The 72,089-nt window shown below is 33.3% G+C and overlaps 5 protein-coding genes across 6 annotated transcripts; 1 reads left to right on the plus strand and 4 right to left on the minus strand.

Moving 5' to 3' along the window:
* Window positions 1-437: 437 nt before the first annotated feature.
* Window positions 438-8,241, minus strand: LOC139485396 (uncharacterized). Of its 2 annotated transcripts, none has more exons than XR_011655309.1 (2): window positions 1,037-8,241; window positions 438-501 (listed from the first exon to the last, which is right to left on the minus strand). XR_011655309.1 is itself a non-coding variant. In XM_071269854.1 (2 exons), the coding sequence occupies exon 2, from the start codon at window positions 7,440-7,442 to the stop codon at window positions 1,377-1,379; it is 6,066 nt and encodes a 2,021-aa protein (XP_071125955.1). In that variant the 5' UTR covers window positions 7,443-7,573; window positions 8,109-8,240; the 3' UTR covers window positions 438-1,376. The 2 variants fall into 2 exon arrangements, 1 of the variants encoding a protein (XP_071125955.1); XM_071269854.1 differs by having other exon boundaries at window positions 438-7,573; window positions 8,109-8,240.
* A 5,137-nt stretch (window positions 8,242-13,378) lies between these two features.
* Window positions 13,379-34,856, minus strand: LOC139486740 (periodic tryptophan protein 2 homolog). Its single transcript, XM_071271672.1, has 19 exons — window positions 34,744-34,856; window positions 31,505-31,617; window positions 30,651-30,745; window positions 29,654-29,753; window positions 29,001-29,144; window positions 28,057-28,192; window positions 27,336-27,447; window positions 26,997-27,060; window positions 25,878-26,033; window positions 25,297-25,504; window positions 24,121-24,269; window positions 22,838-22,985; window positions 21,353-21,503; window positions 19,658-19,838; window positions 18,601-18,748; window positions 17,564-17,738; window positions 15,047-15,265; window positions 13,914-14,139; window positions 13,379-13,587 (listed from the first exon to the last, which is right to left on the minus strand). The coding sequence occupies exons 1-19, from the start codon at window positions 34,759-34,761 to the stop codon at window positions 13,392-13,394; spliced, it is 2,739 nt and encodes a 912-aa protein (XP_071127773.1). The 5' UTR covers window positions 34,762-34,856; the 3' UTR covers window positions 13,379-13,391.
* A 17,888-nt stretch (window positions 34,857-52,744) lies between these two features.
* LOC139486742 (V-type proton ATPase 16 kDa proteolipid subunit c-like) lies at window positions 52,745-61,505 on the plus strand. The gene is made up of 3 exons (XM_071271674.1): window positions 52,745-52,964; window positions 58,860-59,043; window positions 59,591-61,505. The coding sequence occupies exons 1-3, from the start codon at window positions 52,895-52,897 to the stop codon at window positions 59,799-59,801; spliced, it is 465 nt and encodes a 154-aa protein (XP_071127775.1). The 5' UTR covers window positions 52,745-52,894; the 3' UTR covers window positions 59,802-61,505.
* A 6,599-nt stretch (window positions 61,506-68,104) lies between these two features.
* LOC139484032 (uncharacterized) lies at window positions 68,105-68,575 on the minus strand. The gene has a single exon (XM_071267757.1). It carries the CDS (start codon window positions 68,573-68,575, stop codon window positions 68,105-68,107), a length of 471 nt encoding a protein of 156 aa, XP_071123858.1.
* Window positions 68,576-68,731: 156 nt separating this feature from the next.
* LOC139484033 (E3 ubiquitin-protein ligase TRIM33-like) lies at window positions 68,732-69,790 on the minus strand. Its single transcript, XM_071267758.1, has one exon. The coding sequence runs from the start codon at window positions 69,788-69,790 to the stop codon at window positions 68,732-68,734; it is 1,059 nt and encodes a 352-aa protein (XP_071123859.1).
* Between the last annotated feature and the right edge of the window lie 2,299 nt (window positions 69,791-72,089).

Raw genomic sequence — 72,089 nt, forward strand, 5'->3', positions numbered from 1 at the left:
TGTCACAACAGGTCATCTTCCGACCGGCAGTAAAACCCTTGTCAAAGTGAGGCGTCCGTTTGGCTTTGAGGGATGTATCAAGTACGCAGCCACGACCGGTCAAAATAGAGATGTTAGATCCGTTGCCTCTTGTAAAAAACCCTTGCAAAAACTGATTCTCCGTTTAAAAGGCTAAATTTCTGTCCCTATCCAATATACTCTCATTTTCTCGTGGCATTCCAAATTTCCTCGACCTGCTACCGAGATGACCTCTTTTACCGGACCTATACAGTCATATTGTATTTATTGCTAATTAGTTCTCGTCATGAACATGCATAAATATTTGCCACTGAATGTTAAGTAACAATTAACTAATCAATCAATCGTGCAATACCTAGAATAATATAAAACCGACAAAATCAAAATTGCTTTTGTGCTGTCTCACAAGTAAACACAGCTAACCATGGTATATCTTTATTGTTAATTGTTGTACAATTGTCATATACTGAATGCGGTGAAAAGCTACAATATAAAAATAAAACAATACTGTAGAAATTTGTTACAGAAAAAATACCTTAATAAAAATAGCAACATGCTAAGAACATAATTAGATGAAAATGTCTGAATTAGCAATTTATATAGCACATAGCAAGTGTGCATTGTTCCAGTATCACATAGAAATATTAAAAGACAGTACAAATTCACAAAATTGTAACTGCATGTTTATATACCTGGTGTACCATGAAAATATCTCAAAGTAGAAAAATATGGCTTATCAGTAGAAATTACCTAAATCTACACTTTAATTACACAATTAAATGTAAATAATAAATGAAATTATTTCTAAATTTCAAATACATGTTAAAAAATATCATAATTCTCAAAAACAATCATAATATAATAACGCGGATGGCGTTCCATACATAAAAAATCTCGCAACTTGACCCTTTGACAAAATAATCTGAAAATGCCGTTATCGCGCAGCATACAAAAACTACAATTAATATGCATTAAGAACTATTTAAATGTGCACTAAAGACATGAAAAATTTACTTACATTGTGCTTGGATTAACAGATTATTACTTTTAGATGATAGAATTAAAACGTGATAGTTTCAAGGAAGTTATCGTAATTCAATAATAAAAAAATCAAATCGGAAAAAGCTTTACAAAATTCCGGAAATCGTTCCAGCATACTCCTCGCCTGATATTGAAAATTTCACCTTAAACTCAACAATATCAAAAATAAAAACAAAAAAGAAACTTGCAACGTACATATTTACAAGTGTTTATAAGACATTGATTCATATTTAGAAGACTAAACATTTTTTCATTAATAATGTCAAAATATATGCAAAAATACCAAAGTTCAAAGTTCACATGTACTTTAACACTGATTATTGTTCTACAAGCAGAACCACTTCACTGATAGGACGCAAGAATGTTTTTGGGTTGCCATCTATAATCATTCTGAGTTCTACCTTTCGGACTAGTCCATCATCACTGGGCATGACTTTTGTAACAATACCCAAAGGCCAAGAATTTCGAGAGAGTTCCTTGTCACGAACGAGTACAACGTCACCTAGTGAAACATTCTTTTCTACAGAAGTCCATTTCCTTCGATTTTGTAGTGTATTGAGGTATTCAACTTTCCAACGCTTCCAGAAGATTGCAGCGAGATTTTGAACCCTTTTCCACTGTTTACGGAGAAGATCCTTTTTGTCAACAGTTTCAAAATCTATGATGTTAGATTGCAATACATTAGATTTCTGAGTGAGTAATGTCAACGGTGAGAGAATAAATGGATTGTTAGGATCTGTTGATGTTTCAACGAGTGGTCTAGAGTTTATGATATAACTAGCCTCGGCTAAGAATGTTGTGAGTACTTCATGAGTCAAACTACGAGATCCATATTCAAGCAGCATGGCATCCAAAATACGACGAGTCACACCAATCATCCTTTCCCACACTCCTCCCATGTGTGAAGAGTGTGGTGAATTGAAGATCCATGAAATTCCATGTTTTTGTAAGAAATTCTTAATCGGTCCATTTTCCACTTCTATGACATTTATATTCATTTCATTCACGGTACCTACAAAATTTGTGCCTCTATCTGAACGAAATATTCTGACGGGACCACGTATTGCTTGAAATCTGAGTAACGCATTAATGAATGATGAAGCTGACATCTCCTCCACGACTTCGATGTGGACGGCTCGTGTTACAAGACATGTGAAGAGAGCAGCCCATCGTTTACTGTTTGCTGCACCGCCTCTGGTTTTCCTTGTTAACACCTCCCACGGACCAAACATATCAACGCCGACAGACGAAAAAGGTGGTTGTTCAGGCTCAATGCGATCAACAGGTAAGTTTGACATTTTTTGACATTGGAATTCTTTCCTGAGTTTTCTGCAAGTAACACACTTGTGCAGAATGGATGAAACAAGTCTTTTGCAACCTACTACCCAGTATCCTGCTGAACGAATTCGGCCTTCAGTAAAATGGCGTCCCTGATGTTTCACATCTTCATGGTATTTACGGACGATAAGAGTTGTAACATGATGTTTTGCAGGTAAGATGATAGGATTCTTGAAGGAAGAATCAAATTTAATATGTTTCAAGCGTCCACCTACACGTAGGAGCCCATCATTGCCGATAAATGGATCCAGTTGTACGATAGAACTGTGTTTGTTTAGAGGCTTTGAGTCACGAATATCATTTAATTCACTTTCATAAAATTGCTGCTGTACCTCTCTTAGAACAAGCTGCTCTGTGTTGTGCAGCAATTCAACATTGTCCATGTTCTTTGAGCCATCTGATCGCTTCAAATTTAAATGACGCCGAATGAATTTTCGAACTGTAGCTAAGGCAAAATTCAATCTATTCCAATCAGAGAATTTCTCAAATACACTGTTGCCAAGACCATTCGGTTTAACATTCTCAATATCAACTTTGTTCGAACGGATTTCCACATCAACATCTGGCTGAATGAGTGAGAAGTCGGAATCTTTATCCAAAGATACATTAGGTGCTTCGATTCTGCTTGGCCCATGTAGCCAGAGACTATTCTGTAAGTCTGCGGGATGAATACCTCTAGTTCCTATATCTGCAGGGTTCTTTTCAGAACGAACATAGAGCCATTGAGTAGGTTCGCTATAACTTCTGATCCTTGCAACACGGTTGGCTACGTAAACAAAAAAGCGTCTCTTTTCATTGTTAATATAGCCTAAGACTACTCGACTATCACTGAAATATTTGATGTTATCAATATTGATCTGCAAGTGGTCCACTGCAATCTGAGCAATTTCAACCCCTAGCACTGCAGAACAGAGTTCTAGTCTTGGAATGGTGGTACATTTCGCTGGAGCAACCTTGGCTTTACCTAGCACGAATCCAGTAGAAGTAGAACCATCCGAATAACTAACATGAAGGTAACACACAGCTGCAATGGCAAGTTCTGACGCATCACAGTAAATAAATAGTTCCTTGTTTACAGCATTGCTAAGATTTGGCACGATAATACGGGGTATGCGCAAATCCTCTAAGTCAGGTAAGTTTTGACTCCATTTATTCCATTCAGTCAACAAATGTTCAGGCAATGGATCATCCCAATCAAATGTTGAAGACACTATTTTTCGAAGTATGATTTTGCCTTGCACAGTTATTGGGGAGATAAATCCCATTGGGTCGTAAAGACTATTAACAACTGAGAGTATGCCTCTACGCGTTGCTGATTTCGTTTCATTAGAGATGCTGAATTTAAAGGTATCGGATCCTAAATCCCACAGCAGACCTAGGCTACGCTGAGTAGGTGAGTCTTTCTCAAAGTCCATATCCACGAGTCCCTTTGCTAAGTCTCCGGGTTCCAACGCATTCATAACAACTTTGCTATTGGACGCAAATTTATGAAGTCGCAGATTTCCATGCATTTTCATGGCTTCTTGGGTTTTAAGAATCAAGTCTATAGCATCTTGGCTTGACGGGCAAGACTTCAAGCCATCATCAACATAGAAATCATTGTTTATAAAATTCTTCACATCGTCACCATGAGATTCAGTGGCTAATTCTCCTATTCGACGTAATCCATACATAGCTATTGAGGGCGAAGGTCGATTCCCAAAGACATGTACACGCATACGGTAAGTAACAAGTGGGTTTTCAATCACATTATCTTTGTGCCATAGAAATCTGAGGAAATCTCTATGTTCTTCCTGTACCAGGAACGAATGGAACATTTGCTGGATATCAGCGACTACTCCTACCATCTCTTTTCTAAATCGAATAAGTATTCCGAGAAGACTGTTGATGAGATCAGGACCTTGAAGCAGCTGGTCATTCAGTGAAACATTGTTGAATTTTGCAGATGCGTCAAAGACGCCGCGAATTTGCTCTGGCTTGCGAGGGTGATATACCCCGAATAATGGAAGGTACCAACGTTCTCTATCAGGAGGTAGATACGGGGCAATTTCAGCATGGTGATTGTCAATAATTTTCTGCATGAATTCGAGTAGATGCTGCTTCTTTGTTTCATTCCTATGCAGTGAAGCATCTAGAGATTTGGCACGATTAAGCGCAAGCAGATAATTGTCTGGCATAGTATAATGTGGTGAACCAAAAGGTAAAGGCGCTACCCATTTACCATCAAAGTCTAGGCGAAATTCTTTGTCCATTATGTCTAGAAATTTACGATCTTCAATTGACAGTCCGGGCTTATTGTCGTGACTAGTTGTTTCGAAAATGTTATATTTTGTCAATTGGGGTTGTTCACTTCTGATGAATGTTTTTCGAACGTTAATAATTTGTTCACATGGTTTCAAACTCGTAGGGCGCCCATTATCTATGATGAAATTCTGATCACACTCCGCTGATGAAGGACAATGTTGTCCAAAGAGACAAACATCACCAATGATAGTCCAGCCTAGTGGTGAACGTTGTGCAAAAGGTGACCGTGGAGGTCCTAACTTTTGTTCAAGAACGTGGTGAGCACTTGAAAGGTCACGGCCTATCAGTAACATTATTTTCATAGAAGCGTCGTGTTCATGTAATTGATGAGCAATGTCATGCAAGTGTGGGTAATGGCGAGCAACATCCGGTGTCGGAATTTCAGTTTGATTGTCTGGAATATTGTCACATTCTATAACAGGTGGTAATTTCATTTGCAGATTGTTACTGACGCTTTCAACTACCAGTCCTCCTACAATCCGTCCACTACTTGTCGACCTTCCGGAACATGATTCCATCTTGTATTCGATTGTTTCAGATTCAACAGATAAGCTATCAAACAAACAAGTTTTTCCTAGAGTCCTATTGCTTTGGTCATCAAGCATTGCATATGCGAGTACAGCTTTGTCCGATTGTCCTTCCGGAAATATTCGCACTGGAAGAATTTTTGCGCATGATTTGCCTGTAAAGCTGGGAATACCACAAATCTCGGTACAACGAGAGCTTACTTCTGCTGGTGTCTCCTCGCCATGCTTTGGTGCAGCATTACCAGTTCTTTGATTTGAGTTATTGTTAATGTCTGCATTATTATTGTTAAAGTCTATATGAAGAGCAGTGCAATGAGTTGACGCTTTGCATATGTCACACTGTATCTGAGCCCGACAACGGTTTGCAAAATGGTCTGAAGTATCGCAACAACGTAAACAAATGTTATGACTTCGAAGCAGAGTCTTTCTGTTTTCTAAACTTTTGCTCCGGAAAGCTTTACACTCATTAATGGTGTGTTTGGCTCCAATGTGAATCAAACAGGCATGTGTTGAGTTTGAGTTTGACTTTGTTACAGGAGTAGAATTTACCTCCATCTTATTTGCCGTTATAAGATGCTGATCTTTTTGTTTGTACATAGTGTTTTGTGGTTTACTGTAACTTGGTTTTCTTGTTGACTGATTCATAGGTGTTTCAAAAAGGAGACTTGGGTCATTTCGAATAACACTTATTTCACCAATGAATTTTAAGAACTCGCTAAAAGGCGGGAAAATCACTTGGTTCTGCTTCTTATAATTCACCACTCGTGTGATCCATTTATCTTGAATAAACTTTGGCAGTTTTTGAACTATTGGTCTAATGCCTAGTGAGGAGTCTAAGTATGAAAATATCACACTATATTCTCGGAGTGTTTTCACAGCCTGAATTTCATTTAGCAAATCGTGTAGGTCATAAAGAACTTTACGGTCAATCATATTTGGCAAATTTGAAAGTTTTGTTTTCAAAGCAGATTCTAATAACTCTGCTGAACCGAAACGTTGGTCTAGTCTATTCCAAATATTGGTTAAACACAAGTCTGGACTGTCGGCACATGAAGCCCTGGTGCTCATGATCAGACGATAAGCATCGGAATCCTTTTTTACACAATTTGTCAACAGAGTGATTTCTTCTAATGCAGAACATTGAATGTCAGCAGCCATAACTTTGAATTGTTTTTTCCACACGATGTAACGGTCTGGCTTGTCGTCAAATCTTTGTTGTTGAAAACTTTCTAATAATAAGTTTTTCTTAATAAGAAACGTTGTAAATTGTGTTTCTGCAGCAGCGCTATTGTGTGAAGCTGAGATTAAAGTGGTTGGCCCTTGGACTGGCATTGTTGGTTTTGCAGTAGTTGTTTGTTTAGGAATAGTGTGAACAATGTTCTGTACTATTGGTGTAGAAGCAGTAATATCTTTTTGAAAATAGTCTGGCGAGACTGCAGGTACAAACAATTTTGCTTCAGCTGATAGAGGTTTGTCTTGTGGAGAAGTAGAGCCCAATCCATCTAGATAGTTTAAAGTTCTTTCGAACGCACCAATTTCCTCTTTAGGTAATATATCAGACCCATCATGTTCAGATCCGCCTTGAGAATGTCTCTCTAGATAAGTTGCTTCTACATCAGCCGCTGCTGCATTTTTTTGTTGTTCAAGAATTTCTAGCTGTAAGGATTTTTCAAATTGTTCTTTTTTCAATGCCACTTCTTTTTCAACATATTTGAGCTTTATTTTTTCGGATTCTGCTTTGGCTCTTAGCCCAACTGTACGACTCCCAGATGCTGACGAACGAGTTCTGTCTGATCTTTGTGACGTGTGCGATTTAACTGATTTTGTTTCTATGGATTCCTTTGCAAACTGAATTTTGTCCATTAACATACTGTATTTGTTTTTAACATCAGTCATTATCACCCAGTATGATTCCAATTCGTTTTGGGCTTCTGAATCTCTTGAACGTGACAGAAAATCAATGTACTCATTTGCATTTTTGTCATATCTTTTGTACACAGTGTCTAAATCTGTTTCTGCACTTTGTAATGCTGACAAAGACTTTGGTAGTGTATTAAGATTGTTCATACAATTTGATAACATGAAACTTGACGCTTTTGCCCTTTTTATGTGAGTGTCCTTTTGTTCCTGGTGGAACAGAGTTCCCTTTTCAGTCATCTGACTAGTTCGTTGATCTGTGTCTCCTTCACGACTGTCTGTAAACATGGCGGACATGTACCAGTGTGTTGTAAGGATCCTTCAAGTAATCTTTTCACTGTGCTGTCTCACAAGTAAACACAGCTAACCATGGTATATCTTTATTGTTAATTGTTGTACAATTGTCATATACTGAATGCGGTGAAAAGCTACAATATAAAAATAAAACAATACTGTAGAAATTTGTTACAGAAAAAATACCTTAATAAAAATAGCAACATGCTAAGAACATAATTAGATGAAAATGTCTGAATTAGCAATTTATATAGCACATAGCAAGTGTGCATTGTTCCAGTATCACATAGAAATATTAAAAGACAGTACAAATTCACAAAATTGTAACTGCATGTTTATATACCTGGTGTACCATGAAAATATCTCAAAGTAGAAAAATATGGCTTATCAGTAGAAATTACCTAAATCTACACTTTAATTACACAATTAAATGTAAATAATAAATGAAATTATTTCTAAATTTCAAATACATGTTAAAAAATATCATAATTCTCAAAAACAATCATAATATAATAACGCGGATGGCGTTCCATACATAAAAAATCTCGCAACTTGACCCTTTGACAAAATAATCTGAAAATGCCGTTATCGCGCAGCATACAAAAACTACAATTAATATGCATTAAGAACTATTTAAATGTGCACTAAAGACATGAAAAATTTACTTACATTGTGCTTGGATTAACAGATTATTACTTTTAGATGATAGAATTAAAACGTGATAGTTTCAAGGAAGTTATCGTAATTCAATAATAAAAAAATCAAATCGGAAAAAGCTTTACAAAATTCCGGAAATCGTTCCAGCATAGCTTTATTACTTGGTTTAGATTAAAAAAATATATATATTGTTTAAAACAAGACTTATTCGTTAATGTCTGTGTCATTTTGGTCTCTTGTGGACAGTTGTCTCATTGGCAATCATACCACATCTTCTTTTTATGCCCCACCTACGATAGTAGAGGGGCATTATGTTTTCTGGTCTGTGCGTCCGTTCGTTCGTCCGTTCGTCCGTCCGTCCGTCCGTCTGTCCCGCTTCAGGTTAAAGTTTTTGGTCAAGGTAGTTTTTGATGAAGTTGAAGTCCAATCAACTTCAAACTTAGTATACATGTTCCCTATGATATGATCTTTTTAATTTTAATGCCAAATTAGAGGGTTTACCCCAACTTCACGGTCCACTGAACATAGAAAATGATAGTGCGAGTGGGGCATTCGTGTACTGGGGACACATTCTTGTTTTATAATTATTCTGCACAGTTCTCATAAAAAATGATTTAATATTAAATTTGTCAATAATTGTGAGAGTTATACATTCTTTACAGTCACTTCCATAATATTAGAAATGTATAACCTTACTCTTCCTTATAGAGTTGTACCCCATTATTCTCTTTTTCTCTATAACATTTTGGTCAGTTTTCTTTAATCTAAAAACTGCTGCGTGATGACAATTGTCAAAAAAAAAATCAGAACATTTTTCGACCTATTGTCTTGTCTTGTATGAATATCCTGCCTTTGAAAGACACACCTCTGGTTTCAGAATAGGAAAAATGGTATATATAACACCCACAAATGTTTCTCACACTTTTTTTTCTTTTTAAATCTAAAACAGAACAATTTAGATTTTAAATATTCACGCCTTTGACTGAGTGGTAGCAAGTAACCCTTTCTTTTTATTCGTCGGTAATGTTAATAATAGTGTATTACGTCTAATATGCAACGCAAAGCAAAGTTTTCTACTAATGTTCTCTACAAGATGAAGAAAGTCAGTACATCCACATTTACATTGACAATTACAGAGCAAGGCACTAGCATCCAATATTAGTTGAGTACTAATCTCTAGCTTTTCTAATGATCTACACTTGACGCAGAGCTCGCTATTATTGAGAATATGTGAAAGTTCAAGCATGTGATAATTTCTAGCAAAAGCTAAAGCAGGACATGAATGAATGAAATGATATAATGTTTCAGAGCCCTCCTCACACAAAAGACATGTTGGGTTGATGTCAATCTGGTTAAAAGCTGCCCTGTTGCATTGGAGAATATATGTACCAGTAAGGAGTCGTAGTTTGATGGGGAGACGTTGGATGTCTTTTGCAGAAGTCTGTATACTTGCCAGAGCATTGTGAAGATGACCAGTACTATAATTAGCTGTAGAGATATATGAAATACTTTTATAATAGACAGACATGGTCACCACATGATCAACCCAGTAGGTGTCAATTGCTTTCCTGATAGGTTATTCCATTTTAATTTCGAGGGTGGTTCATCTAAAATGTTAAAAATTGATGGTAGGCTGTATTTAATTAATAAGGATCTAATTTTTGTGAACCAACTGTCCTTAACGGCTGTTGAGATAAGAATTTGTCTTTCTGCAACTTGTCTTTCGATAGAGTTCTCCTGTCTTGAAATGTTTGCAAAGGTTCCTAAAGCTAGTTTATGCATTTTACTGATTATTGGAATGGTACTCGACAGTATATATACAGCCATGTCTGTTGTGTTATTGGGGATAGATAAAATTTGTTTGCTACTTTTCCGATAGAAGACTTCAATTGGTTCCATTTGAGTAGAATTTGGTAATAGTATTTCTAGACCATAAATGAGTACTGGTAACACATAAACTTGGAATAATTGCAGGCATGCTACGGGATTAAGACCATTCTTGCCATGCATGCCTGTTCCCATCAAGCTGTACATTGTTCTCCTTGCTTTGTTGATGTTTTCCTGGACATGGATTGGAATGGTTTGCCGCGGGTTACTACTATGGGTAATTCCTAAATGTACAGCTGTTTCAACATTTTGAATGGGTGTATCGTTTAATATGAAATAAAAATTATCCTCTATTTTTGGTTTCCCAGTTTTAATAATTTTACATTTTGTAGGCTGTAATGAATACTTCTCCTGTTGACTGTAATTCTCCACAGTTGACAAAAGGGTTTGCATATTGGTAGGGTCATTCACTACCAGAGTGTATGTATGTATGTACTGGTAAATGCCTCCGCCGGATATCCGAAGAACCCCTCGAAAGCTGCGAGGGTACAGTGGCATCCATGTACACTCCCTAACGGGATTAATGGAGATGTGTCACTAACGTATGTTTATACGACAATTATTTTTACAAGGACAATCAATCCCCACCCAACACAAAGGGAGTGCTAGGACACCGGGCAGTCTGTTATTATGGTGGAGGAAGCCGAAGTACTCCGGGAGAGAACCACAGGGCAACTCGGTGGAAACAGACAAACCAGAGAGATATCAGAAGATTGATCTCCAACCGAGGCACCCAAAGTACCCATTCTAGTTTAAACTCCGGTCTGGGTACCAGAGATGTGTGTGAGAGGGTGAAAATTACCCTTCTGATGTGCTGATATTTTTAGCACCCCGAGTGAGAATCGAACTCGGGACCTTCAGCACTGTAGCCATCGGTCTTAACCACTAGACCACGAACTCGTGACATCGTCTGCACAGGTCGGTATAGGACAGTGGATGTGACCAATATAGGATCCCAGATAGGATTTCGTATTCAACCGGATGTGACGTGCCATGATTTGGTGGTATTACACCTAAAACGTTTTTGACGGTTGTCTTATCAAAGACACAGGAAATTTGTATATATATAGTCTGCTACCTCGGGGAAATCAGATATTAACATGTAATGCACTCTTCTCTAATAAATCTTTATTTCAGTTATTTTTATTAATTCAATGTATTTAGACATTTAAAAATATAATATAAATCAACGATCTTGCACTCATGTAGACTTTGCTTTGTTTTTGGTTATATTTAGTAATATTTTGACATTTGAAACTGAAATAAATAAATGAAAATACAATAATACGTATATGAAAAGTTTTAAAGTTGCCATATAGTAGAGAATCTTCTAATGGTATGTTCTGACATGAATCCGGGTCCGTCCGCCCTGATTCTGGTTCGCCCTAGTTTCTGTTCGCCCTAATACCTGTTCGCCTCGAGTCCGTTCGCCCTGGTTTTATTTTTTTGTATAGTGTTGCGTTGTTTGTATATAATTGAATGTGTTGAAGTCAGTCTACAATTTGGACGAATATTTACGATGTATTATGCTGTTTATAGCTAGCTCAGTGCTACTAGGATTAGGTTATAAGTTTCTGTACATTTCAGGACTACAAGATATTGTGACTTCAAGGTATTGCCTTGAGGACTAAGTTTGTGTCTGTATGTTATTACGTTTACCTTACTAGGAAATTTAAATTTCTGTGAATTTCAGCACTACATTGTATTTTTAAATGTAAAACAACTGAAGACTAAATTATTTGTATGTAATTGAATAAATGTTATTTTCATTATTAATCCATCAAAGACAATCCATATAACAATCAGTGATATCAAAGATTTCAAATGATACCTTATTAGCAATCAAAATTCAATCAACAGTAATTAAAAGTAATTATAAAATAAAGTGTAACAATGCAGCCAATAATTTTATTTAATTAATATAAATTTGGCCAATATTCTGTATTTAATAGATATAGAATCTACATAAATTTCAATATATATATATATATATATATATATTTCGTTCGTTAATGTAATATATACATATCATAAATGAATATAGGGCGAACGAACCCAGGGCGAACGGACTATCAGGGCGAACAAACTCAGTGCGAACGAACCTAGGGCGAACATGTAATCAGGGCGAACGATCCCGATACCATCAATACCTTCTGACATCACTTCCACAGCTTAGGCGGAGGATTTAGTGCTCAATACCATATATTCTCAGTGTGTCTGTCCTAACCAATACCAATCACTTGCCGTTAATGTTGTGCCCTTACACCATTCTCCCAGGTTGATTACTTTCTGTGTGCCTGTCCTAACCAAGTACTTGTTATTGATGTTGTGTACTAACTCCTCTCTCACAATAAAGGGGAGTTTGAGTACTCAAAGCATATATTGTCCGTATTCCTGTCATAAACAACCATATGTAAATGATGTTTTGCTCTTATACAACTCTCACGGGTAAGGGGGTGGTTGAGTGCTCAAAGCCATTAATTATCTGTGTTCCTGTCCTAAACAATCATATGTCGATGATGTTGTGCTCTTACACTTCTCACTCACAGGTAAGGGCGGTTGAGTGCTCAAAACCATATATTCTCTGTGTTCCCGTCCTAAACAATCATATGTCAATGATGTTTTGCTCTTACACAACTCTCACAGGTTACATGTAATTGGGAGGTTGAGTGCTCAAAGCCATAAAAGCTTGCTTGTGAGTTTGATTGTGCCAAATACCAAATTGAAGTGTCAATAAAAAGTGAAAATGACACAACTTAAATTCAAATTAGATCTGTGTTGTGTCACAATGGTAGTCCCAAGTAATATTAGCTTTGTGTATAACATGTTTAAGTTTCATTACATTTGATTGAGGCAAGCTAAAGATAATAGTGCTTTCCATTTGTAAAGGGAAATAACTCGAGAATAGTGAAGGTAACACCAACAAAATTCAATCTTGCTCTTTGTTTGATGTTAATAAGCATTGTGTATAAGTCTCATAATATTTGGTTGAGGCAAGCTAAAATTAGAGTGCAGAAACAATTCAGCAATTTATCTGTCAGATCAGTGAAAGGGACACCACTCAAATTCATACCGGATCAGTGTTTGCTGGCAATTTCAGTAAATGGTCCATTTTTGAAGGGACATAACTTGTTCCCTTTAAAATCCTGTGAGATTTGTTTATGCATGTTGTTACTAGAGATTGCTTGAGCTTTGAGTGTGTAAAACAGAAATTTTTACAATTTTTCATTTGTAAATGGCCATGGCAAAGGCAAGAACTGTAAAACTGACACAACCCAGTTTGGAAATTGATCTTGTGTTGGGTGGTAATAAGCAATGTGTCTTATTTAAAATAGGACTGAAGAAACTCCCAGCTTATGTTTGGAGGCATACCTCACATAATACAAACACAAAAATTGATGTTTTCATTTATTCAGTATCCATGAAATTTGACATAAAATTTTCATCTTCTGATGATGCATCTCCAACTTCCTTTAAACCTTCACCATCATCTGACCCTGAAGCCTCACTATCAGATTCATTGTCATCTTCATCATCTGTGTGTTTTCTTTTAGATTTTGACAATGCTATTATATAGTCCATACTGTATCTATTATGATCACATCTGAAAAAAGAATGGTCACATTCAAATTTATTACAGTCTGTTAGATGAAAATGTTGAAGGAATGTTTATTTTTTTTTTTTTTCAAAACTAACATTACAAGTTAATTGCATAACCTGTTTTTTGTGCATCCAGAGCTCTAGACCACTCTGAAAACTATACTATATTATAGTTATGACATATAAAGTGAAATGGTCAAATTGTCAGTAACACCATCATGACTATGTTGCATTATTAGTAAATAAATATTTATAAAATTTTATTTAAATTTCTTCTTTACCAGTAATCAATGACAGAAGCCATCTCCTAAGCCATTTAAAAATACTTACAATTTTCCAATGTCATCATATTTTCTAGTTATATTTTTCTGCATTGATCTAAGTGTCGTCATAATTTTCTGTGATCTTTGTTTTAGTTTAGGTCCATGGCACATTAGAAGTTTATTTGTCCATTTGAGATAGAATTGTATATGTGCTGATGATTCTATTCCTGATGCCAGATAATTTAACAGTTTATCTACATATATTTCTGGGAGATTCTCACTAATAACATCAACTGAAAACAAAAATAAAGTTTAGTTAATAACATAAAATAGTTTTTTAATACAATTTTATAAATTAGATGACATGTGGGAGCTGAAAACCTGACCATGCAGTCATGTTGAAAAGCTGTACAGTGACCTAAAGCTGCCTAAATCAATGGCATTTGGATTTTGTTTGATATTTGTATTATTAAGAATCATATAATATCTTAGTACTTTACATTTAAATTAGCAAAACGATGTGCTAGATCCCTTTTCTGTTTATAGATAAATCAAATGATGATGCTCAGTTCCCTAGTTATGATTTTTGATGTTGAGGAATTTTGTGTTAAAAGCATATATTTTTAACCCAAATATTCAAACAAAAATTAGCATCTTAACAAGAATGTGTCTTAAGTACACAGATGCCCCATTCTGCTATCATTTTCTATGTTCAGTGGACTGTGAAAATGGGGATAATTCTCTAATTTTACATTAAAATTAGAAAGATCATATAAGGAACATGTGTACTAAGTTTCAAGTTGATTGGACTGCAACTTCATCAAAACAAAATCTACCTTGACCAAAAACTTTAACCTAAAGCGGGACAGAAGAACAGACGAACAAACGAACAAATGGACGAACAGACGCACAGACCAGAAAACATAATGCCCATTAATGGGGAAAATAAATAAAAATGAATCTAGAGTGCAAGACAAATTAAAATACCTCTCATACTTGATGTGGTCTTAATTCAGTACTCTTTGTGTTGCTAAGTCTGTAGCTTTCTGTTTACTGTTGTTTGTCTTTAGGTAATTTTTCATTTTTTGCCATGGCACTGTCAGTTTGTATTCAACTTATTAGTTTTATAATCCCTTTGTTATATGTCACCTCTCTATTTTTGGACTCCTTAAAGTTTGACTGAAATCTTATTGTACTTACTGTCAGAATATGGTATAGATTCTAATACTTCTTGAATTAATTTGTTTTCATTCAGTCTAAAGCTAAGTATAAGTGCTGTAGAGTATTCTTTTTCAAAGAGCTTCTTCCTCACGTTCACAGGTGTAATTTCTATTTCAAGGTCATAGGGGTCAAACACCAGGTTCTGGTCTAATGAGTATATTAGCATTCCTTCTGTTGTAGTTGCTGCCCATGATCTTCCTGATAATAAAAATGTAAATAGTCCTTTTCAAATAATTAATGTTTATAACTCCTTGTTCTTCTAAAATAAAAACCCAAACAGAATGAGGGATTTTGTTCTTACTCTACATTACTCATAAAAAAAATAACGTGCAATATGTTATAAAGCATAAAAATTGTGAAATAAAGAAATTTGGGACATAAACTAATCACAGATACCTGGATCAAAATTTGTATGCCAAACATGTGATTTGGTGTGAGCCAAGGCTCCACGTTGAAGACCATACTTTGACCTATAATGGTTTAATTTTACAAATTGTGACTTGGATGGAGAGTTGTCCCATTGGCACTCATACCACATCTTCTTATATTTACTTACATCAGTGATGCTCATATAAATGTTGAAAATGCTTAACGCAGAACAAAGTAAAAAGTAATTGGGTACAGATGCGCATTAGTTTTTCCATAGGCCGTAATGGTAACGTTTTCTTCTGTTGCTCAGTCCATATCGTTAACTTGGATATGTGTGATGGCTCGTTTCGAAGCTGAGACATTTTGACATATGTGGTTAAATTTTCGGGGTACGAAGTGAGATTACTTTTTCCGTAAATTAGCAAACCCCGAGTATCCTTTTGTGATGCGGCTCCTCATGGTAAATAATCCCATTTTTAACACAAGAAGTTCTTTGAAAATTTAATACTTTGAACACATTTAATAGCTCCATAGATTTTACACATTTATTTTGTGTTCCCCTACTTTCTAAATTAACTCAAATGGTTAAGCTCAGTCACTTGTTTATCATAGAAAAGTGTCAAATATCACTACACAGAGAATTTTTGTTTACACGTGACTTTTGAGTTCCTCATTTCAAGGCGCATTAGGGATCTTGTCCCAATATATTGGGTACAGATGCGCATTAGTTTTTCCATAGGCCGTAATGGTAACGTTTTCTTCTGTTGCTCAGTCCATATCGTTAACTTGGATATGTGTGATGGCTCGTTTCGAAGCTGAGACATTTTGACATATGTGGTTAAATTTTCGGGGTACGAAGTGAGATTACTTTTTCCGTAAATTAGCAAACCCCGAGTATCCTTTTGTGATGCGGCTCCTCATGGTAAATAATCCCATTTTTAACACAAGAAGTTCTTTGAAAATTTAATACTTTGAACACATTTAATAGCTCCATAGATTTTACACATTTATTTTGTGTTCCCCTACTTTCTAAATTAACTCAAATGGTTAAGCTCAGTCACTTGTTTATCATAGAAAAGTGTCAAATATCACTACACAGAGAATTTTTGTTTACACGTGACTTTTGAGTTCCTCATTTCAAGGCGCATTAGGGATCTTGTCCCAATTGAGGACCCAAAATTCAGAGAGCATCAAATCATTCTTTGAACATTTATAATATTTAAAATATGTGATTGGTATTTTCATGTGTCCTATATTGAGAGGTTTCGCTGTATACATCAAATCATGCTTTGACCATTTTTATATGTGATTGGTACTTTCATGTGTCCTTTATTGAAATTTCAAATTCTTTTCTGAATCTACATAACCAAAGTTATAAGCAATTGAATATTAAATCCAGAATGTGGCTCAGCACATGGAAAAAAAGACACCTAACCCTAAAGTTTTAACTGAATAAAACTATTTTTGCATTTTTTTTCTTTTTTCCTCTTATTTTTTACACTGACTAAAGACTTTCAAAAACTAAATAAATGTGATAGATGCCCATGAAAGGTTTGATATAGTGATTAAACCACCTTAAAAAAAAGTAGCTATAGGCTTTTCCATAGTAGAAAATGTAGCCCTATTTTCAGGTAATTGTAAAAATTCTACCTATTTAAAAATTAAGCGTTATGATTTGACATAAACTTTTAATCTATATAAAGACATGTAAGAACATGCATATTTTTTTTTTCCTTTGCTATTGGAAAGTTGTCTCATATATACATACCCCATACCTTCCTATAGCTATATAAAGAATAATTATCATGTAAACAAGAAATCATAACATTGCCTTGTAAAAAAATATCAGACCAAGTTTCACAGAACGTTCAAAGGGAAACAACTCATTTGATTTTTTTTTTTTAAATTAGGTAAGCAAAATCATTGTAATAATGCTTTCTCTTTTACCATGTTTACCACATAAACTTTTATACAACAAGAAAGCTTTTTGTCCTGATTATAACAGATAAAGACATACAGATAAAATGACTCAGAATTATCTTTTACTATAACATATTATCAAATGAATTTATGGCATGTTTTGCCAATGATAAATTCAATAGATAAAATGACATTGTAATATGTTACCTGTAGGTGAGAACCTTATACATGACACTCTCACTTCTGGTTTCCAGTGTCGAGAACTCATGTCCCCTTTCTTGACCCCTGGTAAACTAAGGGATTGACCTTGTTCATCACCCTCTCCTTGATCTACCAATGACAAACTTCCCCACTCTGTCATTTTCTTTTTATCTAAAAATTCCTGAAGAGATAAACAAAAATCTGTATTATTTCAGAAATGGAACTTAGTTAACCAAATATATTTATCATTATTATGGATTCATTGTAATTTGTTGGAAGCCAACTTTTATGGATTTGTTGGTAATAGGTAAAAAACAACAAAATGAAATTTTTTCACAAAGTACACATTTTCTATAGAATTATATCTTAACTTTGGCAAACCACATCTATATACACGAAAAGAAAAGTTTTCCTAAATCCATAAAATTGATATCCAGGAAAACAAAACAAATCAACAGATTCTAATTTTAAGGATATGATACTTTAGACTAAATCTTTTTCTGCATGAAGACTGATAAAGTCTATCTTCAGTAGTAAGTCCCCTTGAAGTCAAGCAATATGTTGGTTTTAAAAAAGGAATGTCAGAGATTTTAAAAGAACAAATTGGGGAATGTGTTCATTGGACACAGATGATGACCCCACTTTCAAGTGCTATAAAGGGGCATATTTTCCATAACTCTACAATTAATAAGTGACACCACAAAAATTTAAACTTGATCTGTGTTTTATGGTTATAAACATTGTGTATAAGTATCAAAAATTTGATTGAGGCAAACTAAAGTTAGAGACTGGAAACAAAAAAAATCATTATTTTCCATTTGCAAAGGGGCATAACTCAAATAAAAGATTCAAACTGGACTTGTATTTTGTGGTAATAAGTTTTGTGTATAAGTGTCATAACATTTGATTGAGGAAAACTAAAGTCGGAGAACAAAAACAAATATCGGGGGTACTAACGTACAGAAGGGTAGGGACTAAATGTAATGACCTCTGTGCTAAGTAAGAGTCATTAAAATATTCATATATTTTAATTGATGGCCTACCTCCATCCCATCAAAAGACATGTTACAGGAGATCTCAAACTTTTTCATCAGTATCTGATCCTGGATGGAGTATATACACACATTCTTTGACCGACCAGCGGCAAGTAGACATTTACCATCAGCAGAATAACATATTGTATTAAAAGCTCTGAAAGAACAATTCGTAAATTGTTAGGGACAGGTTTTCATAATGATTTTTTTTTAATGATCTAAAAGCGATGATTCAGTATTTTTGTTTTTAGCAGTATTTTCATCCATATAAAAAAATGAAGTTTTAAAGATTTAAAAAAATTTACATACAGTTTAAAGCAGTAAAATGCTTGCCAAGTATATCTGAATATCACTTTACAAACATGATGAAAAATAACAAAACACAATGTGTCAAAAACCAATTGTAAACAGATATCTTTAACCACCAATCACAACGTTTTGATGCATGCTTTCAAAAATACCATCCAATCTTTGAATTGGCAGTCTTGTGCGTTCTAAAGTTAAAAGTCAACACTCAGGAAGTTATTTGGGAACATAGAGAAAAGCAGGACATCTGTAAATTCAGAAAGTATTGCGTGCATTTATTATTGAGATTTTGTCATTTGCGATTTTTATTTATGTGTTTTTGAGAAAAATTGTGTTTAATATATTTCAAACTATGAGTTTAAATTGTTGTGGTTATAACCCTGTCACATTTTTTTGCAATAATAAAAACATTGCAATAATTTCCGAATTTACAGTTATTATAATTCTAGAGAATCTATGGGAAAATATCTAATATCAATATTCAATTGCTTTATTTTTGTAAAGGATCATATATATGAAGTAATCAACAAAACATAACTATTAATATTTTAATTGAATTATTTCTAAGCTGCCCTTAATTTTCATGTTGCAATACAAGCAAATATATTTCAATGGATGAAATCTAAAAATTAAAGTAACCTGTTATTCTTTTCTTTTTTTGAGCTTTTCCCAATTCACTAGGAAAATTGCCAAACATTGACATAATGGGAAAATAGTGTGAATTTGAAATTAAAAAACAAAAAAATATGAATAAACTTACTTCCCAAATGAAGATTTCTTGGCAGTGATCTTATCAATTTCTTTCCTACTGTAACCTAAGTCATGTCTTCCCTCTAATGAACCTGTTTGTACTACATTCTGTGTATTCCAGAAAGTTATCTGTGCATCTAAGGTTGACACTGCTATTTCCTCTCCATCAGGTCTGAACACAACAGCTAACACTGGAATAAAGAAATTATATTTGTCAGAACCTAGCGTCTGGTAGGTTGTCAGAATCTCAGAATCTTATGCCAGGTAGGTTGTCAGAATCTAATATCTGGCAGGTTCTCAGAATCTATTGTCTGGTAGGTTGTCAGAACCTGATGTCTGGTAGGTTGTCGGAATCTAATGTCTGGTAGGTTGTCAGAACCTTATGTCTGGCAGGTTGTCAGAACCTGATGTCTGGTAGGTTGTCAGAACCTAATGTCTGGCAGGTTGTCAGAACCTGATGTCTGGTAGGTTGTCAGAACCTAATGTCTGGTAGGTTGTTAGTACCTAATGTCTGGTTGGTTCTTAGTACCTAATATCTGGCAAGTTGTCAGAAACTAAAGTCTGGTAGGGTGTCAGAATCTAATGTCTGGTAGGTGGTCAGAACCTAATGCCTAGTAGGTTGTTAGAATCTAATGTCTGGCAGGTTGCCAGAACCTAAAGTCTGGTAGGGTGTCAGAACCTTATGTCTAGCAGGTTGTCAGAATCTCAGAATCTAATGTATGGTAGGTTGTCAGAACCTAATGTCTGGAAGGTTATCAGAACATTATGTCTTGCAGGTTGTCAGAACCTAACGTCTGGTAGGTTGTCAGAATCTAATGTCTGGTAGGTTGTCAGAACCTAATGTCTGGCAGGTTGTCAGAAACTAATGTCTGGTAGGTTGTCAGAACCTTATGTCTGGCAGGTTGTCAGAAACTAATGTCTGGTAGGTTGTCAGAACCTAATGTCTGGTAGGTTGTCAGGTTCTAATGTCTGGCAGGTTGTCAGAATCTAATGTCTGGTAGGTTGTTAGAATCTAATGTCTGGCAGGTTGTCAGAAACTAATGTCTGCGAGGTTGTTAGAACCTAATGTCTGGCAGGTTGTTAGAATCTAATGTCTGGCAAGTTGTCAGATTCTTAAGTCTTGTAGGTTGTCAGAACCTAATCTCTGGTAGGTTGTCATAATCTAATGTCTGGCAGGTTGTTAGAATCTAATGTTTGGTAGGTTGTTAGAATTTAATGTCTGGCAGGTTGTCAGAATCTAATGTCTGGTAGGTTGTTAGAATCTAATGTTTGGCAGGTTGTCAGAATCTAATGTCTGGTAGGTTGTCAGAATCTTATGTCTGGCAGGTTGTCAAAACCTAATGTCTGGTAGGTTGTCAGAACCTTATGTCTGGTAGGTTGTCAGAACCTAACGTCTGGTAGGTTGTCAGAACCTAACGTCTGGTAGGTTGTCAGAACCTTATGTCTGGCAGGTTGTCAGAATCTTTTATCTGGCAGGTTGTCAGAACCTGATGTCTGGTAGGTTGTCAAAATAAGTTTGCTTACAGTATATTTACTAATGAATTATATCCATCTGATCTGTAATTAATATTTACTCATCCCTTTTTTTCAATGTCTAATAAACCTAGCTTATATTCTGCAGTACATCATATCAAATATTGTTGCATGACTGCAGCAAAGCTGTTGCAGAAAGTCATATCTTAAAATTATAATTTTGCATTCTTACCATCTGAATTGACAATAATATTTTCCTTCGCTCCTTTATTCTCAAATACATCCCATAGTTTGACTGTCTTATCCCATGATCCACTAGCTAATAATGATTGTTTTGGACTGAAGCTAAGGGAGCTAACTGGCCCTTCATGTCCTGCAAGCACCTGTTATCAAAACATTAAAGACAGATATTTGTTTAGTGCTAACGATAAAAAAAATAGATTTTTTGTTATCATTATAGATACCTGATTGTTCAGTTATTGCAACAGATCTGTTTAATTTAAACTAAATAAATTAAGGAAGCTGGCTTGTCATGTTTTGGATTTTTTGTCAGATTTTCGAAATCCTCTGGTTTTATCCATTTGAATGCCTTGAAAAAATTTGCCCGGTGACCCCCATTTTTCTTTTTGAAATTCTTTAACATGTACAATGATAAGCCATCTATAAAAGTCTAATAAAATTTTAATTACTTTTTAACAGTTTTTGAGAACTTTTAACTTGTCAATGATAAAGCTATGAAAAGTCAAGAGAGAATATTTTCCCGCCAAAATTTCAATGGCTCATATCTCGAAAACAAGCACTGTGACCTATATATTTTTTTTGGCTCTTTGGATTCCTTTAATAATTCCTTATCAATATAAACTAGTGTTTTGAAAAGTTAATTACTTTGAAACTGAGAAGCGAAAATTGTCTAAATACAGAACCAATAAATACTGCTGCTTCATTAATATTTGTTGATTTTAACCATCACCAACAATGGGGAAAAATATTTTCTTGATATGTATCACCTGATTTTCAAAAATCTTTTGATGGTTAAATTGTAAAAGGTTTCCACTTTGATATTTTAAAGATTCAATCAACCAAAACCTATATATATCTTCTTTGTTTGAAAAACTATTTTTAGATTCAGTGACTCAGTGTTCTCCCCAGGGCCTTTTGGCATCATGGTAATGTGATGCTATATTTCTGAATGTGATGCTATATTTCTGAATGTGATGCTATATTTCTGAATGTGATACTATATTTCTGAATGTGATGCTATATTTCTGAATGTGATGCTATATTTCTGAATGTGATGCTATATTTCTGAATGTGATGCTATCTGAATTGAATGCATTATGGATTGTGTTATGAATGCGATGTGATCTGAATTGAATGTATTATGGATTGTGTTATGAATGTGATGCTATCTGTTTTAGAAACAAAATGGTATTTCAAATTTCCCTGTGAACAGGATGCTATATGAAATGTCTGGGGAGAACACTGCACTGTGGGTAAATGTTTGACATGTGTTTCTCACATTTATTATGTAGGTGTATGATCTTGTTTTAGATGTAGATTTGTGTTCTCATTGACAAAAATTCCAATAAGTCGTAAATATATACAAAAGTAATATTTGTCAATTAGTCTAATAAATTGTATCACAAAACTATAGTCTCAAATTATATCTATTTCATGCCCATTATTTTACGAGGAATTTCAATATTTTAATTCTAACCTCCAACAATCTCCCTGTCTGCATTGACCATACAAATATTTCAAACACGTCTAACCCTCCGGCACAAACTATGTCTCCACTGTTGTCTACTGTTATACATGAAAACTGTACAGGTCTTGGTGAAGTAAATGTACGGAAGTTACGATACCTTAAAAATTAAAAATGTTAATATAAATTACAAAACTAAAGACATTCTCCTTAGTGTAAAACACTAACTTGATCCTACCTAAATGGAACTTCTTTATGGTTTACTTTGAATTATAAATTTGATTAATCTGTATGCGAGAAATTACTCAAAAAGTCTATATGCCTTTATGCTATTTGAAATTTCTCCCGTAAAGACAATTCATACTATAACAATTCCATTGATATCATGTGATAAATCAAGAAACCCTAAAAATTATACTTCATCACTGTTCTATAAGTCTTTTTTAATTCATACCCTTCCACTGGGTGTCTGAATATTTTTGTTGTTTTAGGTAAGTTTGTTGATTGCAGATTAAAAAAAAAATTAAAGCACATTAGTTGTCCAAATTACACCTTCCTCTATTTGAATGCCAGACTTTTAAGATATTTTATTGTTAATATTGTCTGTTAAAATTCACAACTGTTTTATGCTATTTATAGCTTGATATAATGTATGGAAATAAACTCATCATAGATACCAGGACTAAATTCTGTATATATGAAACTTGTCTTTTGTTGAGAACTGTATGTTGACCTCTACATGTGCTTGGTTTTAGTTCTTGGATTGCTGTCACATTGAAATATAGCCTACATTTCCTTTACTCAAAACATAGTCATGAATTTGAAATATGATAACCAAAAATAACACTATAAATAAACTCATCATATGATTAAAATTTGTACGCCAGATAAGCATTTGGACGGCAAAAGACTCATCAGCAACTCTTGAATAAAGAATAGATAAATAGTGTATCTACAAAATTATTGAATTGTAAAATATCTAAAAATAATTTGTATTACAATGTCACTCTCCTGATGCCATTTTAGCTTTTTCCTTGCTTCTAAGTTTAATTACTGGTTTGCTGTTGAAGTGAATACAGGGATTATGCCTAATGATTTATAAAGATGTTTCCTTTGTTATCAACTGTCTTGTAAACAGTCTTATTGCAGGCCTCAATGTGATTTTGAGATGAAGATCAACAATAAAAGTGCTGATACTTTGCATTTTGAGTATTTTCTTATGCTCATGTACATGATTTAAAGTCATGGATGGATATCCCATATCGTTTTTTTTATTATTGTTTTCCTAAAATTACCTGTTGAGATCAAAAGCTCTAACTGTACCATCTAACGATGAAGTTAACACCACCTGTCCATTCTGTGTAAAGATTACTCCCGTCACCCCTCCTAAATGTTCATTAAATGTGACAAAACAGAAACCACTAGATGTGTTCCATACTTTTACCTGTAAAGTTAAACAAGAAACTGAATATAAAACATTATTATTTGATGAGCTTTAATGTTTTCATCATATTTTAGCGTTGCTGTCTAATTCAAGAGAATATAGTGAAAAGAGTATCATCAGGCACTGTTAGTAACAGCATATATTTTCCTTTATTGTATTGCTGTTTAATTGAAGTTTGTCACAACCATCATTCTACTCAGGTCAAGCACATAACTTAAAACTTGAGATTTATAAAAACCTTTTATGAAAATGCAAGAAGTAGACTTAATTTTTGACACTGAAAAGTTGAGTCTTATCCTCATTCAGACATAAATGGAATGACACAACAGATCAACCTTACAACTTGTATTATGTCTCTGATTATAGGACATAATTTTCCATTTGAGATTCCTTTCCGTCTACATTAAACTCTAAAGCCCTATCAAAATATGTTACAATTTTTGTCTCAAAAAATTTTATGACAAAATTAAATGATTTGTTAACCTTGTATATTTTTTTCTGAGAGAATAGAAGAGTTATAATAAAATACAATTTTCTGTGATTCTTTATAATTAGTAAGGAAGATAATGTGACTTTTTCTACGGATTTTGGACAAATGTTAAGCGTGTGATGTTTTCAATTACTGTAAATTCAGAAGTCAAAACATGCATACAACTCAAATTACTGATTAATGAAATAATGTGACATTTAATTTCATTGCAAACTACTTTTAAAGGAAAATTATCTCTGCAATTATAAATTTAAGTTTTTATTATTGCAGGCCTACTACTGTTGCATTTTATTTGCATTTATAAAAAAAGCCCAATGATTTCTGAATTTACAGTACTTCCAAGTATGAGCACCCATACCCCAGTCAGGTGACTACATGTGTGTTGTCAAAACAAATATCTATCATATGACCTATCTATTTTAAATTCTTCAGTATCATAATCTATTTAAAATAAGGAAAGGTCAATCTAGGCTAGACATGTGATCAGAACTTTATTTATTTTATGGCCTGGTACCAGACTTATCTGTGGATTCCTACCTTAGCATCATCACCACCAGTAACCAGATGTTGTCCATCAGGAGAGTAGGCTAGGCAGGTCATGTTATTGAAATGTCCTTGTTGTTTAAGGACATAGGTCTCACTTTGCCATTCCCAAACCAGTAGTTGACCTAGACCTGAACAAGCCAGAGCTATCCAGTCACCTGTGTTGTTAAATCTTACTGATGCTATACTCTGCTCAGATATGCTACAATAATTAAAATATGTCTTTTAATCAATTTTAAAATGATATGTTTAGTAACTCATAAAGACACCTACTCTTACTTAAATGAACTCTCATCTAGATGGGTATCTATAGTCACATTCTTCATTTTATAAACACTGCACAATTAACAATATTAAGTGATTCTTTTCACAATTTAAGCATTCTTTGGAATGTCCTTTTATCAATTGTATGCACTTTTTGACTTGTATTTTTCATATGTAATCCTAAATTTCTATAACATTTTGAAAAACAAAACAATATAACTATTCTGTGGATAAACTTTACAAATGTAATTTTCTATTTGTGAAATAAACATCAATGCCTTCTGTTGACATAATCAATTTTTTCCACTTACTTTAGAGAGTGAATTAGATTAAAGTCTGGCATCTCATGTAAGAAAAAAGAGCCATCTAAGAACCCTGTAACGAGTATATGTGTAGACTTATGGTAATCCACACTGGTAACCCTGGGATACGATGAACCTTCAGGTCGACAATCTTTGAAGGAATGCCTGCAAATAAAATAAATTAAGTTAAAACAAAAATTAAGTGTTCATAGACAATAACAGTTCCATCTTCAGTGACCTGCAAAATCAAGTTTAAAACTGTTTATTTGGTATACATTTAAAACAAGAATGTGTCCATAGTACATGGATGTGCCACTAACACTATCATTTCTATGTTCAGTGGACCATGAAATTGGGGTAAAAACTCTAATTTTACATTAAAATTAGAAAGATAATATCACAGGATACATAAGTCATAATTTTTTAAGTTAATTAAGACTTCTACTCCATCAAATACTACCTTGACCAAAAACTTTTAACCTGAAGCGTGACAGAAGGACAGACAAACGAATAGATGAACAGATGGAAGAATAGATTGAAAAAATATTATACCCCTAAGTGGGGCATAATAAAAAGTTAAATTCATGACGAACATGTGTAAGCGTGACCACAAACCACCTTTAAGCAAAAGTTTAGTCTGATAACGGATGGATAAATTCATAGGCTGAAAAAACTGAAATCCACTCCAATATTTTGGGTGGAGCCTTAAAAGGATAACTGTTTCAATGCCTAGAGTATACAATTCTAAGGAACACCTTCAAAACCTTACATGGATGCAGGAATTTTTTCCTTTTAAAAAACAAAAATATTATAGGCTCATGCACAACTAAATAAAGTTTAAAGATTCATGCCCATCCTGTGATGATGACCTCAGCAAGAGTGAGTATGCATCTCATGAACTTGGTTTTATCTCACAGACTGACTTGGACTTTATGAAATAAAATCACCAATTCCAAAACAATTTAAAGCAACAAAATCCAAAAATTTCTGACCAGATGAAAAATTTGCTGAATATAAAAGCATTTGAAAGCTGTTAAATTACTTCTCTAACTATTAAGAAATATCCAGGATACTATCAAACTGTAATGACAAATGATTGAGGCATGGACAATTGCATATATTACTCACTTTGCTAATCTTTTATAGAGGACTTTTCCTTCTGTGTTTTCATCTGTCTTTGATACTGTTTTATCTAAATTTCAATCAATACAATGTTACTGAATATGCATCCACCACAATTTCATAAATCTATATCTTATTTTCTGGTAAAAAGGAAAAACTAAAAAAAAAACTTTTGACTTTAACAAAAATATTACAAACATTAAAGTAAACAACCATGAACAATCAAATTCATTAAAGATCTTTTAAGGAATGTTATGCGTCATAATTCTCAATGTATGCAAACTAAAAATGATTTGAAATAGGAGATATTACATAAATAATCAATTAACAACAAAAGAATCTAACCTTTATTGTCTTCTTGTTCCTCAGTACGTGTAGGTTTATATGGTATGAGTCCATCTAAATCAGTATCACATTCATATACACATAGATGTCCACACTGACTTATACTGTACAGCTTTAGTCAAGAGTTAAGGACTTACTAAACATGCAAACTATTGCCTGAACATCAAAGACAGGGGTTTAAACAATGAAAAATAGCTATCTGAACATCAAAGACAGGGGTTTAAACAATGAAAAATAGCTATCTGAACATCAAAGACAGGGGTTTAAACAATGAAAAATAGCTATTGAGTATCTCTTTTAAGTATGATTGATAACTAATGGAAAAAGATAACTGTTTTGTGTTTTTTATACACTACAAATTCATTGGAAATTAGAAAATTTCCCTCCTTAAATTACACTTTATGATTTTATTTCTTTTACTTGCTCTTACTAGACCTGTACCATAATGTCAACAAAGCAGGTAACCTGTCCAAAAAATAAATATATAAATATTCCAAAGTCAAAAGTTGTTACAGTGTAACTTGTCTAATCTGACACACTGGCAGACCAGAAAAAAATGTCGGATTAAGCAGGGTGTCGGAATACTCGGGTTTGTTCTGAAAGGATAGGTATATTTTGGGACCATAAAAATGTGTCGGCTAAAGCAGGATGTAGGAATACTCACGTGTTGGATTAGGCAGGTTACACTGTAATATGAAAAAAGTTTACAGACAAAGGATACATCTAAAGAATCGGCCTCAAAGAATGATCCTACTATAGCATCTCTGTGTCCACCCATGGAATAGACAACCAGGTTTTTGAAGTGTTGTGCTCCATACACTCTGGTGTTCATATCTTTAGATCCCACACATAATACCCTGTAGAAAATATAAAAAGTAAAATCAATTGTAATGTTTTTATCTGACATGCAAAAAAGTAGATCAGACAGGTGAAGTGCATTTGATTCTATAAAAGTACTCAAGTCAACCTATCTGTATGAAGACCATAATACATATTGAATAAAAAAGGCAAATAAATCTATGGAATTTTCTAAATGAAACAAAAAGAGATACATCAATGAGAAATCAACTGAATGTCATTTTCTTTATAGTCCTTAGTCTCAACAATATGTAACTGAATTTTCAACACACCAGACTCTTCAACACCAAAATCTTTAATAAACAAAACACAAATAAAATAGCCATCTGCTTAATACTTGAAAGGGGCTCATGATCACTTTTAGCAATAATAACAAATGGAAGTCGTCCATATATTTTTTACTTTGAAGGAAAATTTTAAGACATAAAAATCGTTGTGTATAATCAATACTTAAAAAAAGACTTCAGAAATTCAAAAAAAATAGTGAACAAACCACATTAACCATGTTAACTACCAATAACTGACTAATTCAAAAAAGAAATCACTCAGAAAAAACAAACAGTGACTAGCAGAGAAAAGAAAGAAAACAAAGTGAAACTATTTTCTATAGTACCAAAATATATCCCTTACCTATAAAGCTAATTTTAAAGTGTACAATTTGTCTTTTTGTCTAATTCTATGATGTTGTTGGTATTTATACACTGCGTCTGATATATTGTATTGCTCTCTTGATATCTCCTTATATTTTTATACAACTGATAAGCCAAGGTGTTCTAATAAAACAATATACCTTACATTAAAAATTACCTAGAATCACTTGTCCAATCAATGCAGACTGTCTCATCATATGCTCCATAAAACGTCCTCTGTAAGACAAAAGGATTAAATTCTCTGGTCTTCCCAGGAGCATGGAATAACATGATTTTATCTTCTCTAGTAACAGCAAACTTTCTGTAATATAAACAAAAGCAATACATGTACAGCTATGACGGTATAGATGATGTTAGAACTGAATTTAATTTGTTAAATCAGATATTTATCCAAAAAAGAATTGCTGGCATAGAACATGGTATGTTAACTTGACATCAAATTTGAAACCGGTCTGTTAGAGGGGTTGGCATGGATAGTTACTGGAAATCAGTATTGTATTTGTTCTGTTGGAGTGGTTGGCTGTGAATATGGTAAGTTTACTAGCCATTAGGACTGAACATGGTTTGTACTTGTTCTGATGGAGTGGTTGCAGTGAATATGGTAAGTTTACTAGCCATTAGGACTGAACATGGTTTGTACTTGTTCTGATGGAGTGGTTGCAGTGAATATGGTAAGTTTACTGGCCATTAAGACTGAACATGGTTTGTTTGAGCAAATGGCATTTAACATTTACTAGGTATAATCACTTGCTGTCAAAACTGAACTTGGTTTGTTTGAGCAGTAAGTATTTAACAATAAGGTATACTCACTTGCCGTCAGGACTGAACTTGATCTGATGAACGGGTCTGTGGAAGTGGTAGGAGTGTAAAACTGATTTACTTATTAAACTACATAACAAGGCTTCACCACCTACAAAACATTAACCACAACAGTTTATTTTACTGTTTAAATTCATCATACATACATAATTAGAATTAAGGTTGAACTTTCCTAAAAAAACAAACCTGACCTAAAAACGCAAGTTAAAAATGCTGTTTTGTTAAACCCCTTTTGTTTTATGCTGTTTACTTTTTTATTGGTTTTGATTTCAAATCTTCAAGTCTGAAGCAATACCTGAAGTGATAAATTACAGAAATGTGTCATACATCGGAAAATGAAAACCATCATCATCATCATACTTTATTTCTTCCTATAGGAGATTGACAACATGCATATAAATTTTGAACAAGTATAAAGTTTTGAAATTATAAAATAAAATGTTACTTTATATTTTAGACGGAAAAGTATTTTCAGTCTTCAGTATTTAGGAAAGGAATATCCTTCGTTAAGGACTTCAAAACAATGCTCTGGTGTTAAAAAGTCCAAGAAAGCTTCCTGCTTGCCAAGCAGAAAGCAAGGCACATTCTCATCTGATTTTGAAAGCAGTGTGTATAGGAAATTGTCACTTGTCATTTCTGATATAATCTTTTATATATAGCAAGTGTCTTTGTGTTTAAAGTTCTGTGCACATACTAATTTGACGGTTAAGTTTATCTTTAACAAGGTGTCCACATAAGTTGCAGTTTCCACTAGTCGTGGGAGTAGTCTAGCTTTAGCTACATGTTTTGCTGTTAGAAGTCTACCAGTAATGTGAAACTAAACATACATATAGCTGACTATGCGGTATGGGTCTTGCTCATTGTTGAAGGCTGTATGGTGGCCTATAGTTGTTAATTTCTGTCTCATTTGGTCTCTTGTGGAGATTTGTCTCATTGGCAATCATACCACATCTTCTTATTTATATATACATATTTGTTATTGACTTACTGTCATTGACTACAATAAGTGTGTAACCATCTGGAGATAAAGCCATACATGTTATGTTCATCTGTGTTTCTATCGGCAAGGTTTCTGACTTGTTACTGGAAAAAAAAAGACATTTTCTTCATAATCATTTACAAATTTGAAATATCAAGCAATTCCCTTTAAACCCTTGACCAATTTAAATTCTATCAATCATATTCCCTATATAATATTTTAACTCATCATGCTGATTGAAAATTATTTAAGTCAACATACATTTCAAAACAAAGAATTATTTCAATCTGGTATGATTTTGAATTCTGGAAAAATTGATAAGCAACATGAGCAATGTATGATGAAAAATAACAAAACTAAAGAGGGTTAGCCATGCTACATTGTACGTTAATTTTACTTTCACTGATATTTCAGAATGAACTAACTCAACCGCCCTAAGCCATGGATTCCACAATTTATAATGACTCACTGGAACTTGTACCAGTCAAACCTCGTGTAAGTTTAATGCTTTTGTCCAGTCACTTTGATGTCAACATAAAGAGGTTGGACTGTGTAGGGAAGTGTATATCTAAAACGAAGTTGTATACACAATCTTTTCTTAATTCAAGGACAACAAATAACATAGCAAAAGTTGGTACATGTAGTTGATGATTAAAATGGTATATAAACTTTAAAAGTTTCTGCAAGTCATAGAAACACATACTGTTACTATTTTCATCATATGTTACGGTAGACTAGTGAATACCGAGATCCAGCATGGCTGTACCAAATCAAAAACCGTAACTTTTATAAATGCCTATCTTCTTAAAAAATCACTAAATATATACAGGTAAGGTTGTTTATTGAAATTTATGAATACTCACTTTCTAAGGTCAAATATGGAGATACGATTTCCCACAGGACTGATGACACTGTTGCCATCAGGGGTAAAAAGTACATTACCCTTTCTGTAAACAGATCCTAACAAGTTAGAAAACTAAAAGAAAAAGGAAAAGAAAATAAACACTTTAATATGTCCCATGTACTTTATAGGAATTTGATGGCCTGTCATTTTTTTGTATTTATTGATGGACAATATATATTGAAGCATTTATCACCATCATTGTCATACTTCATATCAAAACTTTGAAAGAGTCAACATGTAATTCAGTTTTTGTTGTTTGTTGCTGTATATTATATTCGTTTTCAGTAAATTGTTTTGACTGTTTTAATTAAATCACTTTTGAATCATTGTAATTACATGTAGTTGTTTTTATTGTTTTACTTGTGTGACTTCAGGACCTTATTTATCTTGCTATGTGGTTTGGTGTTACTCATTATTGTAGGCAGTAAAGTTAGCTATAGTTGTAAACTTAAGTTCTAAGTCATTTGGTCTCTTTTGGAGAGTTGCCTCATCAATGCTCATTGGCAATCACATAACATCTAATTCTTTTGTGTTTATTAGATTTAGGCATTAGGTATCATTTTTCTACCTGATTTACAAATTTATCCCAATAAATGAAGATATCAGGCCAAAAAAAAATATATGTCTGTTTCCTGTTTCTCGACCGACCCTAGATCTTTTTATTCAATTCCGGAAAAAAAATCGTTTCCGGTCCGATCTAGATCCGTATTTTACTAAACCCAAACAATCAAAATGGCTGCTCCCAGCACAAATGTGCTACAAGTAAGGTTTAAAAAATGTCGGCACTGGGAGGATTATTCAATTAAAGCTTCTTTAAAGAGATTAAATGATTTTAGGGTACAGGACCCTAACCAAACATGACATTTAACCATCTGCAAATCTGACAGGGAGTGCAAAAATAATAATTAAAAAAAAAAAAAAAAAAAAAAAATCCTGACCTACGGACCCTGATTTTTTGGCCTTGGCAGCAGGAAACAAACATATATTTTTTTTTTGGCCTCATTATAATGCTCTTTTCTATGTATGAAATTATTCTTCATTGTTCTTTCATTTTATATATATTGCAATGATGTAACAATCGCCAAAAGCCTTGTACCTCGTCTTCAACTTAGACATCCAAACTTCTGTCTATTCTGAAATTTCTTTAAATTTCATTTTGATTGTTCTAAAGAATATATGATGAAATGCCTGACACAACTGGTGCCAAGTCGAACCTGATCCAGTTTTAAAATATGATCAACAACTGGAATGTAAACTCATCTAGATGCGACTCCTGCAGATCTTATTGCTGAATTTTCTATATATCATGTATATAGCTTTTACATGTTTTAGGACTAGCTAATATATTTAATGAAACCATTTATTTTGTCTGCTTTGTATGTGCTTATAATCTTGTCAAAATATATGTGCTTTACTCTTTAATATGAACATTTACGCTTCTCCAATATATCCGTCTTACTTTGAATGTCTAATGTATATGTTTTATAATATGCTGAGCATCTTAAGACTTAATATTGTAGTTGTAGGCTAGTTATTGTTATTAAGGATGTACTTAGGTGAGGTTTTGGAATTTGTGTCAAATGTTCGGACTCCTTGGAGTTTTTCCATACAATACAATGTAAAATATTTTGCCCCATAACACCCAATTATTTTTTCATATAAGACTTAATAGCTCATGAAAGTTTATTTACAAAAATTTTAGAAGATTCTTGATTTTCTTTCTTTTGTTTTGAGACCCAATATTATCAATGCAAATATAAGGTAAAAGTCTGAGTCAGCCTTTTCCCACCATATTTTAAATCTCAAATATCTCGTAAAGGAGCTCCATGACCTATCAATATTTTTAGCTTATTTTTATTCTTAATTGATGCTCTACCAGCTTATACAATCAATTTTAACTTCTTAATTTATTAATTTTCACTTAAACTCACCTAAGTTCATCCTTAAGGTTCATCAGAACAAATGGACAAATAGGGCCGTATTTTCCAACTCAAAAATTACTCTGTGTGCAGACTAATTACCTGTGCAGTTTGGACAGATTTAAGGCCTAGCATCCACTAGATATATAAAAGTTAAATGTATTTTGCATATCAGAAAGGTGAAATCTTTTTTGGAATTTACTGGGCATTTTTTTCCCTTCCTGTAGAAGGTGTTAAAATTAACTAAGTTTGGATATAACTTTGAGATGCTTCATCTCAGGTAAGAACTGGTTTGTTTTGTATTGATTGTCCTTGATTGGCATTGACAATAGATATCTACACAATTATAGGTGAGTTAAAGAGTTTATCTTAGTGGACAGTATCAAAGTAAATCAGTTGTTTGTATATTTTTACATCTTCTGCAGGAAGGAAAAAAAATGCCCATCAAAATCCAAAAACTATTTTATCTTTTTGAAGCACAAAATGTATTTAACTTTTATATTTCTAGTGGACGCCAGGCCTTCAAACTTTCCAAACTTCACAGTTAAGTCTGTACACTGAGTAGTTTTAGAGGTGAAAATAAGGCCATATTATTTGTCCATTTGTTATGATGAACCTTAAGCCAGCAAAACGCTATGCAGGGGGTCTCATTGGGGGGTTCTGATCCCGGATCCCGATTACTGTATTGTCGGATTCCCATATCCCGGATCCCAATTACTGTTTTGTCGGATTCCCGTATCCCGGATCCAGATTACTGTTTTGTTGGATTCCCGTATCCCGCTTACACTATGTACGTAAGCAATTCTCATTTTTTGGTCATTTCCCGGGTCCCACAAGACCCGTTTCTGGTTTTCACGACACAATAATTTGACTTTCACAAAAATAATCAGCAATCCCGCATCAAGCTTAGACCCCAATGAGACCCACTATGCACTACGGAGCAAATGTTTGTAATGTTTCTTGGAAACCCAACTTAATACAGTAAAAATTTCTATTTTTTTAAATGTACATGTTGCTGGAAACCAGATGACATTATGACACCAAATGCAAATTGTCTATGCACCACAGGGGCTTGTTGCAATTGCTGGGTTTACTATCCATACGAACCCCTAAATTTTAGGGGTTCGTATGGATAGTAAACCCGGCAATTGTAACAAGCCCCTGTGTATGCACATGCAACTTTACAAATTATACTCATTTAAAACGTTTGACAGAGAAATTGTGAAATATTGAATTAATTTAAATTATTTGTTTGAATTAAGCATATTATTTCATGTACTTTGTATGCAAATTTCATTGTTCTGCTTTCGTAATACGACTTTTAACCAGAAAACATGATTGTCACATGGCAATGTTTTCGTCTGGAAAATAAACTAAATGCATATCGGTGACGGAATAATATACGGATAATGAAATAAATAGGAAAACGGATCGGACAAGGAGTCTTCAATATAAACATTAACGGTAAACACGTTTTAAACTTACATAATGAAAAATATGTGTCATTGGAAGCTTTGCTTGCTATTAACAGAGACATATAATACAATTTAAACAACATATCAAGGATTTTTTTTTCTGAGTCGAGTGCCTGTGAGTTAGCACAGGCACTCGACTCAGAAAAAAAAATCCTATATACCTTTATCAAGGATTTGTATAAGATAGATAAGATAAGATAACTTTATTAGCACTAACACATTGACAATAAATGGTTATGGCAACAAATTAAAGACTAACTATAGTAAACTATACAAAACTATACAAATCCTTGCCTTTATATAACACGTGTTATATAAAGGTATATAGGGGAAAAAATTCTGAGACGAGTGCCTATGATTTACCTAAGCTCTTTATATTTGAACAGGCAATAATTGTGTAGGTTTAAATAACAAGACGTGTTTCCAATAAAATGGTTCTATATATATTTCCTAGCCGTTTCAGAGCAAAGAATTTTCTGGGTAGAATAACAATTTTAAGACCATTTTTAACTTACAATATTAGAGGGTTTGGATGGGGTTAAATGATTAAAGAATAATGCCCTTAAAAATGAAGATTAGAGAATAACGGGCAAAAAAAATAAAGATTAGAGAAAAAAAGGGTTATTTTTTTGAAGATTAGAGAAAAAAGGGGTTAAATTATTTGAAGATTAGAGAAAAAAGGGCTGAAAATTAAATGTTTACAGAATAACAGACCCCCACCCAGACCCTCATATTAAGGACATGGACATGAATATTATACCGTATCATAGATTAATATGTCCGACCGAGTACATTAATTACTGACATCAGACTAAAATTACTAAGTCAATTCTGTAACTGTAAACTTTGAAACAAGCAATGAGCATTTTAACAGGAGTAGATTATCTCTTACGGAGCTACCATTTGATTCTTAAAAGGGGTGGTGGGTAGGATATAAAAAAAAACGTAGCTCCCTTACAATTGTAACATTACAGTCGTTTGTTCAACTAAGTAACTAATTTTGACTTCACTGAAATTCGGTTTCTGTTTTAAGTGACAAAGTTTTTGTTGATGAAATGTGTGAAAGGCGTTTTGAATATTATAGTAGCTTGGTATCTTGAGTTACATTTTGCCACGTATAGACGTCAAGTAATTAAATAACTGTTGTGATAAGGGATATCTGAAAATCCTATACATTACATATGCAGTATGTGGGTTGAAAAAATGGCCTCAGTTTAAATTCCTTTAACATGTTAAAATTTGGCTTCTAATTTTGTAGCATTTTTGTACATATGAAAATAAGATTCCTCTATGATATACAAAGGAGGTTTAGAGATATCAGATTAGATTAAATTTGCCTTCATTTTTTTTATTCTCCTGTAGATATGAAGTTTGCTTATTTTTAGGAAATAAAAATATACAAAGTGCTTTTTTATGAGATCTACGTAAAACATTATAGTGTCTAGCTACTATATGCCTGGTGGTATTATTAGTTATCTTGGTGTAATCAGGGGTGTATCGAATTTACAACGGTGTAAAATATAATTCCGTACACACCCCTGATGACACCAAGATGAGGGGGGGGGGGTAGGAGGGGGTCCAATCCCGAAATCCCGAGCTTATTTTTTCTTAATCCCGATTTCCCGGGCCTAATTTGACCATATCCCGAAATCCCGATAAAATAACATGCTTTTTTGGCAAAAACATTGATAAATGATTGTATACTGATCTATACTTTTCAAACCAATCATTCAGTTTGTTGTGTAGATTACGATCATCCCAATATGGCGGACACAAATTTAGGGAATGCTGATGGCTGATTTCTCCACTTTTACAGCTTATTCTCAGATTTTGTATTATGTCAAGAAACATCTTATAAGCATAGCATTTGAAATATTTTTCGTTCATGATGGAAAAGCAACAAAAAGAATGAAAATTGAGATACAAAAATCACGATGATGATCGTAACTTTTTTTATTATTATCAACGATGATGGTAACTTTTATTCAAGATGTTCATAAATTTCTGTCCGAACGAAGCATTTTCCGATAAATAAAGCTGTCTGGTATGCGAACAATTGTACATTATCAGCACTATAAATTGTGCATGGTGTTTAGCAAAGTCAATCCAAAGGTGTTATCAAACCAGTTTGAGATATTATGAAAACAATTCCGATATCATTTCAACACCGATTATCTTACAGTCATGACAGTAGTTTAATTTTTATAGTGATCAAAAATTTGTTAAACGACAAGATATCTTTAAGTTCCGTCCAGATCTAGACACCCTACGATTTACAATAAATCGGAGCTCCTTTGCAACTTCCGTGTTGCCATGATTATCGACAAAACCATTATCCTCCTCATCGTCTCGATCATCTGTTTCATCATCTGTATCGTATTCTTCGTCCACTCTCTGGTCATTTGAGTCGTTCTCGTCGTTTTGCTGCCAATTGAATACAAGAGCGTTTCCTTCATAGTTCTTATCCGAATACATATTCAAAGGCAAAGTGCCACACTTGTACATAGTGGTTTCTTGTCGCACCGTCCTCTGTCTCACACATTTACCATGTGTTTTTGCCCAATCATATAAAAGTTTGGAGTCTTCTGGTGTTATGGATCGCGTGTCTGGCTTCTTTAATTTAGGTATGTCCTTCAAATTGATTGCGCTGTCAGGGAGAGGATAATAAGACGAGTCTTTAGTGAAGTAGTAAGCAGACCAGTTTGTTATTCTTTTTACACTTTCTGTGAAAATATTACCAAAATCCCGACAATACTGCAGTTTTGAGGGCAGATCTTGTTTGACATGACTCAAAGAATGTAAATTTTCAACAACTGTTGTTAAGCAAGATTTTAAATTAGGCTTATATGAAGGGTTTGTTGTTGAAGTGACATCAACTAAACTACTCATTGAAGAGTGCATCATTTGGACTGATTCCATCGTTTGCTGCGATATAGTTCCATCAGCACCATTGGTGTTTCTTTCTAAAGAATGGAGAGCTTTGACGTCGCTGATAGTTTTTGAAAGGAATTCAATACATTCTTTAATTTGAAGTATACTTTCAGCTGGTGTCTGTTGAGGTAACAAGTTTTTTTTTAGATTTTACACCGAATGCAAGGTACAGTTTGTTGGGACAACTCAAAAATAATGCAGTTCCTTCTAAACCTGTAATCAATTTTATAGCTCCATACTGAACATCACATACAAATAGATTCTTTTCGTTTTCAGCTGCAACTGCCACTGGCTGTCCAAAACTACAATGGGATGCCGATCCTAATAAACACCCATCCTCACCTGTTCCAGCTATAGTTGTGATATTTCCGGCTTTATACATCTTTACATGTCTTGATTTAAGGTCAGCAAAGGCTATTCCATCCATGTATGGGCAAATACCATGAACTTCACTGCAATCACGGGTATTGTTAGAGAAACACCTTGTTGTTAGTCCTTGGACGAGATCTAAGAAGACGACACCTCCTCCTCTGCCTTCTTCCCCTTTCCATGAAATATAGAGGAGATCTTTCTTCAAACACATGGACAAGATGTGATAACAATCATCATGATATTTCTTTATTTCTAATACATTCCCAGCAAACCCGATACCATCTTCTTTCAACTGTATTTGGTATATAGTCCTGTCTTGATCACTGCTACAGAACAACAAGTCGGTCGCTGCTGTTGCGAGAATGCATGGTTTAATTTTTTTATCAAGCTTGAGAAGTTCTTTAGAAGGTCTACTCTCCAGGACTTGGTCTAACTTGCATTGGATGCGCTTACGGATAGCTTCTGCTGTTCCTTCATCTGATATACCAAGCTTCATTGCAGTTTCCTGTAGCTGCTTCTTTGACTTTAGAGTTCATACCTGAGAACGGTAAAGCTCGGATGATGTTTTTGCGCTCAATATAGCTGTGTATTCTAGCTATATCACGTTCTTTTTGTTTTCTAGATTTCACATGAACTGGTGTACTTTGTCTGTCTTTTGTTGCTTTTGAAAAACACTTACTTGAGAAATGTCCGAATTTTCTACATGAAAAGCACCTTTGATTGACAGAATTACAAATATAATGTTTATGGAATTTACCGCATCTCCCACATGCTGGACTGTAACCTGACTGGACGTTCCATGGTCTCCATTGTGGTCTGAAGCTGTACTCCATCACTGAATATTGTTTACGCTACTTGTCTGGGGAACTCGCTTGGCTGCTTGAGGTCTCTGAATCGTGTGCTGAGCATAGAAGTCAGCACGCCGTCGTCGTCCACCAATTTGTCACCGGGGAAACTGGGTGACTTTTAGGTTGTGTAACAAGAGTCTGACTGAATGGCCTCTTGTTACTGAAACTGTGTGATGCACCTGATCACACAACGAACGATTGCTGTGAATAGCAATGAGAACTCTGAGACTGAAACTCTGGTGAAAACTAACTACTGAGACTCTGGAACTAGCGATGAATAAACCATTAATTCAGCATGGAATACTAATACTTTTATTACAGATGGACTGTGTTCAGTGTAAAGTCCTGAGTCCAAATCTTGCTTATTGAAATTATAAGCAAGTATTTATACACAATTGAAATGACAAGAATAGACATAACAAATAACAATTAATTTGAGTGATATTGTTCACTGACAAAGATTAAACTATTTTTAGAACTTGAAGAATAGATATTAAATGATAATCTGATTATGACAATTAAGAACATACATTATGAATAAGGTAAAATGTCACTAATTAGGTAACAGATTGAAACATGTCACTCAATCGGCGTTTTGCATTTGCGCCGATTTGCACTTCATTTGCGCCGATTTTTTCTTTCATTTGCGCCGATTTTTTTTTTCATTTGCGCCGATTTTTTTACAGGTAAATACAATTAAAATACAGGTAAAATACAGGTAAACTACAGAAAATATATAAGAATATGTCAATGAGACAACTTTTTATTTTTATTTTTCATTAAAGACCTCTTCCGCTAGCCAGTTGTACACATTTTATGAATTGTCAATCATAACATGTATACAACTGTTGTCCCCTGCTCACCACGGGGAGGTGGAAATAGGATTTCGAGCAGGATAAGTCAATTTAATAGCACTATATTAACATACTTTAAAATGAAGAAGTAAAATCACTCTGTTATCTTAAAATCACGAATTAAAATCCATAAAAACGGAAAACATTAAAATTATAAGTCTCTGTTCTTGCAGAGTATTTGTAGGCAACACATCTTATGTATTCCTTTCTTGTTATTTCGTCATTTCTGTATTTGCCATACTTGTCGATAACAAAGTCCATCTTTTCTTTGTCTGGCTTGCGTACAGATGCTGGCATGTCTAGAGTTCGCATCTTTACATATGTTACGGCCTGGATTTTTTTGATGACATCCATAAAAACATATATGTTGGGATGGTGAGAATACAATTGCTCGTTGTAATGAGAATGAAAAGATTCTGGACCGTTATTCGTCCTCTTGCAGTTCTTAACGGGTGCAGCTGCCCAGAATTGAGGTGGATAGCGTGACGTTGTGCATATATATGTACTTAGTAAACGTAAAGTAGATGTAAAAGTATAAACTTACCTGTAACTTACCTGTAAATCCAATTAGTAGAAAATATAAAATCGGCGCAAATGTCAAAATGAAATCGGCGCAAATGAAAGAATGCAAATTTTCAAAATCGGCGCAAATGTCATACGCCCCACTCAATGTCCAAACTAAGAATTAAATTGCATATCAAAGCATGTTGATTTTAAGTTCTGGATATGAAATGTAAATAGAAACGAAATTATAAAATAAAATGAATTATAAAACACAGAGAATTAAAGTCTAAAATATCACAATTGAGAATTTTGTATTAAAGTCCAAAATAATAAACGAAGCTGCTTTTCCCACTGTCACACCATGCTGATAAACAAAACATATACCAGACGCTATTGTAAGACTTTTACATTCAGAAAGCTCTGTTTTAAGGATAACGACGTTTACAGGATTATGAAGTCTTGCTTTGATAATCCTTGATTTTTTGGTCATTGGATTGAAATCAACGAATACTACATTACCAATTCCATCAGTGTCGAGAGCAACAGGATGAGGGTATAATGATGCAAAAATGCGTGATATTTAAAGATAAGATTTATAAATAAATTACAAGAAAAGCGTTGGTGAATATTGAAGAATTGCACAGAAGTTAAAGAGAATATTTGTCATTTAATTGTAAAATTAAATGACAGAAAAATAAACGTAAATAAAATAAATTAAAGAAAGTTTAACTTGTTTATAAAACAATTTCCTAAAAATATAAATGTTAAGTGTTTAATCTTTTAAGCATATTTGATAACGTTGTCTCAAAAATGTCCCCCAGCTAATTGATAAATGTGTCAGCTTCGAAGGCATAAAGATAATTGTATATACTTTTAAAATTAATAGACTTGAACAATTAAGATTAAGTAATTCTGCCTTTAACCGACAAAATCCATTGTTTATTAAAAGAGATCAGAGAAAGCTATTGTAATGAGTAACAAAATATTACGTGTCAAATTAAGTCCAGTCTGCTATATAAAGTCGTGCAAAACTATTTGGTTCACTAGACTGTGAACCAGAATAAAATGTAGTTAGCAGACTGGATTGTCTTTTAAAGGTCCCGTTGTCATGCCGAGTCCAAGCTAGTTCCCAAACAATGTAACATCTATGTGAGCAGTTCCCCGTAAAAAGAATCGATAAAACCATGAAAGAAAGACTACAACACGAATCACAAAGACGGGACCAAGTTCCCGCATAATATATTTTGGTGGAGGCGAAGTGGTAAAATCATCGGTACCTACAACAATGAACAACATGTAAAGATGGACTTCGGCACAGTTCGACAAATTACAACTTGCAGTCAACTGATGGACAACTAAAGAAAAGAACAGGACAACACAATAATATCAAGAGAAAACATGGCTGAACCACATGGTAATGTACATTTTAATTATTCTAACATTATAACACCTCCTATGTACAATGGTTCGGGTAACCCGTCAAATTGGTTATTATATTTTAGAAAATGGATAAAAATTAATTCAATAGCAAATGAAAATGCTTGTCATTACTTGCCGTTTTATTTGAAAGAATCAGCTAAAGTTTGGTTTGATGGTTTAAATGAAAATATTCAGAATAGTACACAAAATTTAGAAATTGGTTTAATTGAACGTTTTTCAAGAGATAAAGATGATATTGAATTAGATGTAAAACAAAAGGAAAACGAATCTGTTTTAGAATTTTTCGACAGACTAAGAATAATTGCAAAGGATTTAGAAATACCTGAAAATTTAGAATTCATCATGGGTAAAAAGGGATTACTTCCTAAATTAAATAATAGCATAACTTTGAGTAACCCGAAAAATCTGAATGAATTAAAGCAAGCGACACTAATAGCTGAAAAATGTGCTAACGTACGTAAAACAATAAAAGATTCTGATTGCTCAAATCTAAATGTAATAAAGCAAAATAAAGATCTAGATGAAATAACTGAAAAAATTAATACATTTAATTTGAAAATAAAAGAACAGATGTCACAGGTAAATGCATATAGAAATAGCAGAGTCAATAGGATGACTAAACAAAATTATGCTTGTAAATATTGTGGTATGTCATATTACCATAAAAACCATAAATGTAAAGCAAGAAATAAAGAATGCCTTAATTGTAAAAAAATAGGACATTTAGCAAGAGTTTATTTCACTAAATCTTATAGAAATGTGGTAAAAACTAAAAGCTTTAAAAGTAGACAGAAACCACACAAGAAGAAGAGAGAAAATATTTATATAAATTTAATGACTAATATTGAAGGAAATACTGTAAATGTTGATATATTAGGAATTAAAACAAAAGGATTGATTGACACAGGAGCTGCTGTATCCTGTATTTCAAGTTATTTATTCAATAAACTAGATAAAACTAAAATAAAAGTAAACTTGTTAAGGATTAACAATGTTTATGGTGTAGGCGGCGAAGGAATTTCTGTCAAAGGACAAGTAAATCTCCCAATGAAATTTGATAAAGAGCCAGTTGTGTACCAAAATTTTTACATAATTGATAAAATTCAACACTCTTTAATAATTGGAAATGACTTTTTGGAATATAATAAAGCTAACATTAATTATCCTACTAAAACATTAAACTTGTATGATGGAATTGCACAGATCGCACTCATAAGTACTAGACAAAATGAAGCTAAAACTTTAAAACACATCGAGCTTCCAGCTAGACAAATAAGCATTATTCCTGTTAAAATTCCTAAACAATTTGTAGGAAAGCAAATAATACTTGAACCTAGTCAGTCTTTGCAAAATAAAAGCATTGTAGGTGCTGCTTGTCTTGTGTCGTCTTCAACCCAGCAAGCAGTAATGCAAGTCATAAATCCAAATGAAGATAAAGTGGTGCTAAACAAAAATGAAATTGTTGCTTTAATATCAGAAATAAAACCTAACTCTATTCAAAATTGGTCTGATAAAACTGAAAAAGTTCATATAAATAACATTGAAAAGGGTCATAAAAACCAAAAACAAAAATTAAACATTGATCTTTCTGAAGCAGATTTGACAAATGAGCAAAAAGATAAATTAAGAAAATTTGTTGATAAAAATAGGAATGTATTTGCAACAGATTTGTCTGAAATTGGCATGACAGATGTACACTTTCATGAAATTGACACAGGGAACAACCCGCCTGTCAGTTTACCTCCACATAGAGCTGCACCGAATATTAGAACAGAGATTGAAAGACAAGTTGAAGAGATGTTGAAGTACAAAATTATTGAGCCTTCTAATTCTATTTGGCATAGCCCCGTTTGTCGCACTCGTAAGAAAGACAACAGTTGGCGATTTTGCGTTGATTATAGAAGGGTAAATGCTTTTACTTCCCCGATGCATGCTACGCTTGGAAACATGCATGATGTCTTTGATACTATGGGAGAAATGCAACCACAGATATTTAGTTCTATTGATTTATCTTCATCTTTTTGGCAGGTGCCTTTGCACCCAAATTCTAAACAAAAAGCAGCGTTTGTAACTCATTCTGGAATCTATGAATGGAATAGAATGCCGTATGGTCTACGTAATAGCAGTATAGCCTTTTCTCAGGTCATGTCACAAATATTAAGAGGATTGCACTGGAAGTATGTACTTGCATATATTGATGATATTTTGATTTTCAGTAAAACATTTGAAGAGCATCTGCTACATCTTGAAGAAGTTTTTGCTAGATTACGAAAAGCAAATTTTACTCTTAAGCCACAAAAATGTCACTTTGCTGTTAAGAAAGTCAATTATCTAGGTCATATTATTTCAAAAGACGGTGTCAAGGTAGATGAATCTAAAATTACTATAGTGAAAAACTATCCGAGGCCTAAAAATCAGACCGAGGTCAGACAGTTCTTAGGTCTGTGTAATTACTATAGACGCTTTGTTAAGGACTATGCTAAAATCACAGTTCCCTTGAATAATCTTTTACAGAAAGACAAAGAATATGTTTGGACTGATAAATGTCAAATCTCGTTTGAAAGTCTTCAACAGGCTTTGACAACTGCTCCTGTTTTGTCGTACCCAGATATGTCAAAACCATTTATTTTGACTTGCGATGCATCAGGCTCAGCCATTGGCTATATTCTAGGTCAGTTAGATGAAAATGGTAAAGAAAGAGTAATATCATACAGTGGTCGTGCTTTGAGAAATAATGAATTAAACTGGACTATTACTGAAAAAGAATGCTTAGCAGTTCTTGAAGGTATCACTAAAAACAAAGTTTATTTGTCTCATGCTAGATTCAAAGTGTACACTGATCATCAAGCTTTAGTTTGGTTACACAAATCAAAAGATACTAACTCTCGTCTAGGGAGATGGGCTCTTGAATTGCAAAATTATGATTTTGAAATTATTTACAAAGAAGGTAAAAAAAATACAAATGCGGATGCTTTGTCAAGAATTCCTTATAAAGAAATTAAAGATGAAATACACCCGAAATTGTCTGTAAACAGCTTATTGGAAAATAATATCAAAACTGAAATTAAGTTTGAGTATGCAAATGAAAAACCAATAATTGCAGCTATTGAAAATAATGAGGTTGGTCTGAATGATGTATCAGATATTTCAAAATTGCAAAGAGAATGTGATCAGTTAATCCCGTTGATAAAATACCTTGAAACGGGTGAGTTGCCCGAAAATCAAAAAGAGGCTCGCAACATATGTTATGAACGAGACCATTATAGATTAAGTCAATCAGGTGAGTTAATTCATTTACATAGGTCAAGAACAAAAGGGATACCTAAAGCTGAAAGCATGATTGAACAATTGGTTTTACCGAAATGTCTAAGACAAGATGCTTTGTTAGCATATCATGATCACAATGGTCATACAGGCATCAAACGCACATACGCTGGTATACATCTTAAATATTATTGGTCAGGTATGTATCAAGAGGTTTATAATTATGTGACGTCATGTGATAAATGTCAAAGGTCAAAACAACCAACACACCATCGTCCGGCACCATTGCTTCCTCTTCCTATTGAAGACACTTTGTCTAGATGGCACATGGACATTCTTACGTGTCTACCCAAAACAAAAGACGGATATCAACACTTATTGTTAGTAGTCGATAGTTTTTCTCGATGGCCCGAATGTTTCCCTCTTAAGACTCAAGAAGCTACCGAAATAGCTGAAGTATTATACAATGAGGTGTTTTCTAGATTTGGTGCGCCAAGAGCAATTGTATCTGACAGAGGAGCTAATTTTTGTAGTAAACTTATTCAGGCTCTATGTGAACTATTTGAAGTTCAAAGGTATCATACTAGTTCGTACCATCCGCAAACCAATTCAACATGTGAACGAATGAATCGAACGATCGCACAAACTTTACGTACATTAGTGGCGAAAGATCAGTCAAATTGGCATAAGTTAATCCCTAGCGTTATGATGGCTTTACGTATGTCCACAAATACTGAATCAACTGGTTATTCTCCATTTCAAATGTTGTTTGGTAAAGAAATGAACTTGCCATTTGATATTTCTGTTCAACCTAAAGATGGTATGAGTAAAACTGCTAAGAATCATCTCGAAACCCTTATTGATAGACTAAAAATTGTAAAAGATATTGCAAAAACTTCGGTAGAAAATTCACAAGAGAAAACTAAAAACAGGTATGATAAGAAAGCTGAAGCACCAAAATTCAGAGTTGGAGATTATGTCATGTTGCAATCTATGAAAGTACCAAAAGGTTTATCACCAAAATTACACCCAAAGTGGGATGGTCCATTTTATGTAATTAATGTTGGACAAAATAATACATGTAAGTTAAGACGATGTTCAGATCACAAATTGATTAAGTCTCGTATTCACACAAATAGAATGAAACCGTATATTGACCCAAGAGATTATAGGAATCTTCCTGAAATTCAAAGAAATGTTGTTGAAAATGACAGAGATAGAGTAGATGATATAGATGATGTTCAAAATGACAATATAGATAGAACACAAAATGATTCACAAATGCAACAAAATGATGAGACTAATGACGACGATAATGACTTCATAGCCGAAAAATTACTTGCCAAAAAGCGTAGGCAGGGCAAAAACTATTATAAGGTCAAATGGGTAGGTTATAAAAAGACTACCTGGGAACCTGAAGAAAACATAGGTGAAGGTCTATTGGTTGAGTTTTACACTAAGTTTACAAAATCAGGCACAAAGAGAAAAAGGCCAACTAGCTTACTTGTAAAACAGACAAATACATAAAGAAAAATTGAATGTTAGCCAATAAAGATAGTGTCTGAATAAATTTATAAGTCTTAATATTTGTCGGATTCAAGCTACCAATAATGCAATTTAGCTTTCTTTAGTGACCAAGTTACATCACAGAATTTAAGAGCTCTAAAATTTAGGCCACTGATATTGAATTAGGCCAAGTATGAACCATAAGAATTTTTATTGCTATTTCAGCAGTATTTAAAATTAGTGCTCAGCTGTTTCTAGACCAGCTACCGTGATTCATCTTGACTAGTTTGACTTCAACTTCAAAAATGTATATTCACAAAAACCTAGGTCGGTCGCATACTTAAGAACAATAAGCTGTTTTGTGGTAAACTTGCACTCCATAGCACAGATAACTTATATATAATAGAAATGAGAATAGAAAATCATTCAGTGTAAGATATAAGGAACATTGAAATACTGAAAATAAAATATTGTGAAGAAAGTAGCTAAAAGTTACAAGTAGTTATGCTGCCACCTGCAAAACAGGATAAGAGCTGATTTACGAGAACGATTATCACAAATATATATGAAATAAATTTCATGTTCACTTGAATACTTAAAACTTAAAAAAAAAAGGTTATTGTATAGCAGAAAATACGTATTGATGATGTACGTGTAAGCTTACTTATTATCTGATTCTATAATAATCTAACTGCGCTCGCAACTATTGTTTGAGTCAAGTAAGACAAAACTCGTTAAGTATCTACATATTTAATTGTTTACTTTACTTGTATGCCCTTTATCTTGACAATTGCCGTATACTTTTCTAGTAGTTAAACATTCGATGCAGTGCGATTTGCAGTTACCTTCGTATTGGAGAATGCTGTTTTTAGTCTTAACAGACTTTAAGCAGTGGAAACAGATCTGACAGGTCACAAGGGTGTCTGTAAATATCTGTTCCATAAATTCGCCCCTTTTCCCAGCCTTGGTAAGGAAGTTGACAGCCACCGGCATGCTTATTAAATTGCACAAGGAACTCATATAAAATACAGCTGCTTCGGAAACAATGTGAGATTTCAAATATTCCGGTTCTGGACTTTGATTGGACTTGACATAATCAAGATCATAATCATCATAATCATCACAAGCTCCAACTACTAATTTTGTTCTATCATCCACTTCAAATCCTGGTTTCAATGCAGTAACATCAAATGCCATACAAACTGGATAAACTTCTGCAATATTTGTATCGAGAATTGGCGTAACACTGCTATCTTCCTTTAAAAGCAAAACCAAAGTGTTTAGCAGTGCATCTATCACTCCACTAAAGGTTGTGTAACCACCTTTGTGGGCATGTCTTGATGGGCGACTAGGACCTCCAAGATTCATTTTATGGTTTGACGGATTGTTTATGTAACTTGAACCTTGATTTAAGTACATTGGTCCTCTGACAAAATTTGCTGTGCGCTTGCCTCCAAGATATTCAATACTGTTGTGAAACTCAATTACATCATGATCATAAGCGTGTCTAGGATTCAATAAGTTTTGTGTTACATCGAAATTATGCTTATAAAATATAGAATCCTTTGAAATGGTCCCCCTTTTCAATAGGTTGTTTAAAACGACACATAAAGGATCGGCCTGCTGAAACGAAATAGGGCAGAATGTAGTGTCACTGTCTTCATCATCTGTTGAAGCATTGCTAGAATCATCATGATCAGTGAAATTGTTTACGGACTTATCAGGGGAAGTATATATTTCCATATCTTTGTCAGGGTGTTCGTTCTCTGACCCTTCCTTGTCTAACATTATAAGCAAGTCTTTATCAATATCATCATTGAAGTTGATATCGTTATGTGAGGGATGGTTTCTGAAAAAAAATTAAAAGCCAACCTACTATATTTGTAGAAATTATTTCATGTTGCTACTAGGTACAATATTACTGTCTACCCTTCCGGGGAACCTGACTCACTCTTTCGTCTTATAGGGTTTGCATTCTCATGATTATTTTTTTCAAAATTTTGTTGTTTTGTGTTGTAATATGTTGTTCATTGATGCTCATTATGTTTTTCTTGGTTACACTCTAGGTGTTTTTGTTTTTAATTTGATATAGTGCTAAATAAGCAAGTGGAAGCAAAGAGTAATGTTCCATTCAACACCAGAGCCTACTTTTCCATTGTTGTTTATTTGGGACTCCTCTCGATTTTAACAATCAAAAGAACTATGTATAGAACGCATCGTTTTTCTTAAAGTGCTTTAGTAGTAATTCATTGTAGATGAAGAAGAGAAGATAGCAACAAATGCATGTGTTATTTCTTCTTTCTATCTTATTTCCTAAGGTTATGTCATACAGACAAAAATGATTGCTTTTCCAACTGGTATCGGTATGACATTTATATATGTATTAATGCACGAATGTACATAAATTAGGCTGTTAGTTTTCTCATTTGAATTGTTCTATAAATGTCATTTCGGCGCCTTTTATAGCTTTTTTTTATGCAGTTTGGCCTTCGCTCATTGTTGAAGGCCGTACGATGCCCTATAGTTGTTAATTTCTGTGTCATTTTGTCTCTTGTAGAGAGTTGTCTCATTGGCAATTCTACCAAATCTTCTTTTTATATATATGTGTAGTCAATTGTGTGTTCACAGTTGTTTGTAGAAAATCATTTTAATTTTGTACCTTTTTTTTCTTAAATAGGTTTTGGATTTCCAAATGTTTTAGTTATATGCACTACTGAAGATCATTTGATATGTAATCATATGTGAAACGCGCATCTGGTGCAGTACAATTGGTAATGTTGAAGATTATATTTAAAGTCAGCAGCACAAATTGATAACAAATAATTTGAAGAAAACAAATATCAAAACATTGTGAGTGTTGATGATACATAATGAGCATAAACTGTACATAGATGTTGGTTCTATTTCACAAAAAATATTCATAAATCACACAACATAATTGAACTTTTAATACTAAAAAATTATGTGTTCGGTTATTCAATTCGAAGTAAAATTTAATAAGTCCATTCGCAATCAGTGAAAACTTAGTCTCTTAGTCTTCTGTCTGTATAGTAAATGAATCCAAGATCATAACGAATTTGTTTTTTATGAAAAATTTCTTTACTCATTTTCAAACCGGACGGCAAAATTGAAAATTGAAACATTTTCAGTGTGACGTACTTTTTTCAACGTTGATGTTGCTGCACATTATCAAATATAATACTCTTAACTTTTATCTTAATTTTTGGGAAATTTTGATTTTTTTAATGTTTGATCTTTCTCTAAAATTCAGCGTGTAAAGCTTGTAGCAGTGTAAAAAAAGATTGCATGCGTCCGAATCGCTTTTCTGGATCTATCTAAATCAGGAACGCTCAAAAGCCGAATATTTGAAGAACAATCGAAAAAGTTGATATTAAAAAGGTCAAAGATGATCGTTCAAAATATACATTCAATGATTTTATCTGCCGACATGGTTGCAGATAGTAAAAAGTCGTATATTAAAGCAACAACATTTGAAATCAAATTTGAGAGAATACACGTGTATTGGGCCATTTTATTGCTAATGTTCAGTAGAAAATATATACATACTCAAACCTACCATATTATTTGGCCTATACTGCAAGTTGGTCAGTGTTTTTGAGAAATATTCATTTTGTATCAATTTTTCCCAGCTTACAACTGTTTGCCCTGGTTTTATTTTATACATTAACTTTTAAGTAACAGTAACTGTTCATTTCATCATGATCATTAAGTTTCGTTTCGTGTCGCTTTTATTCCGTTTCTCACTTTACATGTACCCCTCTTTTCACCCGTATCCTATTTTATCCCATCGAACTAGAGATAAAAGACACAACAGATACAGTTAAGTCTTCCTCTTAACTTGAATTACATCTAGAAATTGACAATGAGGGTCGATTGCAAACATATCTTTATGACAACAGAGGTCTAAATTGTGAAGTTTCCATTTCTATGTAGCAACATCACTGCAGCGCCTGCATACGGAGTATATATCTCCCAATTGGTACGATATTCCCGGGCCTGTATTTCATATCATAATTGACTTGATATAGGGTTGCTGCTCACAAGGAAGCTTTTAACGCAAGAGTTCCAAATGGTAAAGTTAAAATCATCCCTTCCGCGTAAATTTTACGGACCCCATCACGAGTTGTTGACCATTATCGTTTCACAGATGATATCGGATATGTTCCTTATGTCGTAACTACAATCCATTTCCTATTTCACCACTAATTTGGGGCGCATTACATTTGCGCCAAAATATATCAAGTTTATTTGCGCTATTTCACAGGTAATACAGGCAAGATATATATTTCTCCTCCATGGATAATTGTTCATACTCATTTCTAATACAAAACTGAGGTTTAGAATTATAAAGTGTTCAAATGTTTGAGGTGTATAGATGGACATTGTAAGTTCAGAGACAAACAGAGGAAATAAGTTTGTATTTTTTTTTATGATCACACATACAGTACATAATAGCTTTATACCATATGCATCATAATAAAAAAACGTTTAGGTGTACCATAAAACTTGCAAAGCAAGAATAAAACTGATACGGTCAGAATTATAACTTTACCTTAGTGTATAATGCTATTAGTTAGAACTGTCTCGCAATTTTACTTCTTTTCAAATATGTTCAATGTAACAGAACTGTGTTTCAACGAAGTTTTAACATACTTTGTATGGTTTTATGATGACTGATTTCTAATGATTGTGTTTTATCATACAAACAAAAACTGTCTTTATCATTAAAATTCTTTTTTTGAAAAAAAAATCTATTTGTTATATACTAATTACCTGTATTTACCTGTATTATTCAGTGGCGCAAATGAAATATGGCTTGTGGCGCAAATGAAAGATTTTTGTTTTGCGCAAGTGAAATGTCAATTGGCGCAAAAGCAAAGCATTGCTAATTTGACCTACCGATTTAAACTATTTACCGGGTTTGTATTCATGACGGGTGCCACATATGGTGCAGGATCTGCTTACCTTTCCGGTGAACCTGAGATCACCCCAGTTTTTGGTGGGGTTCGTGTTGCATAGTCTTTAGTTTTCTATTGTTGTGTCTTGTGTACTATTGTTTGTATAGGTTTTTTTTTTGTTTTTTTAGCCATGCCGGCCGGGCGATGTCAATATTTTTTTATATCAGGCTATGAGTTTGACTGTCCCTCTAGTATCTTTCGCCCCTCTTTGATCCTCTTCAAGTTGATATTTGTTAATCATTCTCATTAAATCTTAAGAGTTTCAGTTCATAAATATTCTGTGAATTAACTGTAAATAGTTGTAAAAACATCACCTTTCTAATTGTCTAATAAGACACAGAGAATAAATTAATGTCAAATTATCTTTAAAGATATAAAGGCGAATTCCTAAAGATCAAAGACCAAAATCTTGTCTTTTTTCATTTTGTAAATTATCTAAAAAGCGATTTATCTAAAAAGTGAATAGGTGAACTAATCTGTAAATATTATATTAAATATTGATCAGTAAACCAAAAATGAAAAAATATATGAAAAAAAGCTGCTTAAAGTAAAAATCATAATTTTTCCTTTAAATGTATATTAAAAGACTTAAACTGTAAACTTCCTATGTAAAAGTAAAAATAAAACCTGTAAACCTCCTTTATAAAAACACATAAAGACTTAAAAAATGTATATAGTGTATATAATGTTGTTGTGTTACGATTGTTTATTTATTCTTCAATTATTTTTTTGGTGGTGGAACTGTTCGATATACAAAGTATGGTTACCCTATAAAGGGTGTAAAGATCCAGAGAAGAAGAAGTTAATAAAAAAAGCGAAATAATCAAAGTTTAGTACTTTCACAGTTTGATCAAATACTATATAAACTATCAAATTTCAAAACCATAATTTATGAAATTTAAAAAAAATTTGAATATGATATTTTAAAACTTTGATGAAAATCCAAATATTTAAGATTTGTAAACTTTTTAACATTTTTAATTGATGCACGGACCGTTTTTCCCATGAAACTTGAATGGTATCCGCGGACGTCGCTGAAAACACTTACGTCAATTAGCTTTATTCGCAATACACCATTGGCGATCCGCTTCTACAAAAAGAAATATTATACAACCCAATGAAATAAGGCGAAACATATCATGCGCTTAGTGTAATCACATGATTGAACGTCATCGCCATCTTGCAAAGAACAGAGACGAAATAGCCGGAAAAAAGGGATTTATTTAAGTTTACATCTGAACAAAAACATTCAACAGCATGTCATCAGAACCAATTTACACCCCTTTCTTCGGAGCCATGGGAGCAACTGCTGCAATTTCCTTCAGTGGTGAGTTTAAAGGGTTATGAATAAATTTTGACCAGTCACTTGAAAAAAAAATTGATTATGTTTGTCACAATGTCAGATTCACTTTTAATACGTAATAATTTTCCCTAGAAATATATAACTGCATATGAATCGTATAAGTTGAGCAGGCAGACAAGGTGGTGTAATTTTTTAATTTTGTGGTCGAATGATGGTATCACTAGTACAGACACTGGCCAGTCAACACTTGACGCCAATCAACAGGTTGGGCTCAAGTCATGAAACATGGGGTGGTCCCAGGTTTGTGGGATAAACACGTTTTTCTGGGATAAAAAAACCCCACAAAACTGGGGAAAAAAACTTCGTTCATAGTTTTCACATAAACTGTGAAAAAGCGCACCATGTCAGCTGTTGCGGTAATTTTTATCCAACATGAACTTTTGTTTACGTTAAGTTGTTTGCCATTGCTCTATTTATTCTTTTGTGTAAGTCTCAGGACAAATGGGCTTCATAACCGGAAGTGTAAAAATCAAGTCATTTATCAATAATATCATATCATGCATATCATCTCTTTACTTTCTAGACAAATTGTCTTTCTCACTAACTTTGTCGACTAACATTACTCCATCTTGAACAACAATGCATGAGCAGTATGAAACAAAGCTTTCTATTGGTTGATTAATCTTTTGACTTTTGTTAAATTCTATGGAGGGCATAATTAACAAAACAATACCAAAAACTGTTTTTCATTTTGTATCGGAGATGCTGAAATTATATCCCAGAAAAATGTGTTTATACCACAAACCTGGGACCACCCCATGTTTCATGACTTGAGCCCAACCTGATCAAGGGTCAGTGGCTTTTTCAGGGCACTCAGGCTTCCTCCACAAATAAAAAAGGCTGCCACAAAATAGCACTACAGCACTGCCTCAGCACAAAAATCAAATATATAATATTGATAGTTAGCTTGACATAAATTTTAATGGAATGCTAGTAATAAATTCACAATCATGACAATTGGCCACAAGTTTTGTGGAATTTTTAAAGTAACCCTAGCATGTCTTACCATCAAAAAGGAAGTGATTGATGTTTTTAGGTTAAAAAAAATATCTTTTCCACGTAGTGTAGCACCAAACCATGAAAACATTCAGGGACTTTGTTAAATATCAGTATTTTCCCTGTATTGTATCAACTTTAAAGTTGACTCAGGACTCCTCAAGTACAAAACATAAAATATGGGCACACTAAAATAAGAACTACAATGTATATATCATCATGATCATGTATATTGAATGTTTTTTGCAGTTAAGCATGTTATATAAGGCCTCCCCCCCCAAAAAAAAATACACATGTTTCTGCTAACCCTATAGCTACATGTACATGTACTTACCAGGTACAAATGTACCCTAATTTTAAGTGCCTAGCCAAACACTTTTTTATGGCATTTAAAGTCGGACTGCAGCTGATGCCCTATAGCTAGTAGTAACCAGAATAATATAAAGATAAATTTGACATTTGTACCTACTCTATTTTTATGCCCCACCTAGGATAGTAGAGGGGCATTATGTTTTCTGGTCTGTGCATCCATTCGTTTGTCCGTCCTTTGGTTCGTTCATCCGTCTGTCCTGCTTAAGGTTAATGTTTTTGGTCAAGGTAGTTTTTGATGAAGTTGAAGTCCAATTGACTTCAAACTTAGTACACATGTTCCCTATGATATGATCTTTGTAATTTTAATGCCAAATTAGAGTTTTTACCCCAATGTCACAGTCCACTGAACATTTCCCTTTATAATGAGCAAAATTGAAGTACTGTATTACCATGATTACAAGTATGTATTAAGTTGAACTAAATATATAGTACATTTAGTACAACTGGTCTGGTTTGACTACAGTAATTTCTAGCCAGCCAGTCAACACTGAGCAGTGAGGTTGTGAGTTCAATCTCACTCGTGTTGGTGCGATCAACTCTATTAATATTGCCAATTTTCCTACTAAAAGTCTGGTTTTCTCTGGGGACTGGCACCTCACCAAATAAAAACCTACCACCAGGAAATAGCACATTAGTGTCCAATGTGGTGTTATACTTATACACCAATCAATCAATAAAAAACTGTACTGTATTTATACGCCTGTCAAAATTGACGTATTATAACTTTCATGTATACAAATGTAGTCCGTCTGTCTGTCCGGCATAAACATGTCGCACCGTAACTTGAGAATCACTTATCCAATTTCATGAAACTTAACATAGTTGTTTCTTATGATAGTCAAATGATCTATATACATGATTTACATGTACTTTTTGGCGAAAATAAGATTTAAACTTTTTGAGATAAGGCACTTTATAACTAAAACAGGGGGGTGTTTTTATAAGACCCCAAAAAAAAATTGCATTTGTATATTGGTATAACATCGACGTCAGTGTCGTCAGAAGACACTTAGTTACCAGACCATAACTTAAGTTAAAGTGAATGGATCTCTATGAAATTTAAACACAAGGTTTGAAACCACTTAAAGAAGGTTTGGATTGATTTTGGGGGTTATTGTCCTAATAATTTAGGAACTAGGGTCTAAAAGGGGTCAAAATAAGTATTTTTCTAGTTTCCAGACAATAACTTGTTTTCACATGTCCTGCCATATCTTAAAATGGATTTATAATTATTGCTTATAACGTTAAAAACTTCTTTGTTATATTAATCTAAAGATCTGTATACTTTTTGGTGATGATTCAAAATTTTATTTTAGAGTTATTGATTTTTTTTGTAAAAAAAAGAGGGGTTTTCACATGTCGTACCGTATCTCAGAAACTATTTATAAAACTTCACACACAAGAAGAAGGGTGTATCATGCGCTCATGGCCCAGTTGTTCTTTCAATATAAACATACAGGAAATAGATTTTTTTTTAATCCATATAATCTTATTCATCATGTACATTGTACATGTACATGTTTGTCCTTATCATTTTTAATGGAATTTTAATTCAAATGGCTTCTGAAACATTTTTATTTGCAAGAAATTTATTATATATATTTTTTTGAATTCCTTGCCAGCCCCTCAACCACCCTCTGAAAAAACAACAATAAAACGATAAAAAAATTGTAGCTGTTGTTTCAAATTTGTGTTGTGCATGCCCTGCAAATAGTTATATTTTCAACTAGATTTGAGATGGCAAAAATTATATACCAATGTTTTAGATATTGACATTAGTTTCCTGCTTATAAGTGAAACTTTCCCCGATACTCCAAAAGAGGAATGCATCCATTCATATATAGAGTATTGGTAAAAATGCTTGTTAGCATTGATTTGCTGACACTGGCCTCCCACAATTGATTTGTCTCCTTGGTAACTACATTTTTCCCACTGAATGAAGAGATGTATTTGGTTATTGATTGTAAGGGGAGAATCAATATTTGGAATCACCCACTAATTATTACTACTGTTACTGGCCTGTTCCATTTAAGTACATTCCATCAAAACCAAAATTCACAGTAAAACAAGTCATTGATTCAATTTTCATTTGCATTTGTGATCAAAATAAAGCAGTGTTTTAAAGTATTGACATTTTCTGAAAAATATTCATCATTAATTGGACAGGTATTTTGTAAAATTGCTAAATGTAGTTTGTTAATGAAGGCCCAGCTGGGAGTTAAAAAAATCTGATAAAAAAATCAAAAATACAAACAGATCTCCATTACAAAAAAATAAGCTGGAAAATAATTTTAACTGGATAAATTAAACATTGGAGAAAATAAAGAAATGTGAACTGAAGACTAAGCAGTAAGGAACCATAGATATCATCATGTTCATTAATAAAATATTGTTAATCAATGAAATAAAAAAAATCCTGATTTGTGTCTGGTAGTGTGAAATCCAATATAAATAGAAAACCAGCATGACCATGATGACCAGAAATAACTCTGACATTGATTTTTTTATAATTTAATTTAAACAAGTTCATTAATTCTCCAAGGTCAATCAGTTATCCTTGATTGTATTTCTACATTCAAAGATTTACATCAATGATCGTGTTCAAGACAGTGTTCCAGCTAGGCCGTTTTCAGAGGGCGCGGCGCCCGCCCTTTTCCGAGTGGCGCCCTGTGCCCTTTTTACAGTTTCCAGGGCGCCCTGCCTTTTTTGAAGATTGATTGCATATTAATTTGCGTATTGATATGATACGCTAATTACTAAATTTTACCTGGGGAAAAGATTATGACTTTGTTTACCACCCCAAGCTAATCAATGGTTACAACTGGTGTCATAATCTGTTGTTATAGGTAATCCGTTGATTGGATGGGTCATTATGATCATCAACATTAATTCGTTCAAATAGAATCGGTCAGTCGGCAATTATCTTTGAAGAAATGTGCATACAACAACTTGGGCACAATTTGCGATGTTTACCGTAGTTTCATGGAAGAAACGTAATGACAGAAAGTTGGAAAACCATTATAAACTCGTTGAAGACATTGTTTTACTTGTTTTCTGTAAAATAAACAGAAAATTCAGACGTATTTGTCATTGACTGCCTTCATTTTTGATACGAAAATAACAAAATCATCCGCCATATTGTGATCATATTTACATCATATTTACATTTACGTACTGTTTATAATCCTCCAAAGAAGGAGCACACCCGAATAAAGAAAGATAACTCAATCTGATTTTTTTCCTAGCATTAAGTAGTTAACCCATTTACATATTCTAAAATGTGTCTCCATACTTCTTGCTTAAGAATATATATGTTTAGGTATTTATTTTGAGTTATGGGAAAAGTTAAAGAGGGTCTTAGTAGCAGTGTTGGTAGGGTGCCTTGGTCATCTTTTTCTGTAGTCTTTATTTTTGATACTATTTTTCACTGTTGCTTTATATCCTAAAATTGTGAATTTACTGAGCACAGCTGTTTTGTGCTGTATTGCCATCAAGCACAGCAGGGGTAGAAAGGTGAAACTGGTAAAATGTGGTAGACCATAGAAACAGTATGAAACAGATCTCCTTTCAAAACATACTGCATATAAAGTTCAACTGTTCCAAGCAATGATAAAAAAACTTGTGTGACAAGCTGCTTGACAAGTTTTTCAGCCTTAAAAGTAGAAAGATAGAGTTCTATATGGGCTAAAGATGTTGTTCTTGTATAACCTGTGATTCAACGAATAAACACAAATGTTTGATTAACATCTTTTATTAAAATATGCCCTTTTCATATTATCATATCGCGCGTTAAATGCCCTTTTTCAGGATTGGCACCCTGCCCTTTTGAAAACCTAGCTGGAACACTGCAAGAGTATAACCAAAACAATTGTATAGGAATGCTATTTAATTTCAGCAAAATTAGGATAGACTTGTGTTTAGACTCAAATTAGAGTTACCTTTTTGACCCCATTTTTCACTCCTCAAAAGAACTGCCCATAATTTTAATGCTGCCTTAGTATTGAATCCTGACATTTTCCCACACCAACTTTTTGGCAACATTTTGAGTAATTTCATAAACTGAGACTAAAATAAAAAAAAAAAATCTTTTGATATTAAATATTTTATTCCTCACTTTATTCAAAATGTTCATTTATTAATTGTTTCACAGTTATTGATTTTGATATACAATCAGTACATATTATCTGTTACAATCTAAACTGGCAACACCTTTTACTATAGCAAAGGGGAGGTAGCAATTGCTATTCAAGGGAAGCAATCCTGTCACACCACAATGATGAATCAAAGCAAATATTTATTTATACAAGAATTAAGGCATACAGAGTGTTGTTGCAACAATAACTACATTTACACAAGCGCTTCTTTGCCAGTAGCACTACAGTATTACTAGTTGAATTGTCACCTTACTGTTTGCAAATATTGCAAACATTGTGACTATCCTTTTGAACTTTATAACCATAGTAACATGCTTTTGATTTTCTATTATTTTAGCCCTAGGAGCTGCCTATGGAACAGCAAAATCTGGAACTGGAATTGCTGCCATGTCAGTGATGAGACCTGAGTTGATTATGAAGTCTGTCATCCCAGTTGTCATGGCTGGTATTTTGGCTATTTATGGACTGGTCGTGGCTGCTTTGATTGCTAACAGTATTGACAAAAGTTACACATTATTCAAGTAAGTATTCAGAAATATATATATCAGGAGATATCAAAGCACCAACTTATTTCACACAAGAGAAAAACAAATCAGGAAACTTATTCTCTAATTAATTTTGTAAATCAATTATGTAGATGTGATGATTGTCAAGTTAAAAAACCCATATAATACTGATTTTTGTATGACAGACAAACATTTCTGAAATTATTGTACACAATGCTTATTACCTCAAAACACAGATGAATTTTAAAATTAAATGGCATTACTGTAGTGTAATTGTCGTCAGTTATGCTCCTTTGTAAATGGAAGAATTAATAATTCTTTTCCATTCTCTAATTTTAGTTTACCTCAACCAAATGTCATGAAACTTGCACGACTTGTACACAATGAATATAATCACAAAATGGTCTTAACTACTGGTTCTTGAATCCTACATCTGTATGTGGAAGTTAACTTGTGCATATTTACGACTTGGCCAGACAACTGTGACCCATAGACACATTCTCCATGTATTTTATAATGATATGAAAATGTATACATTTAAAATATTATTGTGTTATTGCAGGAGTTTCTGTCATCTTGGTGCTGGTTTAAGTGTAGGTTTGAGTGGTCTAGCTGCAGGATTTGCTATTGGTATTGTTGGTGACGCAGGAGTAAGAGGAACGGCGCAACAACCAAGATTATTTGTAGGAATGATTTTAATCCTTATTTTTGCTGAAGTACTGGGTCTCTATGGACTTATTGTAGCTCTAATTCTGGCCACACGACAAGGATAGTTATATATTTAATTTTCTCTCTAATGTTAACTTCTAAATGTTTCACACAAAAATTTGAGGTGAATTCACCATGACAACCTCAGATTTTTGTGTTATTAATAGGTCGTTTTTGTTTGTATGTAAAGAAAAAGTGGAATAAATTGCAACACTGTATGAGTTGTATGAATGGAAATGTACATCGCCAAAGATAACATATGCTGGTCATCAGGGTTGAATAAGAGACAGTTTGACATACACATACATTTATACTAGTTGTCATTTGTTTTGCCTGCTTAAAATGGATTGGTTGTAAGAATCCTACATAGCTCAAACACACACAAAACAGTGCTAGATGGATTTCACAGCAATTTCTGCTGTTTTAATGACCCAATACAAACAAATTAGTTCAATGTTAGATTTAAGACAAAAAATTACTAGGTGAACATATGTTTTGATTAAAATATTTCATTCCAAGATTCATCAATAAAATTAAATGTATTAATTGAACCTCATTGACCTATTATATCATTTAATGCAAGAACATTTGAAATCCATTCACTGAAACAATCTTTGTTTATGTGAAATACATATATATATAGAGTATTGTCTGGATAAAGTCTACATTGTTTAGCTTTTCATGACAAAATTTGTCCTTGAGTATGGGGTCATCAGAAATTTTTTAATTAAAAATGTCTCGAATATTTTTAGCAGTAAATAAGTCTTATGACATTCCAAGCAATGCATTATTTTAAATAATCAGGATTTTTTTTGTGCATATGTTATTGTACATGACTGTTAGAACAAGTTCATTTTAGATGTAAATATATCATGTTTTGTTCTCATTTATGACATTTTGTTAATTTTCTGCAATTACAGGTAAAAATGTGATACTGATTTTTTGTGTTAAATAGTTGTTATACAGGGAAAAAATTAGCAATTCTTTGTTTTTTTCAACAACAAAAAAGTTGCCAATAATTTCTTTTTTCTCATCTATTAAAAGAATGATCTGTTAGGAAGTCCCATAAAATGGTTATATGCCAAAAGGGACAACAATAAGGAAAGATATGTCAATTAAAATAAAATCATTTGCTAGTTATAGAGGTATTGAATATTACCAATGTATTCAGGTAAATGGACAAATCAAGATCAAGATATTGAGAACTATTATTTGATTCTTTTTATTTTTTTATTTTCTCCTGTCTCTTGGATATTTATATGTAATTTATTTAAAATTATTTTTACAGAAATTATGATTTATAAACTGTGATTAAAGGAAAATTATATGTAGTGTGTGCCAGTAAAGTATTTATTGATCTGGGGGTAAACAGTTCGTCAAGGATTAGATTTGTTCCTCTAAATTTTATGTCGAAATGAATTTTAAAGTGGAAAAATTACCAAAACAATTGTAAAAAATCCATGTTGAACTACATAAATGTATATCAAAAAAGCTGAATGGATTAGAAAACAAACAAAGCAGTAAATTTAATTGGAGTTTAATGAACTTTCATTTAAGAAAAACATACTCAAAAAACTAAATTTGGAAAAACAAGGGGAAATAATCCACTTTATAAATCTTCAATTTTCTTGTCGTTTAGTACATAATAATCAGATGAATGTATTGTCGGGATAGATAGAGATATTATGTAATTACCTGTTATACCTGTTTGATAAAAACCTGTTTTTACAGGTATAAACAATGTACAATAAAATAAATCGAAATAACCATTTTGATTTTGTGTTGCAACTCCAAGAGCAAGATATGAAGAAATACTGCCACTGTGGTGCAGATAGCCACCAAAACCATCCTGTAGCCAGCATTTAGCTTGATGAAGGATATAAATTGTTGTAGAATTTTCCCAAACAAATTTTATGACATGGAAATTTAGGCAAGTTATCAAAAGTCTTAGGTTGCGGATACCATGGTGACATGACAATTTTTTAGCCCTCCCCCTTTTTTTTCCAAAGTCCTTAATTTTTTGTTACTGTTTTTTTGTATACTATGAACATACATATACTAAAGATAAAGTGTATTTGCTGTTTACTACCAATTCCAAGTTTACTTACTATCCAAGGCAGTCACTGATATATTATATAGAGAAGCAAATACACTTTGTTCATAGCATAAGTACGACCAAAGGATACAGAAAAACTTGAAAATAATTGTCCTGTCCCCAAGTACATGTACAAGAAATTTTTTAAAACAGCACTAAATGGAAGTCTTGTCTATGACTTAAAAGTCCGTCTGAGGACGGAAACAATATCTGGACATCATTAATTTTGTTTCCCTCCCAAAATAACCCAAACTGAGTAGTCATAAACAAGGATGACAAATGCGACTATGTATGGTACCTATAGAACACAGAGTCATAATAACCAATTTATTATGGAAGGAAGAGAAGCGACACAAAATGAGGTCTTCTCATTTAATAGTATAGATTTATTGTTATGTATAGAAGTATAGTTTATTTATGAAATATATGAATAGGAATATTTGGTGCTAAACTTTTTTAATTATGTATACATTCATAATTGACTTTTGTCATGCATGTCCCAGATTTTAAAAACTTCCCTTCCTACCATGACATTCCTTTTAACAGAATAGACTACCAAAAGTGAAGCATCAGTCATTGTCAATCATATAAAAAGAAGATGTGGTATGATTGCAAATGAGACAACTCTCCACTCAGATAGTCCATACCGCATAGTCAGCTATAAAAGGCCCAAAAATCACAAATGTGAAACAATAAAAGCAAAAGAGAAAACTAACGGCCTTATTTATGTACATAAACATGAAGGAAAAACAAATCTGTTACACAGCATCAAACAACAACCACTGAGTTACAGGCTACTGACTAGAGAGACGGGCATATACATACAGAATGTGGTGGGGTTAAACATGTTAGCAGAGTCTCAACCCTCCCTCTAACCTGGGACAGTGGTGTAACAGTACAAAATAAGAATGAACTATAAAAATCAGTTGAAAAAGGCTTAAATCATAAGATGGATACAAATAGAAATTCATATAGCAAGAACACAGAGTGGACGTGTCGGGGTACTTAAAATAAAAAAACTAAAAGACACCAAGTGCAGATCTGAGAGTACTAGCAGTTACTGACAGCTAATTACTCATAAGGCATCTGTATACAGGATAAGTATTACCAGGTTCTTCTTTGTTCTAAAATAAAAGCTTTTTCCGTAAGTGTATGGATTTTTCTGAACTTGTACCAAAAGGTTCTATTCCAAAACAGGAAGGTTAGGATTGATTTTGAGGGTAATTGCCCAAACTATAGAAATGGGGGTAAAAACAACACTTTTTTTCATACTTTGTACAAATTACTTATTTCTTGACCAATTTCAATGGGGTTTTATTCATGAATTCTTGGGGATCTTAAATATGCTGAATCTAATTACACAGTATTGGGCTATAAATTTGTAAGATCACATTTATTTGTGTTAAAAACCTATATTATGTCAAAAATGTGATCACAATCCAAATTCAGACAGTATCAAGGTTGAATATTGTTACCAAATTTGCCCCAACTGTTCAGCTTTCGACCACTGTGTTCTTATCAGGCTGCACTCAGCAAAGCATTTTATTTTAAATTGGTCCACATGAAGTCCAAAGGGTCCAATATTAAACTTTGTTTGATTTCATCAAAAATTATTTTATTGTGGTTCTTTGATATGCCACATTTTACCGTGTATTTAGATTTTTAATTTTGGGTACAGTCTTTAAATTGATCTATATTAAGGTCCAAAGGGCCCAAAATAAAACTTTAGTTTGATTTGAACAAAAATTGAGTTCTTGGGGTTCCTTGATAGACTGAATCTAACTGTGTATTAAGATTTTAAATTTTGGGTCCCGTTTCAAATTGGTCTATATTAAGGTCCAAAGGGTCCAAAATAAAACTTAGTTGGATTTGAACAAAAATTGAATTCTTTGGGTTCCTTGATATGCTGAATCTAACCGTGTATTTAGATTTTTAATTTTGGGTCCTGTTTTCAAATTGGTCTACATTAAGGAGCAAAGGATCTCAAATAAAACTTAGATTGATTTTAACAAAAATTGAATTCTTGAAATGCTGAATCTATACATGTATTTAGATTTTTGATTATGGGCCTAGTTTTCAAGTTGGTCCAAGTTTGGGTACAAAATTTTACTTTGTTTGATTTCAATAAAATTAAATGTATTGGGTTCTTTGATGCTTAATCTAACCATGTATTTAGATTTTAGATTTTTTGGCCCGGTTATCAAATTGGTCATGTATTTAGATTTTTGATTTTTAGGCCCTGCTTTCAAATTGGTGTACATTGAGGTCAAAAGGGTCCAAAATTAAACTTTGTTTGATTTCAGCAAAAATTGAATTCTTGGGAAACTTTGATATACTGTATCAATCCATGGCCATGTATTTAGATTTTGGATATTGGACCATTATAGGTAAAAAAAAAATTTTTAGTTCATTTAGACCATATTCATTCTGTGTCAGAAACCTATGCTGTGTCAACTATTTAATTTGGTCTTTTTAACGTCTTTTTTTTCAGCGTCATCGATGAGTGTTTTGTAGACGAAAAGTGCATCAAAATTTCAATCCTATAAAATTGAGAAAGGAAATGGGGAATATGTCAAAGCGACAACCATCCGACCATAGAGCAAACAACAGCCGAAGGCAACCAATGGGTCTTCAATGTAGCGAGAATTCCCGCACCCGTAGGTGTCCTTCAGCTGGCCCCTAAAATATGCATAATAGTACAGTGATAATGGACGTCATACTAAACTCCGAATTATACACAAGAAACTAAAATTTAAAATCATACAAGACTAACAAAGGCCAGAGGCTCCTGACTTGGGACAGGCGCAAAATTGCGGCGGGGTTAAACATGTTTATGAGATCTCAACCCTCCCCCTATACCTCTAGCCAATGTAGAAAAGTAAAAGAATAACAATACGCACATTAAAATTCAGTTTAAGAGAAGTCCGAGTCCGATGTCAAAAGATGTAACAAAAGAAAATAAATAAAATGACAATAATACATAAATAACAACAGACTACTAGCAGTTAACTGACATGCCAGCTCCAGACCTCAATTAAACTGATTGAAAGATTATGTCTTCATCATATGAATATCAGGTACAATCCCTCCCGTTAGGGGTTTAGTATCATACTATCATAAAATATATGAGAAGAACATAACCCGTGTCATGCCAACAACTGTTTTTTTAGAAATAAATGTGTTTAGTTCCGATGCAAAGACCCTATCAGTGAATCAATGTTAAAGCCAAAATATGCAATCTTTAATGACCTGACAACAGTATCGTAACTATATCCCCTTTTAATAAGTCTATTTAAAGGTTTTGTTAGTTTCTGAGGAGAATGCATGGTATCTATGATGAGTTTATCTACATGTTCACTAATCTTTCTGCGTCTTGGCCCAGTTTTGACACTCAAATTCGTGGTTAAAGCAATATAGAAAACTACAAAAATGGGTAACCCACAAATTAAATTGCTTTAACAGAATAATAAAGTGAAAATCCGACAGGTCATAAATGCTTAGAATATCAAGATATATCTACTTTCGGTTGGCACTAAGTTAATCAGATTGGCCTCAAATGTCACAAAAACTTTAAACAGCAAATATAATCAGAAATGTAAGATTTACAAAAATGTCATACCAAATTAAAAATTGGATGAGGTAGAAGAAGGCCTACATTTCCAGACTTTTTCCTTGACCGTACCCGTAGTTCTTTAGCTTCTGTCTTTCGGACATTTGCCACATGGTTATGCTCGTTCTGTGTTTTGACAATAGTATCCGTGGTGACTCTTGCTTTACACGATTTTATGGTACATTAGTAAGCTATGTTGTTATGTTTCAGGACACTGGCCTTCCGATATGTATGGCCCTCAATGATTAAAGAATTGACTACGCGGCTCGTTTCAGTGTGCAATATGTCCATCATGTTACAACGAAGTTCCAGAACAATATGAATCAAAATTAACATATATGAACAACATTTATAACCCGATTTTACCAATGGTATAGTTCAGTACATCAGTACATGTACAAGTATTAACTTACTATATACCTGTAAATCTAATTAGGAGCAAATATAAAATCGGCACATGAAAATATAAAATCGACGAAAATGAGAGAATGAATATTTTCAAAATCGGCGCAAATGTCATACGCCCGAAAAAGTGCATCTTTTCCCCATTTTTACATATCACTAAAAATTATATTTTTAGCAACGTCATTCATTGTCTTCCCTGTAACTGTATCATATATTTTATGACTAAAGAAGTGGTCAATAGCATGCAAAATAAACAATGACTTTGTAAAACTATTGCTACCAAAATTAAACTTATTTTGTTTACAACTAAATTCTAGCTTTCAAACCTATTTTTATTAATCATAGTCATTAGCAAAAAACTGGAAATTAATCAAAATGTCACTCTACAAACTTTCATGTAAATGATTTTTTTTCTATATTTCCGTCTTGTTTCATAATTTTTTTGTCTAGTAAATGCAAAAAAAAAAAAGAATCTGAATAATAATATAAAACAATCATGATTAACGTCATATGTCACGAGTGACTGGTGAAAAATAATGTTTATTCAAATTGAATTCTTCGACCAATTCATGTATTTATCATAAACTTAGTCTTCTGTGCACGATTTCATCATTTTTTACGCAATCATATCGTATTATCGTCAATTGTTTTTCTCTCTCTTTGTTATGATGTGAAAATATATATAGCGGCAAATTATTTGTCGTGTTTTGAAGCCGAAGTTTACCGATTGTCACCTTATAGTAAGTTATCAACAAAGAAGCATGGATATTGAGCACGTGTACATATAACATGTACAATCAGATAATAGTTTATTTCAATGAGAGATACATGTGTATTGCGATCACCGGATTTTCACGAGACGGGTCACGCTAAGGTCACGCTATAAGGTCACTTTGCATACGGAAAATATGTCGGCGAATTGCTTTCTGGAAGCAAGCAATTAAAAATTAAACTTTATCTAAATGTGGACAAAACAAAGAATTTTCTTCAGAAAAAAGTATATGTACATAGGTTTTATATTGAAAACTTTCCCGATTTAGTTATAAAAAACAAATGCATATTTTTTTTTTAATTTGACGTTTCATATGACTTTAAAAACAATAACATTTATCAATACACAATAATCAAAGGTGATGTTCAATCATTTTCACATATCATACCATCATGTTGTATTCTTTGTTCACAATGAATATACCATTTCTGTAAATAACATCAGTTTAGATTGTTCATAGAAATTGAAAGTTCTTGTAAATAGTCTAGTTCACAATTAAATGACCGAAAATGTTTTTTAACAACGAAAGGTAATTCGGTTTTCACTAGCACACTGGGATTATCATGTTGCGAATAGAAATATATTTCCAATAGGTTAACAAAGTCATAGATAGTTCTTCATCTTAATTGTTGAAATAAGTTACAAATGCTATTAGTTCAGTATCTTAAATTAGTACATGACGATGTGTGTTGATATAAGTATAGTCTGTGCCCATTAAATATCATCATCAGGCATCCAATAACTTTTCAAATGTTTGTCTTCTCACATTTATTTACAGTCTTCCAGTACAGAGTTCAAAATGTTTTAATATGCATGCTAAATTATATGAAGAAAAAAATCACTTTCCATTAATTTCATAATTATTTGCACTAAAATTGGATTTATTTGATTTTCACAGATTTGTTCACTTTTCACTTTTCACTAAATGATTTCGATCTGCGATACTGGAATTGCACTTTAGCTAATACCTCTGTATATAGAATACCAGACTATTTATTTTGAAGGCTTGGAATGCACTATGATACTCAACTCCATAGGAATAACATATTTAGTGAATACATGTAAATCTACTCTGTATGATTGCACATAAAAATTAGGAACTCTAGTTGCTTTTCCTCACTTGAACATTTGGTGCATACATTACCATTAGACATAACGAAATCTTCTAAATCCATTAACTACTGAGAAAATGTACAAAACTTACGAAGATGACATCATAAAGGAAATCCAAGCGGTAAATGGAGTAAATTACTAATGATGAGTTATAATGTCCCAATTTGAAGTAGATTCTATAGGCTTTCAAACATTTGGCTTTCAGAGTTCCTGATGTAGCCATGGTAACAAAAGAGTTTCAGATGCTTTTAATTTATTAAGTGTTGTTTTCATTTTTATCTTTTTATTTAAGTTTTATGATTCAGTTTTCATTTGACATGAAAACTTTTTGCCTTTTTCAAGAAGTTTACTGTCAAGATATGTTTTGAATATATTAGAATCCTACATAATTTATTTCATATAGCTTTGCTTCCTTTGTTCGACTACCTGCAGCCCTAGTGCATCCTATATAAAGTTCTCCAGTTGTGTTGATAGCAAGAGAATGTGGACGTTTTATTCCTATGTTCTTTGTATTGAAATATGAAATCAAATGACCATTGTCATTGAGGATGTGCATGATTTTGGTATCCTTATCTATAACAACAACATTGTCATTTGGTGTTGTCACAATGTTTATTGGTTTGAATGATCCATGCTTGTTGATGGTTGAATGACCTGTATACTCGTTTATCATATGTCCTCCTTGTTCCAAAACCACTATTTTACCACTCCAATCATCTGAAATCTTATCCACTACATGTATATTTCCATTACAGTTTGTGGTTATATACCTAGGATTATTAAATAAAGGTTGATTGTTTTCATCATGTTCATATACAGTATCGTTGTCTCCTTTCTTGTTCATAATGATTACAGCACTTCTTTTTAATATCTTATTATTAGCTCCTACTATAAATTTATTGACACTGATAGCATGGATGGATGTGGGATAGAAAGGTGTAGCATCATAAACAGAATCCGTCAGGTCACCACTACTACTGATTTGTTGTAACCTTGTTTTTCACTGAACAATCAGTAGCAATTGATAAGAAAGGGTAACTGCCATTCCACACACTATAATATTGAATTTAGATATCAATCTCAGATTGGTTCCTTCAGGTTTTATTCTCTCTAACATTCCTTTTATACCAGAACTTAACCAAATTGAGTGGTCATCGCATGGACTTACAAATGCTATTGCCTCCAGTTCAGTCTGGTATTCATTATTGATCACTAAAGAGATATTTGTTTCTGTTAAATAGTTCCCATCGTCTTGTAGTGATCCAATGTCTGATTGGATAACATTCCCTGGAACAAATTTTAGTGATGATCTATAGCTAGACTTGGTTTGTGGTTCTTTGATTTCAGTGTAATTTTCCATTATTTTGACCTTTTTGAAGAATTCAGTAGCAATGGGAATCCTAATAAAATCCTGGACTTGGTTGATTTTGTCATTTGTCTGGTTTGTGAATACTGATATAGCATAAAGATCCGATTTAAGTGTTTTCAAACCAGTTTCATGACTTTGATCTAATTCGTTTAAGAGATCTTTAAAATATTTTTCTATTTGATCTTTTACAGTTTTCTCATGACTCACTATATCTTTTCTTACTTTTGAATACTTTGAATTTTCTACCGACATAAGTTTATTAAGCTCATCTTTCTTTGCTTTCATGTTAGAATTATTCCTTTGCATTTTACTTTGTCCCTGTTTTAGTGCCTCCATTTTCCTGTTGTATGCATCACTAATTTCAATTAAATCATGCCTTTTGTGAGCTTTAGCAATACAGGTTGGACATACAAGGACGTCACATGCATTACAGTAAAGGCATGATGATTGTCCATGTTTATCACATTTAATATTGGTAAAATCCAGTTCTTCGTTATGTAATCCAATCTCTTCTTTACTAATGATTTTATGATCTTGTGCATTTTTAAATTGGGAATGTACCTTGTCCTTACAATGACCACACATCAGAATACTGCAGTCCATGCATTTCCACTGTATTGGTCTATCTCTGTCACATAATTTACAGTTAACAGGAACTTGGCCTCCTCCAACTGACTGAGAGGGAGCCATATTTGTCAGGTGTGTCCCTAGTGTGTCCCAGGAATTTCACTTCCTATTTGAATTCTTGGGTTGTTACAATCAACTAGTTAAATACTTTATTAAGCATACTGATACCAGTGAGCATTTAAATTATTGATAGTATAAAGCAGAAGTATTTGATTGAAAAGACGTATATACTATATTACACATGATAACAATAGTGTTTATACGACCGCAAAAGAAATGCGTTCGTATATTGGTATCACGTCGGAGTCATCTGTAGTCGTCGTCAACGTCGTCCGAATACACTTGGTTTCCGGACAATCACTTTAGTTTAAGTGAATGGACCTCTATGCAATTTAAACACAAGGGTTGAAACCACAAAAAGAAGGTTAGGATTAATTTTGGGTCCAACAGTTTAGGAACAAGGGGCTTAAAAGGGGTCAAAATAAATATGTTTCTAGTTTCCAGACAATAAGTTGTGTTTAAGTGTATGGATCTTTCTGAAATTGTACAAGGTTTCATTCCATAAAAAGAAGGTTTGAATTGATTTTGGGGGTTATGACCCAAATTGTTTAGGAATTAGGGTCCAAAAACAATACTTTTCTAATGCTTTGCATAAATTGCTTATTTCTTGACCAATTTCAATGGGGTTTTATTGTCGAGCCTGCAACTTTTGTTGCAGAAAGCTCGACATAGGGATAGTGATCCGGCGGCGTTAGCTAACTTTTTAAAAGCTTATATTTTAGAAGGTAGAAGACATGGATACTTCATACTTTGTATATAGATGCCTCATGTTACGAAGTTTCCGTCAGTCACATGTCAAATGTTCTTGACCATGGTTCAGTGACCACTTAAAAAAAAGTTCAGATTTTTTGCAATGTTGAGTTCTCTCTTATTATAAGTAATAGGATAATTATATTTGGTATGTGCGTACCTTGCAAGGTCCTCATGCCCCTCAGACAGTTTTCACTTGACCTCGACCTCATTTCATGGATCAGTGAACAAGGTTAAGTTTTGGTGGGCTAGTATATTCGGTGTATGGAAGGACTGTAAGGTATACATGTCCAACTGGCAGGTGTCATCTGACCTTGACCTCATTTTCATGGTTCAGTTGTTATAGTTAAGTTTTTGTGTTTTGGTCTGTTTTTCTCATACTTTATGCAATAGATCTACTATATTTGTTGTATGGAATAATTGTAAGGTGTACATGTCTAGCGGGCAGATGTCATCTGACCTTGACCTCATTTTCATGGTTGAGTGGTCAAAGTTTAAGTTTTTGAGTTTTGGTCTTTTTATCTAATACTATATGCCATTGGTCAACTATGTTTGGTGTATGGAAATATTTTATGATCTATATGTCAGTCGCGCAGGTTTTATTTGACCTCGACCTCATTTTCACGGTTCATTGCTCAGTGTTAAGTTTTTGTGTTTTGGTCCATTTTTCTTAAACTATACGTAATAGGTCAACTATATTTGTTGTATGGAAGCATTGTTAGCTGTACATGTCTGCCTGGCATGGTTCATCGGACCTTGACCTCATTTTCATGGTTCATTGGTCTTTGTTTAGTTATCTTGGCTAATGTTAAGTTTATGTGACAGTTTTTAATAAAGCTTTATACTTAGGACTATCAACATAATATAAATTATTAGTAAAGAAGGCGAGACATTTCAGCGTGTGCACTCTTGTTCTTGAATTCTTGGGGTTCTTAAATATGCTGAATCTAACCGTGTATTAAGTTTTTGAAATTGGGTCTCCATTTTTAAATTGGTCCACATGAGGTCCAAAGAGTCCCAAATTAAACTTTGTTTGATTTCATCAAAAATTGAAATATTGAGTTCTTTGATATTCCGAATCTGACCGTGAATTTAGATTTTTAATATTGGGTCCCGTTTTCAAATTGGTCTACATTTAGGTCCAAAGGGTCCAAAATCATAACTTAAACTGATTTTTAACAAAAATTGAATTCTTTGGGTTCATTAATATGCTGAATCTAAACATGTTTTTAGATTTTTTTTTTTATGGGCCATTATTTTCAAGTTGGTCCAAATTGGGGTCCAAAATCAAACTTTGTTTGATTCCAACAAAAAAAAATATATGGGGTTGTTTGAGATGCTAAATCTAACTATGCATTTAGATTTTTGGTTTTTGGGCCCTGTAATCAAATTGGTCTACATTGAGGACAAAAAAGGTCGAAAATAAAACTATGTTTGATTTCATTAAAAATTGAATTCTTGGATATGCTGAATCAATCCATGGCCATGTATTTAGATTTTGGATATTGGACCATAATAGGTAAATTTAAATTTTTAAAGTTCAATAGACCAC

This window comes from Mytilus edulis, chromosome 8, assembly GCF_963676685.1.
Source record: "Mytilus edulis chromosome 8, xbMytEdul2.2, whole genome shotgun sequence".
In the NCBI taxonomy this organism is placed as follows: domain Eukaryota; kingdom Metazoa; phylum Mollusca; class Bivalvia; order Mytilida; family Mytilidae; genus Mytilus; species Mytilus edulis.

Coding starts and splice junctions, on each gene's coding strand:
- LOC139485396 (XM_071269854.1), bottom strand. CDS start 7,442: ATGTCCGCCATGTTTACAGACAGTCGTGAAGGAGACACAGATCAACGA.
- LOC139484033 (XM_071267758.1), bottom strand. CDS start 69,790: ATGGCTCCCTCTCAGTCAGTTGGAGGAGGCCAAGTTCCTGTTAACTGT.
- LOC139486742 (XM_071271674.1), top strand. CDS start 52,895: ATGTCATCAGAACCAATTTACACCCCTTTCTTCGGAGCCATGGGAGCA. Junction 52,965..58,859: donor TGCTGCAATTTCCTTCAGTG/GTGAGTTTAAAG, acceptor CTATTATTTTAG/CCCTAGGAGCTGCCTATGGA. Junction 59,044..59,590: donor AAAAGTTACACATTATTCAA/GTAAGTATTCAG, acceptor GTGTTATTGCAG/GAGTTTCTGTCATCTTGGTG.
- LOC139484032 (XM_071267757.1), bottom strand. CDS start 68,575: ATGAACAAGAAAGGAGACAACGATACTGTATATGAACATGATGAAAAC.
- LOC139486740 (XM_071271672.1), bottom strand. Junction 19,839..21,352: donor TATTATTGTCAATTCAGATG/GTAAGAATGCAA, acceptor TCTTTATTCCAG/TGTTAGCTGTTGTGTTCAGA. Junction 18,749..19,657: donor AAGAAATCTTCATTTGGGAA/GTAAGTTTATTC, acceptor TTGTTCTTTCAG/AGCTTTTAATACAATATGTT.